Source organism: Nicotiana tabacum, chromosome 5 (genome assembly GCF_000715075.1).
Source record: "Nicotiana tabacum cultivar K326 chromosome 5, ASM71507v2, whole genome shotgun sequence".
Classification (NCBI taxonomy): domain Eukaryota; kingdom Viridiplantae; phylum Streptophyta; class Magnoliopsida; order Solanales; family Solanaceae; genus Nicotiana; species Nicotiana tabacum.
In genome coordinates this window covers 56,534,158-56,606,246 of record NC_134084.1, presented here as the reverse complement: position 1 = coordinate 56,606,246, position 72,089 = coordinate 56,534,158, and the positions used below count along the sequence as shown (strand labels likewise).

The following is a 72,089-nucleotide window of genomic DNA, read 5'->3' as shown; positions in this document are numbered from 1 at the left end:
TTCTTTTTTATTTTTTTCTTTTCCTTTAATTAAAAATTCTAATTTAATCTAAATTGTAAAACTAACTAATTATCTATTTATAATAATTATAAAAATTACTTGATCCTAAATCAAAAGAGACAAATCAGTAATCTAAAAATTAAAAGGTAAAAATGTAAAATGAGCTATTTTTTGTAATTTTTATTTTTAGTACAACAATTAATTAACTAATTAGTCCAAAAAAATTATAAAAACAAAATTTAAATGCAATGCATGTTATTTTGGTATTTTCATGATTTTAATAAGAATTGTGCACAAAAATGCAAATAATTAATAAAAATATTTACCGTGAAAATGGTAACAACAATTAAATTTGTAAATGAGATTCTAAAAATACGTGATCTATTTTTATGCTAGTTGTTAGAGCAGTTGATGCTAAGAGTATGAAGTTTAATGAAGAAATACAAGCTAAAACGGGGCAAATATCAAACTGAGATGCCTGCAGCCCGATCCTCGGACTGGTCGATGAAGGACCTCGGGGTCGATATATGGCTCGAGATTGAGCTATCAAGGGTAGTCAGGGATGGGATAACAGTTGAGATATGATCAAGCAAGGCTCTTTATGGACAATACTAAACAATAAATAAAGAACAAGTATGGAAGCAACAAACGCTAAGAGTAGCCTCGAGACAGTAGGAACGAGTAAGTTAGAGAGAAGAAAGAGAGAGAGATATTATTGATCTTGTGGAGAAATAGATGGAGCAACATCAGGCCCTTACAAAGTAGTATAGGTTCCCTTTATATAGGAGGGGAACTCGGTTATAGTACAACATGCATTAATTGTAAAGTATGGAGATAGGATGGCTAGACGCGATGCTTCCGCGTAGGCTTTGGATAGGCCGGCTTTGTCAGACTTAGCCGTGTTCCTTGGGAACTTCCCCATCTGCTCTAGCCTCGACCTTTGTCTTCTTTGAGTCGGGCCTTGACAATCCTCGAGGGAGGGGACTCGGTCGTAGCTCCACATCCTCGGGGCCTCGAGGTATTCTTTTGAAGTGGCTTGATAGCAAGAAATTAAGTCCTCCGATTTTGCCGCTTACAGATAGTCTCCACGTTTCCCAGAACAAAGAGATGGGAAATAATTCTGACACCTGACTCCACGAGCTTCTTACGACGACTTCATACCAATGATGCAACCTGTGGCGCGAGCTTTTTCGACAACTGGGGTGTCCTATGGACTTGTATATTTGACATCGTTCAATGCACGGTCGATTCCCGTTCTCCAAAATGAATGCTCCGCCATCGATTCGGTTCTTCAAGAAAGTAGTTATTGCGTTCTTCAGTCAATCTTTCAAAGCCTCAATGATGGTGTCGTTACCCACTATAAATGGGGTGCTTTGACATTGTTTTTTCTATCCAAGTACCTTCGTTGGCTCATTTGCCCATTTCTTCTTATCATCTTCCTCTACCCTTGAACATTATGTTTGGGGCTCATGGCCTCAAGGCCGTTCGACAGAGCTCCCGTAGGCTATGTTGTGGCCTTTTGTCGGAGCTTCCCTTTGTCGAGCACGACCGTGCTATTACGTTGCTACTGTGGTTTTTTTTACGTTTGTTGTTGCTGCTGTCATTGGCCCGAGATGGTGATAGACAGGGAATCGGTTCTCCCTTTTTGTAGACAGTCATTCAGACTATGCACCGCTGCTTCTCTCTCCTACCTAGGCCTGGTGTGGCACTTCATCCATTGGGTTTTTTATTTCCCAAGGGATAAAATGGCACTACTATCCATTGAGGCTAGGGCCCACTGCATCTTCAACCTTTGGCTTTGGTGGGCCATGTCTCATTTCTCTGTCTCCTCTGCATCCCCTCCCTTTCCTTTTCTTCATCTTTTCCCTCGGTGGGGACCCTCCGCAAGATTGAGCTTGGAACCTAGAGGAGGTGGCGGTCGAAGGAATCGCCCTCGAGGATGCGAGCTCGAGAGGGAGGTGCTCGAGGATGTTGATACTGGAGATGGACCTTCGAGGATGGACAGGGTTCTCGGGTTTCATCACATGTACATCCTTCTGTTCCTCCATTTTTGTGTAGAGATCCTCTGTAGGCTTTTGTAATTGTACGTAAGGACCCTTTGAGGGCTGTTGTACACGGATATTTATGAATATAAAGATACTTCTTTGATTTCTGTTCTCCATTCTTGCCCTATTATTGTATGTTCGCGTGCGCTTCGAGGCCTTTGAATCTTTTCGATCCTCTGCCGATTGACATGGATCTTTTTAGAGCCCATCGTCGTACCTCAGACCAAGCCTGAATTGATCTGATAGACTCAAGCTATCGGGCCCTTCGCGTTGCATGGAGACAATACACTGAGTTTTGGAGCTTTCGAGAGTGGTATCCAGAGTCAAGGTCATCTCCGGGTACCTGGGGGTATGCTTTGAACTTGATGAAGATAGCCTTTCAAAGTGTAGTGGATAGACTTCCGTTGAGGGGTTGCCTATACTTAGGCAATGCCTCGAGCCCTCCTAGAGCCTTAATGATTAGGGCTTCGCGTGCTTATTTTTATTTTCAGAAAGGAAACCATGAGATCGGGTACCGCCTCGAGTTCCATGATAGTGTTGAAGGCTTCCTGAAGCTTGACTTCTTTTTTGGCAGAGATCCTCGAGGTCGGGCACTACCACGAGACTGTAGACGATACAGTTGACTCCTTGAGGCCTAACGTCTTGTCGATAGATGCCTCTAGGGTCGGGTACCACCCCGGGATCTGTACCGAGGTCGTTGGCCTCCCGGGGCTTACTCTGGATAGGTGAATCATTGTTTTTTCCCACATATATATGGGGTGGCTTTTGCTTCTTTGGGAGATATCATTATTTTGGATAGTTATCCCTCCGCCTTGGAATCGGGTCCTTCGTCTCTTCAAGCGCAAAAAGCGTTGGCGCACGTCCTTGCTTTGGTCTACCAATTCTACCATAGTCATGGCAGCTACTTTGGGGCCGGCCCAACAGGGAGAGGAGAGTCCCACTCCCAGCATTCAGGATCCGCGGGATTCACTCTGAAGACTACGTCTTTGATAAGAGAAGAACATCTGGAGATGGTGAGGAGATACTACGGATGGAGCGAGGGGATAACGCTGCAGGTGCTTTCCCCGGATGAGAGTATTACGGACTCTACTGATGGATTCTCGAACGTATACCTATATCCTTTCGCATTTGGCCCCCTTGATAGGGTCGTGCTTTATTTCTTCTTGAAGTATCGGGTTACTTTGGCACAGATACATTCGTCATTCTGGTGAGTGGTGCTGATGATGAGGTTCTCTATGGAGAAGGCTGGGCTTGAATTCACGCTCAGCCACATCGTCAGGCTGTACCAACCCTTTCATCACCGAGGCCTATTAACCTTGCAGTGTCGTTCGTTTACACCCTTTGCTATCGATGATGAAGAAGATGGGGATCAAGAGTGGGTCAGTCGATTTGTCCGGGTCCAGACGGCTGACATTATCCCCGTTAAGCTCATGCCATTTCCCGAGGGATAGAATTACGCGCATGAGTGGAATGTCTCGTGCTTCCTTAGATTTGCTCATAGTGAAAACCAGTTGAGTAATTGTGTCTCCTTCCTTTTTTTTGCAGCAACTTCATGGATGCCCGGCGAAGTTCTCAATCTGCCTGGCTAGGTCCGAAAGTTGGCGACCCATTTGACTTGCGATGAGCATAGGTGGAGAGCTGTGTCCCGTGACAGATGGGAAGCAAAATACCAGGGTATGCGCGTATGCTGCTCATGCCTTGGTCTTTGTATATTTGAGATGACATTTCCATCTTTCTTTTGTATCGGCTTTGCCGTTGCAGGTATGGGTGGTTCCTTGGGGCGAGTCTGTGCTCCTCCGGAGAGGGGAAGGAGTCGTCGGCCTCCGAGCTGAGGGACAATGGTGATAAACAGGATACGCACCTGCAGTGTGATGGAGCTTTTAATGGGGCTCAACGGGCCCGTGTCTTCGCAGAGAGGACATCGCCCGAGCCTGATGTTCCCGGAGCATCCGATTCCAAAACGATGGTTCCTCTAAGTGAATATGCTTTGCCCGAGGTTGGTTCTTCCGGGGCCGAAGGTGCAGGACCAACAGGAGTGTGCTACGCCTTCGAGAAAGTCTGCCGTCTTCACGACATGGTGAGTTTCTGTGCAGTCCTTCTGTATTTTGCATCTTCCTTTCTTTATCGAGTTCTTCTTTTGCAGGCCTTCCATAGGATCAGGTTTGAGCTGCTCCATCATGGGGCTAGGCTTCGGAAATCTCTAGATGAGGGTGAGTCCCTTAGGCTCCTTAGCGAGGAGAAGGAGGCTGAGTTGATGCACTAGCGATATGAGGCGTATCAGAGCTCGAATTACAAGAGCAATTTGATGGAGTAGGTAACATTTCGTAGTACATGTTTTGCTCTTTTTGACCCTTAAGGTTAATCCCTTTGCCTATCTTAGCTGCAGAAAAACACAGAGGCTTCGGAGAACCTTAAGGGCGAAGCCAACCGCGTCAGGAATGCTTGCGGTGAACTGAGGGCTTAGGCGAAGGCTCAAGCTTTAAAGGAGAGGGGTGCCTAGGCCAAGGCTCCCACCTTCGAGGCCCAACTCTTCTTGGCTCATGACAATGCTACAGTTCAAGCGAATATGATCGTGAAGCTCAAGCCTGATCTCTCGAAGATCAAGGCTAAGATAATTGATGCCCGGGCTGAAGCAACATTAAGTCAAACCAAGGTTGATCAGGTGATGGTGATTCATATGAAGGACGCTGCTGATGCCCAAGACGAGTTAAAGCGGGCCCTCGGTCATGAGAGGAAGATCGAGGAATATGTTCGTTGCAGATCTTGGAGAGAGGTACTCGAGGAGATCGGCGTTAGGGGCTTCGTTCTCTCGGAAGAGTTGGCTCGAGCAAGGGTGGACGAGCGTGATGCTCGGTCACTTCTTACCGACGTCACGGAGAGCAAATCCGGGGCTGGCAGGCTGTAGCCTTTTGGAGCGGAGCGTAGATTTCGCCACTTTTTTGTTTTGTATTTGATATTTGTGGGGCATGTTTGTAGATGGAGAACGCGCCTTTTGCGTATGTAAATAAGAGAAAACTTGAAGCTTTATCTCTTTTTGTATCTCTTTCTGCATTGCTTTCGACCAAACGAGCTGGTTTTGCTGTTTTGGCGGGAGCCCCGTGGGTCCAGAGCTAATTAGGCAGGCCTGGAGGCTCTTAAGTGCGATTTTTCGACGCAAGTAGGCATTAGGTCCTTTGTGCGTTGCCCAACTGTTTAGGACTAGTCTCCGAGTAAGGCCTTGACTCGAGCTTATCTGACCTTCAATCTTCTATGCCTGCATGGGTGGATGATGATTTTTCTTGATCCTTGACCTTGGGCATTTGTGTTTAACTATTTTAGGTCCAGCGACTCAAACTTTAATTGACCCTCAAGTTTTTTCGTGCTTGCATGGGTGGATGGAAATGGCTCTTTGTGTTTCGGGTCGAAGCGACCTTTTAAGTGTGTGGCCCAGAGGCTTGTTTGGCTGGCGACAATGGCACTTACGTTGTGCCCTTAGGCATGTGTAGTTAACTATTTTGGATCCGGTCTCCGAATTAGGTTACGACTCGAGCTCATTTTATTCCTCAAGTTTTCAATTTTCGAGCTGGCGACAATGGCTCTTACACTATTTGGTTGTTGAGACCTTTTAGCGTGCGGCCCGGAGGCTCATTTGCCTGGCGACAATGGCTCTTACTCTTTTGCCCGTGGACATTTTGTAGGCTTTGTTTTCCTCTTGTTAAGGGCTTTTTGAAATGATTTTGCCTGACCCGTTGTCAGTTCGGGAAGAACCTCGATTTTAAGTCGTTAGTGGCAATGTTCGAGCACCTCAGAAGGTTCTTAGCTCATAGGCTGAGTAGCTCGGAGACTTGTGATTTGAAGCTAACATGGTCGAAGCTCATTTGCTTGTTGAGGGAAGCCTGTTTTAACCAGTTCTTTTCGAAGTATATTCAAAGTAATGGCTTGCGATTTTGTTAGGGACAGTCAGGCGTCCCCGAGTCGCGTTAGTTTGGCTGGAGCAGCCATTTTGACCATAGTCATATTTGTTTGGCCGGAGCCATTTTTGATCCCGAGTAATAGTTTAGGCATCTACACTGAGGGTATTCCCTTTCGTATTCTTACAAATGCAACGTACAACCTAAACTTTGGGATTGATTTTTATGTCTATATTAAGGTCTTACAAAATTTTAATGCCTGTTGAGGTCTTACAGTTTGTCATGCCTGTTGAGGTCTTATAGTTTGCCATGCATGTTAAGGTCTTACAGTTTGTCATGCCTGTTGAGGTCTTACAATTTTTGTTGCTATGTAAAATAGATCTGGTTATACCGAGTCTGCCCGCTCGGGGTCTTACGTCCTCGGGTTTTCTAGTGTACAGCGATTGGCAATAGTCTCCGAGTCATCGAGTTTGCTTAGGCTCGAAGGCCGTTATTTGTGAGCTCGGAATTACCTTGCTGGGGCTTCATAAACCTGAAGTTCTGACCCTGGGGTCGTGCGGGTGCCAAATTGTTGACGCTAAGTCTCCGAGAATTTTGGGACGCATTTGGTGGAGGGATCCCTGCCGAGAGGATGCTGAAATTCCCCCCTTCTTTTTTTTGGAGTATGAAATGCTGAAAGATATTCTTTTATTGCTTGGCGTAAATACATATCATATCATTGTTGTAAGCTTGACCCGAGCGGGCACGGCTCCTTAGACTATTTGATCTGGTACATGATTCCCTATTGAAACTCAATTTGTCGTTCCTCGGCCCTTCTGAGCGGGCGGCGCCTTCAAAAGGGGGGGGGATGTCCTTCATCATTTTATTGTAGAAGAAGGCCTGTGATCTTGTCGGATCCTCCTCAGGGGGTACGTTGCTCCACTTAAGAACCTCGCAGGCGAGACCCTCTTTGGGGCGGAAGTCTGGCCGAGGGGAAAGAGTGCGGCGGGTTCTGTTAAGGCCTTGGGGTCTCCGGGTAGAGTGAAAACTTGCGAACGCCCTGGTCGGGTGTCTGCATATAGGTTAGTGAAAAATAACGAAGTAGGGAGGTAGGTTTTCTTTACCGCGGGATGTGTAGGTGATGTTCCGAGGTTTGGTGTGTTCCTGCTGTTTCGGGGTGTGGACTCTAGTACAGCCCTCCGCTGTGTTTAATCGGGCTTGGCCGAAGATGTGGTTCGCTTACCCTTTGACTCTTTAGAGAGTGGAGATATTGGTGCCGGCAATGCATCATGTGATGTGGAGTTTCCCCTTGTCGCATATTGCTTCATGCCGACGGTTTTAATTCCATCCCTTGCGTGGAATTTCATCCTTTTGGTGAAGCGGGGACGACCCTGTCTTTGGGTGATGCGCCTGTGGTTGTTTGAATAAGGCGTCCATTTCTTGCGCCTCCCTTGAAGATATGGAACTCGGCGTTCCGGTATGGGCCGGTCATGCTGTACTGAGAGAATGGTCTTTCTCCTTGTTATAGCGATTGCCATTTTGGAATCTGTCAAAGATTCGAGAGGTGGTTGTGTTTTGACCCGGCAGTCCGAGTCGCCCCATCATCCTCGGCCGACAGTGCTGATTGAGCCACATGTACTCATGTGCACATGTTTTATTTAAAATGGATCGAGTGAGTAGGAAGGTTACTAGTGCGTCGTTGTGAGGTCGAGACGAGGTCTCGGTATCCTCATTGCTGAATGTAAGGGCGTCCTTGGGGGTATATCCCCAGATCTGCCTTTATCTGGTGACGAGAAATTTTGCTCTCCCTTTTACAAGTACTTGAAAAGGGTCATCACTCCTCCATTATCGTGGTAATGTGTTGCGGCCCGTTTGCTTTGTTCCTCCTGGCCGCCTTCCACATTGGGGACTAAACTTGAACTTGGTCGCTCATCAGTTCTCGGCGGTGATTTTTGTCGAGCGGCTTGGCGCCTTTCCTTCGGAGCTGGTGGCTATCTTGGGCCCCGTGTCAGCACTTGCTATGTAGTTCCCGCGCTGGGCTATGATTCCTTTGAGAGGAATTTGACCGAATTGGTCCGAGCCATTTGACATCCCTGGTTTCGCCTACGGTGAACACGATATTTGGTATAGCAATGTGGAAATTGTACTCTGCTGGGTGAGGTGACCTTGCCGGCCATGCATCCTCATCGAATATGGCTTTGTTAACAATTCCTCAAGGATGTTGTCCTCGGGCCATTCTCCGATCGTTATGAGGTAGATTGCATCTCGGGGCGTTCCTCCTGTCTGCGGCGCACGTGCAGTACCTCCCTCTGTTTGGCATTGGTTTATTTGCCAGGATCCTGTTTGGGTAAGCTGAGCCTGAGGAGGCTCCCGGATGGTCATCCACGACCTTGATTTGCGACTGATGCCGTGTACGGGCATTTGACCAGGTCTTGGCTGGATACCTGATCAAGTTTTGTTTGATTTGCGCTGAAATTGTCGGGCTTGGTTTGTTTAGGTTTTGAATGAAGGCCTGTATTGCCCAGTCATCTGAGATTAGAGGTAATCTCACTCGTTCCATCAGGGAGTGAGGTGCGAATTCCCGTGGCGTTTCATTTTCCCTTTGTTCAGCCCTGGATGTGCCGGTTTTTGTCGTCGTTGCTTCGATGGCATTGGCGTGTGTCTTTATGGAGAAATCTGTCGGTATGGTAAGTGAATTTATCGGGTCGGGCGCTAGGTTATGATGCCATATCATGGTTCTTTTCGAGAGTGTTTCCCTGAACCTTTTCAATAAGACGGGCTCGAACTCATCATCTTTTGGGTAATTGCCTTTTCCCGCGCACGTATAGGCGGTGATGTGTTCGTTGGGATCTAAGGTCCCATTGTACTTAGGGAGTTCTGGCGTTCTGGACTTCTTTGAAATGGGTTCGGAGGCCACTTCCTCGGGGAATGGCCGTTGCACGAACTTCCTTGAATCTACACCTTTCAGGACCGGGGGTGCGCCCAGGATTTGGTCAACTCTGAAGCTATAAGTTTCGACCTTCTTATCATTGGCTGCTATCATTTCCTCGCCTAACTCGATCCTTTTGGTGAGATCCTCCAGCATTTTCACGATGGCAGGATTGGCTATCGATCCGTCGTTGCCTAACCTCTTCGGTACCCATTCGGCTGGGGGAGTTGTTTCCGGCGCTACTGTGCTGGGAGTCTTCGGATGGTTTTGTAGCCGAGCGATGGCCAACTATTGTGCCTGCAACATTTCAAAAATAACATGAAGACCAACTTCTTGTTCTTCCCGGACTGGGGTCTTTTGGGCTTCTTGTCGGTCACTATGTCGTATGCTTCCGTTGGTGCACGAGGTTTCATCGACCCGCTATGCGTCTTGCAAAACCGCATCCACTAGAATTGGTCCAGGTGCGTTATCGGGGTTCTGCGGTGGCGTGCCAACGACTAAAATAGTCATACCATTTTCTCCGTGATTTTCGAGATAGTCGTTCTTAACCCCGTTTACCGCGCCAAACATTTTGACCTGAAATCAAAAGATCTTGGACAAGAAAAAGTGTGAAAGATAACTTGCTTTTGTGCAATGAAACCAGCAAGAAAATAATCACTATTATTTTTAGCCTCACGGTGGGCGCCAAACTGTTTACCATGAAAATGGTAACAACAATTAAATTTGTAAATGAGATTCTAAAAATACGTGATCTATTTTTATGCTAGTTGTTAGAGCAGTTGATGCTAAGAGTATGAAGTTTAATGAAGAAATACAAGCTAAAACGGGGCAGTAATCAAATTGAGATGCCTGCAGCCCGAGCCTCGGACTGGTCGATGAAGGACCTCGGGTTGATATCTAGCTTGAGCTCGAGCTATCGAGGGTAGTCGGGGATGGGATAATAGTTGAGATATGACCAAACAAGGCTCTTTATGGCTAATACCAAACAATAAATAAAGAACAAGTATGGAAGCAATAAACGCTAAGAGTAGCCTCGAGCCAGTAGGAACGAGTAAGTTAGAGAGAAGAAAGAGAGAAAGATATTATTAATCTTGTGGAGAAATAGATGGAGCAACATCAAGCCCTTACAAAGTAGTATGGGTTCCCTTTATATAGGAGAGGAACCCGATTATAGTACAATATGCATTAATTGTAAAGTATGGAGATGGGACGGCTAGACGCGATGCTTCCGCATAGGTTCTGGGTAGGCCAGCTTTGTCAGACTTAGCCGTGTGCCTTGGGAACTTCCCCGTCTGCTCTAGCCTCGACCTTTATCTTCTTTGAGTCGGGCCTTGACGAGACTCGAGGGAGGGCACTCGGTCGCAGCTCCAGGTCCTCGGGACCTCGAGGTATTCTTCTGAAGTGGCTTGATAGCGAGAAATTAAGTCCTCCGATTTTGCCGCATACAAAAAATCCTGCAAATCCTATAAAATGGGAAATAATTGGAAAAAATTTATTTTCTTTAATTTTATAGGATCAATTCATATAGGGCAAAAATCACGTGCTCACAGCTGCCCCTCATTGCTCGGAAACACGAAGGGTTTTTCGGGCAAAGATAAAATGAGCAATTACGAGCGATTTTTGTCCGTTTGAAACTCCATGAGAAGCATCTTTTGAAAAAGCCTGACCGAACCTTGCTTCGGAGGTTGCCTACATATCCTTGGCTATAAAGAAATCAGGTCAGTGTAGTTTTGGAAGTTTTGGTAGTTGGGACTACCGGAAAACTATGATTTCACTGCTGTTTCTGCTTGATGAACTCCTTATTACACCAAAATGAAAGAAAATAATAATAAAAAAGCTAAACTACCTAAACCTATCAACTACGAGTTACAAGATTCCTATCTATAAACCTTATAAAGCTTGATCTTGAGTCTTGGATGGTTCTTCCTGCAGACTCTGATATGAATCTATATGCTCGTTAGCTGCAACTGCTGGTTCATTCTTCTTCAGCTTTCGGGTCAAGGCGAGACATGCAAAACTTGTGACTTCAATCTTATCTTGGGCAGTCTGCGTCTTTTCTCCGCCTCTACACTTAGAGTTCAACTTCTTTTCTTATTTCTTCTATTCTTTTACTTGGGTTAAGACTTCTTTATATGGTCATCTCGAACCTTGTGTCTCACAGTGAAAACCTGTATAGACATCAAAGCAAACAAACGAACAAAATTTTCTGCCCCAATTTTCACTAGGAAAATTTCGTGAGTTATTCGCAACAAAAATCTAAACTATTTCTTTATTGAAAGCAATAAAATCAGGATTGTGTATCCTTGGGAAAAAGAGATTAGGGAGTGGAGCCTTATATCTATAATAAAATTAACCAGGGAGTGGAGACCCTATGTTTGAAAAGAGACTAGGGAGTGGAGACCCTATGTTGGAATAGTGACTAGGGAATGGAGACCCTATGTCTAAAATAAATTCAACTAAGGAGTGGAGACCATATGTTGGAAAAGTGACTAGGGAATGGAGACCCTATGTCTAAAATAAATTCAACTAGGGAGTGGAGACCCTATGTTGGAAAAGTGACTAGGGAATGGAGACCCTATGTCTAAAATAAATTCAACTAGGGAGTGGAGACCCTATGTTGGAAAAGTGACTAGGGAGTGGAGACCCTGCGTCTAAAATAACTTCAATTAGGGAGTGGAGACCCTATATTGGAAAAGCGACTAGGGAGTGGAGACCCTACGTCTAAAATAGAATCAACTAGGGAGTGAAGACCCTATGTTGGAAAAGCAGACTAGGGAGTGGAGACCCTATGTCTAAAATAAAATCAACTAAGGAGTGCAGACCCTATGTTGAAAAAGCGACTAGGGAGTGGAGACCCTATGTCTAAAATAACTTCAACTAGGGAGTGGAGACCCTATGTTAGATAAGCAGACTAGGGAGTGGAGACCCTATGTCTAAAATAACTTCAACTAGGGAGTGGAGACCAAATGTTGGAAAAGCAGACTAGGTAGTGGAAACCCTATGCCTAAAATAACTTCAACTAGGGAGTAAAGGCCCTATGTTAAAAAAAGACTAGGGAGTGGAGACCCTATGCCTAAAATAAAATCATCTAGGGAGTGGAGACCCTATGTCGGAAAAGCAGACTAGAGAGTGGAGACCCTATGTCTAAAGTAAATTCAACTAGGGAGTGGAGACCCTATGTTGGAAAAGTGACTAGGGAGTGGAGACCCTATGTCTAAAATAAATTCAACTAGGGAGTGGAGACCCTATGATGGAAAAGCAGACTAAGGAGTGGAGACCCTATGTCTAAAATAACTTCAACTAGGGAGAGGAGACCTTATGTTGGAAAAGCGACTAGGGAGTGAAGATATGTCTAAAATAAAATCAACTAGGGAGTGGAGACCCTATGCTGGAAAAGTGACTAGGGAGTGGAGACACTATGTCAAGAATTACTTCAACTAGGAAGTGGAGACCCTATGTTAGAAAAGCGCCTAGTGAAGGGAGACCCTATGTCTAAAATAACTTCAACTAGAGAGTGAAGACCATATGTTGTAAAAGCGACTAGGGAGCGAAGATCCTATGTCTAAAATAACATCAACTAGGGAGTGGAGACCCTATGTTGGAAAATCAGACTAGGGAATGGAGACCCTATATCTAAAATAACTTCATGTAGGGAGTATAGACGCTATGTTGGAAAAGTAGACTAGGGAGAGGAAACCCTATGCCTAAAATAACTTCAACTAGGGAGTAGAGACCCTATGTTGGAAAAGCATACTAGGAAGTGGAGACCCTGTACCTAAAATAAAATCAACTAGGGAGTGGAGACCCTATGTCTAAAGTAAATTCAACTAGGGAGTAGAGACCCTTTGTTGGAAAAGTGCCTAGGGAGTGGAGACCCTATGTCTATAATAAATTCAACTAGGGAGTGGAGACCCTATGTCTAAAGTAAATTCAACTAGGGAGTAGAGACTCTATGTTGGAAAAATGACTTGGGAGTGGAGACCCTATGTCTAAAATAAATTCAACTAGGGAGTAGAGACCCTATGTTGGAAAAGCAGACAAGGGAGTGGAGACCCTATGCTAAAATAACTTCAACTAGGGAGTGAAGACCCTATGTTGGAAAAGCAAACTAGGGAGTGGAGACCTTATGTTGGAAAAGTAAACTAGGGAGTGGAGACCCTATACATAAAATAGAATCAACTAGGGAGTGGAGACCCTATATTGGAAAAGTAGACTAGGGAGTGGAGACCCTATGTCTAAAATAAAATCAACTAAGTAGTGCAGACCCTATGTTGGAAAAGCGACTAGGGAGTGGAGACCCTATGTCTAAAATAACTTCAACTAGGGAGTGGAGACCCTATGTTGGAAAAGCAGACTAGGGACTGTATACCCAATGTCTAAAGTAAATTCAACTAGGGAGTGGAGACCCTATGCTGGAAAAGTGACTAGGGAGTGGGGACCCTATGTCTAGAATAACTTCAACTAGGAAGTGGAAACCCTATGTTGGAAAAGCGCCTAGGGAGTGGAGACCCTATGTCTAAAATAACTTCAACTAGGGAGTGGAGACCCTATGTTGGAAAAGCGAATAGGGAGTGGAGACCCTATATCTAAAATAAATTCAACTAGGGAGTGGAGACCCTATGTTGGAAAAGCAGACTAAGGAGTGGAGACCCTATGTCTAAAGTAAATTCAACTATGGAGTGGAGACCCTATGTTAGAAAAGTGACTAGGGAGTGGAGACCCTATGTCTAAAATAAATTCAACTAGAGAGTCAAGACCCTATGTTGGAAAAGTAACTAGGGAGTGGAGACCCTAGGCTGCCATGTTTTTGAATTTTCTTCTCTTTTTTAATTGATTTTATTTAAGAAAAAATGAGTAAGAATGCAGGAAAGAATTTTGAAAAGACTTCCCTTTTGGATTGATTTTTGCCACAAATCTGTTTCTAGCCCTTGCACAGTTTCTGTTTGGTTGCACCTTCTTTTGCAAGCTTGCTTTGGATTGCACCCGTTACATCTTTTCAAACAAAGAACAATTGGTAGTTTGAAACGGTGGTTGGTTTTGTGACCTTGATTGTTTCAATCACTCGCTCTCGACTCGGCTTCTCGGATGAAAATCTCAACTGCAACTGCTTGTTCCCTGAGGACCGATTTAATTTCAGGCCCTGGAGAACCTCTGGTTTTTTCCAACTTTGCCATGATGGTTGGTCAGTGGAACCCAACCTTTTTGACTTTATTTTTCCCTCGTAGGTCTTTGGCTTTTGACTTCTTTTCCTTTCTTTCCATTTTTTTCTTATTTTTTTAACCTCGGAGTATTGGGGGACTTTTGGCTCCTCAAACTTTGTCGTAACGGCTAATGCGTGGGACTTAACCTTTTCCAACTTTTTTTTGCCTTCTAGGCCTTTCATTTCTAACTTCTTTCTTCCAACCTTAGCTTCAGAGCATTTGGGATCATTTGCTTTTCAAACTTTTGCCGAGATGGTTGGCCACGTGGGACTCAACCATTTCAACTTCATTTGCCTTTATAGGCACTTCAATTTGATTTTCTCCTCCAAGAGTTTTGATTTTGAAGCATCTGCCGCCATGGCCAGTCGAGGCCGACTTATGCCCCTGACGAAGCTAGGTGCCTTTTGCATATTAGCTTGTATCAAATGAGAACCCTGTAAATTAGTATTCCCATCCTTTCTTTGTCTTAGTTTCGGAACAGAGTTAGACCGAAAGGGATTCAAAGAAAACAAACAATGGAATGGAGAATGAGTTTAAAACAAGAAGTGTCCCTTTGGGGGAAAGGAAAGAAGGACTTATCTGGAGTACATGCGATTTTTAATGAACATGACATGCCTTTTGGATTGGACGCCTGATCTGTGTAAACCGTCCGACTCTCAAAAATTCATCACAACCTTTGCCTCAAAATCGAGAAACCTAGCCAGGACTCTTCGATGCCAATGGCTGTGACAATCCTCTTTTCGATCAGGGGCGCCCTTTGCGGGTTTTCACGAGCTGACCTCTCTCATTTCTTTACTCATCATCGCCTTATACTGCTCTTTGCGAGTTTTCACTAACAAGACTCTCTCATTTTGATTTCTTTGCTTACTGTCGTCTCACGGTGCCCGTGTGTGCTTTCACCAATAAGACTCTCTCATTTTATTTTTCTCATTTTGACTGTATCAGATCCAAGTAACTGTAATCTTTGGTCCTTGAACATTCTCATCGATTGATTAGAAGGACTTGAACAGGGTTTGGGTAAAAAAGGATTTGGATTGAGTTACAATTTTGGAACCTTTTGGGCGGGATCATCCCCGAACCATTATAACATCCTCCACAGTTTCAACTTTTGGGGGAATTTGGAATTTTATTTTGGTGTGACTGAACCCCAGAGAGAGGCTGCCTACGTATCCTTTTGGAATCAAGTCGAACGTAGTTCACACAAACTTTGTTTTTAATTTTGATTTGTTTTTCTTCTGTTTTGTTTTCTCTTTCTTTTTCCTTCCCTTTTTCCTTTCATTCATTTTTTTTTCATTTCATTTTCTTTTTTTCTTTTCTTCATTTTTTCTCTCTTTTGATCTTTCTTTTTCTTTTCTTTTTTTCATTTTTGTATCTCTCTTTTCTTTTCTTTCAATCAAATTTTTTTCGGTAACACTTTTAAGTTCCAAAGAGGAAAATCAAAGAAGAGTAACCGGATCAAAGGGTTTGCAAATGGCTGGTAATGTTTGGGTAGCGAGAATAAAAGCCTTCTTTATCCCAATCGGTGAACATTAATGCTATATAAAGGATCCAGCATAGTACCTTTTGACTGCATTTGCATTGACAGTTGTTTCAGTGACATTTCCTTCTATGTGTCCGAAGTACAACACACTCTTTTGGCAGTACTCTTGTTGTAATGTATGGACCTTTCCAATCTGGAACCAATTTTCCTTCAGCTGTTCCAACTCTTTGTTTTATTTCCTTAAACTTATCTTCATTGCAATCTAATTCTTGATTCATTATATCGAGGTCTGACAACGTTTCAGGATCTGGGCATGAAGTCCGCAAGCATGTCATGTTATTGAAATCTGCATTTAACAGAACTAAAAAGAGAATAAGAAAAGAGACATGATAAGATTAAGAAAAGAGACATTCCTGCACAATGAAATATTAATTTCATTTGATTTTTTTTTGTTTTTAATTTTTTGAAGATAGAAGGGTTTACATCAGAAAGTAAGACAATAAGGTAAAACATCCGGATCACACCCTGAGATAATTCGGATGCAGAAAGGATAGCAAAACTGGCTACCGAGACTCCTATTTGATAGGGAACTTTCAAGATTGGCGACCGTGTTTCGGCTTTTCTTCTATCTCGGCAATGGCTGCAATGGCCTTCAGTGCCGGATCAAATTTCTCATCTTCAAAAATCATTCCGACTATTGGCCCATTGTTGTGTGCAGACAACAGATTGTTCATCACATCAAGAACTTCTTCATCCTGAAAAACAATTCTTTCAGCTTCAATCAAATCCTCAACTACCCTTTTGAGGGTCCAACAGTACTGCTCCAGAGTGGTATTCATATCTAGCATCATCTCGGTGTGAGGGGGACTCAGGTTCGGCCGGTTTGGGGCCACTGGCTGCAGTAGATCTAGCCTGATTAGCTTTTGGAACAAGCTTAAATACGATTCACCAATAGGGGTGAACTAATTCTTTCTGAAAGTTTCTCTTGGGCGAGGATTGTATTGGGGATCATTTGGTTGAGGATTATATGGAGCTTGTTAAGGATGGGCATTTCTGGGAGGTGGAGCTTGGTTTTGTGTATAATGTTGTGGCTGGGTGTAAGATACACACTCATCACTGCATAGGGAGGTGGTGCCACAGCATAAGCATCATCTTGAAGGGGATAATAGTGTGGTGGGACCATAGGAGGCACATATGACTGGCTAAATGACCTGCGGGCCTCCCTCGAGCTTGAAACCATCATGGCTCCCTCGTCACTCCCATTTATGTACATCAAACCCTCCGAACCATTTTGAACATCTGGTGATGTGGCTTTGAAAGCAGCATGACTTAAGATTTGGCCCATTTTTAGACTATTTTCAACCATTTCCCCAATTTTTTTAGCCTCAGTGAACGGCTTACCCATAACAGACATCATGTTCTGGTAGTAGTCAGCCTCTTGGACCTGCAGAAAAATCGTGACCATTTCAATTTCGTCCATTGGAGGCTTTACCCTGGCAGCTTGCTCATGCCATTTGATAGCATATTCGCCGAAGCTTTTCGCGGTTTTCTTTTTCAAATTGGACAAGGAGTTTCTATCGGGAGCAATGTCCACACTATATTGGAACTGGCGGACAAAATCTCAAGACATATCATCCCACACATGCCAATGAGTAATTTCTTGATCCGTATACTACTCAAAAGCGATTCCGGTGAGGCTTTCCCCAAAATAGGCCATTAGCAGCTCCTCTTTTCCACCAGCACCCCTTAACTGGTTACAGTATTGTTTTAGATGAGCAACCAGGTCTCCGTACCCGTTGTACTTTTCAAATTTTGGCATCTTGAAGCCAGTTGGCAAGTGGACATGGGGAAACATACAGAGGTTAGAGTATGAGACACTCTTTTAACCACTCAGACCTTGCATGTTTTTCAGGCTTTGTTCCAGGCTCTTCATTTTCTGAGCCATTTCCTCTTGCTCGGGATTTTTAACAACCTTTTCTTGCTCCACCGAGAGATCATATTGCGGAGGTTGAATGAAAGAGTACGGGGTCACTTATGTTATTTCTGATTGAAGTTGTGGACGCTGAAAGGTGAACATTTGAGGCTCAACATACGGTCGTGGTAAAGTTGGTTGTGTTCTGGTGCAGACTGTGCTGTAGAGAACAATATTGGAGGTGCTCAAGAAACTGGTGCCTGGGGGCGAACCATAGAAGGCATTCCAGGAACATTGGATGGCATTGGAGGGTGCCCGCATGGGATGAGCGGGTTAGGCACAAGGGCTTTGGTGACCTCATTTGACATGGGGATCAACTCAGGGAACCCAGTGATTGTACTTGGCGGTTCCCTACTATTAGACCAGGCGTCCCACATTTCCAATATGCGGAGATGCAGCATCTTATTCTCTTCAGCAGCTGCTGATTCTAGCTGTAGAATAGCCGATGTCGGGCTATCCTCAAGACCGATGATTGGTAGATTGCTTGCGGAGGCCATCTGTGCCTTTGGAACTTGTGAAGGAGGGGAGGCTAGACTACCAACAAAACCAACCACCAAAATCTGGCTAGTTTGCACACCCAACAACCTTGTTAGTTTTGAGACGCTTAACAGATAGGGAATCACACGTTTAGATGCAATGCACCTAAACAGTTAAACGTTTCTACCATGTGTTTGAACGGTTGCATGTTTCATCCCGACCTTAGTTAACCCTTTCAGTATGTATCTCTTTTCTTTTATTTCTGCCTCTCTTAATCACTCTTGATTTTTTTCATTTCGTTTTTGTTGCTCTTTTATTTTTTGGCACACTCTTTTTTTTGTCACTCTTTTATTTTTTGTCGCTCTTTTTTTTCCACTCAATTTTTCTTTCTCTTTTTTTTTCAGTTTATTTTTCACTCGGCAAATTTTATGACTATGATCGAATTCAATGAGGATTGCCTACGTATCATGACACCGCATAAATCAAATATTGCATTGTTCGGGAAGATCGAAAATGGAGTAAGTAAACTAATTTTTTTTGTTCGAATTTTTGAAAGAAATGCTTTAAAAGAAGAAAGGAAATATTTTTTTTTGATTTTTTGATTTTGATTTTTGTTTTGTTTTTGCGGGAAAGGCTTCTAAAAATTCATTTGCTTTTGATTTGAAATTTGGGAATTTTAAAAGTAAAAAGAAAGTATTTTTGTTTGAATTTTCATTTGTTTTCTCTTTTTATAAAGAAGAAAGAAAATATTTTTTAATTTTGGATGTTACCTCTTAATTTTTGAAAGAGGGACATTTAAGAAAATGTTTTGGATTTCTGAGTTTTTATTTATTTATAAAAGCACTTCTAAAGAAAAGCGAAAATATTTTTGGTCTTCAATTTTTCTAATTTTGTTTTTTGAAAGAACGACTTTTAAACAAGGAAAAGATTTTTTTTTTTGAATTTTTGAGAAAAATACTTCAAAATAAAGGAAACCCGTATTTGAATTTTGATTTTTATTTTATTCTTTTTTTTCATATGAAAGACTTCAGAAAGAAGGAAACAATTTTTTTTTTTGAATTTTCTAGGGAAAGATTTCTAAAGAAGGAAATAAAGGAAAATATTTTTGGATTTTTGAAAATTGGGGTCGGAACCGATGAGATTTGCCTATGTATCTCACATCCGGTGAGAATCAGACCCGCGTAGTTCGGTCAGTTTTGACATAATAAAAATAAAAAGACATGAAATGTTTTGAAACCATTTTCCCTTCCCTTTTTCCTTTCTTTTTTTTTCAAAATTTTGGCAAAGTTTCGGTATATTTTGGACACCAAATTTTCTGAAGACGGGTAATTATCTCTCTCATAACTCAATTTGATTTTTTCTAATTTTTCTCCCTTATTCTAAAAGCCGGTCAACATGCAATCCAAAGCAAATAAATGTACAAGTAACAAGTAAAATGCATCAGGATGGTCTTTTGATTTCGGATACACCTATCCTAGACGGACCAAACCCCTGTGTTGAGTCCCCAAAGTCAAATGCATGTGATGCAACAAGCATTCCTACTAGGGATCCGGCATGAGGCTATGTTATTCTAGGTTTAAAAACCTGGATGTATTTGTTCTAGACCTGGCTTACCCGAGCAGACAGCTCGAGCCCGGGGGCAGCGTACCGGGAATACAGAAGTTTCACCGACTTTGCAACTTGTCCGAACCTCATTCTAAAATTAGGATATGACTCTAACAGAAAAGAAGTTAAACGAAGTGCACACTTCCCAGATCATTTAGATGGCTCGGAGAGGAGAGTTTCGTAATAATTTATATACAGTTCAACCAATATCAAAGCTGTAAAAAGCGGCATTTAGTACATTAGGCTCGAACATGTAAAAATCAGAAAATAAAAACAAGCCAACAATAACAGTTATTCTAAGCTTGAATTCTTGAACCTTGAACCGAAAGTTCTGGGTTTATATCCCCAGCAAAGTCGCCAGAGTTGTCACGCCTCCTTTTTACCGCCCTCGAGGGGGTATAAGAGAGTTTTTCCAATTAAAGTGACATTATTCGAAATTGAATTATTTTATTTAATTCAGAGTCGCCACTTGGAATAATTTATGGTGTGTTCCAAATTACCGGTTTAGTTAAAATCCCAAATCGAGAAAATTTTCGACTTTATTTAAAAGTCTGCGAACCAGAAATTCTAGATAAGGAATTCTATTAACCCGGGAGAAGGTGTTAGGCATTCCCGGATTCCATGGTTCTAGCACGGTCGCTCAGCAATTTATACTTGGCTAAATTGTCTAATTACTCATTTTATTAAAACAATTGTGCATTTTTAACTTTATAACTACTTTTAATTATTTTACCGCTTTTTTAGGATTTATGGAATTATTTCTTGAATAAATTACAATTGTCGTACACTTGTTTGTTTTGCAACACTCCGCAAACCACGCTACATGAAATGCACCTGCGGTTCGTGACATGTTTATTTTATTTAAATTCAAAGTTGTTATGATCAGGTTACATGGAATGCACTCCTGAATTTGGGAATTAGGTATCATACCTATGCCACGGGAACCGTACCCGTAATCACGATAATTTTATTAATCGCGCTTTAAGCAAACTACGGTGTTTAACCAATTGTTTTCTAAATTAATTTTGGTTTGCGTGAAGGTATCACGTTATAGAAATGGGATTGTTAGAACATAATCTTGTTGGATCGTTGTTCTTTCATTTTTCATAAACAGAATAACACCTTTCAAGAAATAAGTTATCCCAACTTGAGAACCAAGACTAAAACATTACACAAGGCCTTGACAAACATCAGTAATGGAGAAAATATTAAAGGATTAAACATATTTATCCAATTAATAAACTAATAGTAATTTAATAACACCACATATGTGCTTTAAAGTCACGAGTCATTGCAATGATTCATAAAACCCACAGAAGTTGGTTCATACACATAAACATATCATCAGGTATTATACTACTCTTTCAAGTCTCGCCACAAAGTTATGTAACACAACTACTCAAACCTAATTATAAAATGCCAGTAACCAACCAGAAGGGAGCATACTTCAGAAAAAATATGGAGAAAACACTAGCATACATGGAACTAAAAGCTTAAGTCACGCACTTAAACACATATGACAATAATTGATTTTGAGTCCCACACTACTCTGGTAATTACACAGAAAAGCACAAGATCAAGCACATAAGAGTACCAGCAGACATAAATCAGCTGGAGTAAACTTCTGTCAAGAGGTACTCAGACTTCCCTCTTCTAGTCAAACACAACTCTATCAGATATTAACAAATTCGTTTGCACGAACTCAAGGATAGTAAACATCATTGCATGGACAGTGGAGCCACACCACATGATTATTTACACATGCCAGTTTAAATAAATAAGATTGAAGAGTATTCAGCCTTCTTCCTAGCCAATCAATTTTAACAGTATCAAGCAGCGAAAATACCTAAAATAGCAAAAGGAACACTTAATCACTGAATAAGTCAAAAATGAGCATATCTAAATCTAATAAGCAATTTATCTTAACAAAATCACATAAGTGGAAACTAAACAACAGAAACAATCTTCATTCCAGATTTCAACATTTTTTGATCATTCAAATTTCAAGTAAATACATGGTTTCGTATTTACCTACAAAAGAAATGACTAGATTAAGCCAAGTCAAGGCTAGGAAAACAGAAAATCGGAGCTCGGCAACAGCAGAATCAACAACACGTAGCTTTAAATTCCCATTTCGTAATAAACTCAAAAACCCAGAAATTAAGGAGATAACGCCACGGAAATCAGCTTGAAATCTGTTTTATCATTTTCAGCTTTCCAAACTTTTGGAACTTCAAATTTTCTTCTTGCTTTTTTTTTGGCGCTGAATGATTTTGTGTGTGTGTATGCTCTGTTCTGTTGAGCGATAGAATATGAGGAAGGGAGGTCGCTATTTTTGCTTGGGAGGGGATTTTCTGGTTGTAAAGAAGGAAGGTTTTTTTTTTGTTCTTCAGAGAATTCGGGGATGGGGGTTGCACCGTTTGGTCTGATGAAGGGGTCTATCTCCTAGGTCTCTAGGTCTAGGTATTTTAATTAAATAGGAGGGGTCGGGTCGGGCAGGTCTGACCGGGTAGGAATTTTGGGCTTTGAGTGGTTTGGGCCAAATTATGGGTATAAGAACAACCCAAATTTTAAAAACCCCCTCTTTCAAATTCTCTTCTTATTTTCCTTTCTTTTTTTTTTCTTTTCCTTTAATTAAAAATCTTAAATTAAAATCCTAAATTAATCTAAATTGTAAAACTAACTAATCGTCTAATTATAATAATTATAGAAATTATTTAATCCTAAATCAAAAGAGAAAAATCAATAATCTAAAAATTAAAAGGTAAAAATGTAAAATGAGCTATTTTTGTGATTTTCATTGTTAATACAACAATTAATTAACTCATTAATCCTAAAAAGTATTAAAAAAAAATCTAAATGCAATGCATGGTATTTTGGTATTTTTTATGATTTTAATAAGAATTAAACGTGCACAAAAATGCAAACAATTAATAAAAATCCTGCAAAATTCTACAAAATGGCAAATAATTGGAATTTTTTTATTTTCTTTGATTTTATAAGAGCAATTTATATTAGGGCAAAAATCACGTGCTCACACTCTCTTCACGATCGAGGGCCCTCTTCAACTCGGCTTGGGCATCAGTAGCATCCTTCAAATGAATCGTCATCTCCTGATCAGCCTTAGTCCGGCTCAATGCTGCTTCAGCCCGAGCATCAACGATCTCAGCCCTGACCTTCGAAAGTTCGGACTCGAGCTTCGTGATCATGTCCGCTTGAACTGAAGCGTTGTCACAAGCCAAGCAAAGTTGGGCCTCGGAGGCAGGAACTTTAGCTAAGGCACCCTTTTCCTCTGAAGCTTGAGCCTGCACCTGAGCTCTTAGCTCGCCACAGTCATTCCTAGCTCGGTCGGCTTCGCCCCTAAGGTGCTCTAGAGCCTTCGTCTTTTTTTGCAACTGAGATAGGTAAAAAGTTAACCCAAAGGGTTAAAAAACGAAACGCATACCACGGGAAATTACCCGCTTCATCAAATAGCTCTCGTAATTCGAGCTCCGGTACTGCCACTTTGGAGAACGGGAATTGACAACGCATTGAATGGCGTCAAAAAGACAAGTTCATGGAATGTCCTGCTTATCATGAAAATTCACGCCATAGATCGCATCATCGGTGCAATGTCGTCATGGCAAGCCCTAAGAGTCGGGTATCATAATCGTTTCCCATCACTTCGTTCTGAGAAATGCGGAGACTATCTGTATGCGACGAAATCAGAAGGTCTAAATTTTTGCTATCGAGTCACATAAGAAGAATACCTCGAGACGCCGAGGACGCAAAGTTGTGACCGAGTTCCCTCCCTCGGAGCTCCTCGAGGTCTGACTCAAAGAGGACATAGATCGAGGCCAGAGTAAAATGGGGAATTCCCAAGGCGCACGACTAAGTCTGACAAAGCGTCCTACCAAGAGCATGTGTCAAGGTGTCGCGTCTAGCCATCCCATCTCCATGCCTTTACAATTAATGTATTTGTACTATAACGGGATTCCTCTCCTATACAAAGGGGATCCTCACCACTTTGTAAGGGGCGGCTGTGGCTCCAACTATTCTACACAATATCAATAACAACTCTCTCCTTCTTTTCTCTAAAACTTACTCGCTCGAGGCTACCTCTTTCATCTATTTCTTTCACACTTGTTCTTAGTTTATTGCTTGATATTGGCCATAAAGAGCCTCCTTTAATTATATCCTAACTGTTAGCCCTTTCCATATTAGCCCCAATAGCTTGAGCCCAAGCCCAGGCATCGACCTTGAGGCCTCTCATCGGTCAGTCCGAGGCCCGGACAGTAAGCCCCTCAGTTTGATTATAACCTTATTTTAGTTCGTATTTCGCCGTTAAGCTGCACATATCTAGCATCAACTGCCTTAACAACCAGCATAAAAATAGATCACATTGTTTTAGAGTCCCATTAATAAATTTAATTGTTATTACCATTTTCATGGTAAACACAAGGTTATTTCGAGCCCTTACCCAATCTCTAGTAATGCAAACCGGTTTGTGAGTTATTTGCTTTAGGTGCCCTAATGCACCTTAAAAATCATTAGGTGGCAATTCTTCTCTTTTAATACACATTTAAAAGAGTTGGCACGTGTCAAATCCCGATTTTGCGAGAAAAAAGGGCGCGACAGTGTATTATTTTGAAACTTGTTATTGACGTAACTAATGGTAATGAACTAGCGTAGTTCACATGACCCCTCATTATCCAATTAATGCAAATATATCTTCTCTTTATTTATGGGTGAGTTTGGGTAGAAGGCATTGTGCAAGCTTGCTTGGCCGTGTTATCTCGATTGAGCGGCAGTCGCACTCCCCGAGATCTGGGCGTGACACGAGATGTGGGCCTACAGTTAAATTTTTTACTTTTGTTAAAAAACCTAGCTTTATCATATGGAATTGATTTCTCTAGCATGTGTTGATTGTATTAAGTTGTTTATGGCTATATTCGAGTCATCCGGAGGCCGATTTGTTAGGCAAAAGCTTCTTAGAGTAGAGATTTTAGCAGTTAGAGGTAAGTACCACTTCTAAACTTGGTTCTAAGGGTATGAATCCCTGAAATACGTTTTATGTGGTTGGTGTTGACGTGAGTCACATGCTAGGTGATGGGCATATGGGCGTGCACCGTGATAACTGTGACTTAGTTGATTCTGCGGTACTCTATAATTATCAAACCTTGTTGCTATTAATGAAACTCCTACTTGATAGAGTAACTGAGCGACAATCCATGTTAGAAATTGTCACACTCTAAACCTGAAGAGGCATGGCTGGTACCCGGTGTCATACTCGACCCGAGCGTACCACTCTGTAATTGTGAACTCTAGAGGGGTAACCTTCAACTTAGGCCAATGAGGCCATAGCTGAATCATCTGAAAATAATATCTACAACTAGCAATACCAAATTAAACATCTACATAGGGCTGGTAAAGCGACAATACTGATTTAAAAAAAATGTACAGGACTCGTCTACAAGCCTCTAGGATAATTAAATAGTATCATGGTCGGGACAGGGTCTTGACCTACCCATCAAACCTGTATATATAAAATGGACTCCAAGGTATAGACATGGTAACTCTGAGGAAGTGGAGCTTACCAACCAAGCTGATGTTTGACTTTGTCTACTAGGAAGGTCTATCCAGCTATCTATCAGGACCTGCTGGCATTAAATGCAGCATCCCCAGCAAAAGGGACGTTAGTACGAAATAATGTACCGAGTATGTAAGGAAACAGAATAACTGAAAGCTGAAACTGAACTGATAATATAATAATTGAAAGTACCTAGGTGTCAGATATAATTGAAGACATGCTTACATGCTGATACTAAGTCATCTCTCTCAATATAGTAAGTAAAATAGTTGTGCCCTATAAGGCTCGGTATGTGTAACTGATCTGCCATAGTAGTCTCACTCATAGGCGCTCGACCATACTAGGCTCTGTATCTCGACCATTCTGGGCTCGCTCATAGGCGCTCAGTCACAATAGGCTCGGTATATAACTTACCATCTAATCAGAGGTTTCCCAATAGGGGCTTGTCCCCTGATTATAGTTTGGTGGTGGTGAAAATACTGTAATGCTTTATATATATAAACTCCTTACTCTCCTGACTGAAAGAAGAAAATACATAACTAAATAAAAAGTCCCGATAAGGGAGAATACTATAGCTTATGAGACTAGCATAATGTACATAAATTTAGGAATAAGAACTTCTCTTTATTCCTCGGTATCAAATGGGATGAAGTTACAGGATCATGCCAAAATGAAGGAAAGGTTTAGCCTTAACATACCTTAACTCAGTTGAGTCCTTAATATTTTCCAAGCAATTCTTCAAATAACTCAACTCAATCTACCACAACATAAGGAGATTCAAAATCAGTACTGAGTAAAGGCTAAGTCCGCAACTTAAACTAGTACCTCGTTTACGTAAATTTTGGCAGCATCTCCCCTGTAACAAGGCCCTCCTCCAATAGTATTGTCGTGCCCCATTTTCTCACGAAAGCATATATCGATGTGTGACAACCCTTTTAAAGGAGGTATTAAAAGAGAAGAGCTGCCACCTAACAATTTTTAAGGTGCGTTGGGCACCTATTTGCAAATAACTCTGTTTCAACTAATTTGTGTCATCAAAGATCGGGTAAGGGCTCAAATTACCTCAAAGAGAAGGTTTTAGGCACTCTACAAGGTCCACAATTATGGGTCCTGGCCGAACTTTAAACTATGTGGATTATGAAATTAGGCTAGGTGATCAAATAAACAAAATAGCATAAAAGTCGAAGAGTCTTATTATAACACATGAGAATTGGTACAATTCCTTAATGATTACAAGGGTACAAATACACTAGTTTGTGTTAAATGACTAAGTGTGAATAACAAGTATATAAAGGACGGGGGAGGGGGTCCTAAGTTTTTTAGCCTAAATGATCACCCGGTGCAACATAAATAATATTTTGCAACTCCCTTTTGATAGGGGTTTCTCATATTAATCAGCGGTCATAGACTATCATCTCCTGCTACCCAATTAATATGTTGAAGTTGTTTACTTAAAAGCGTTCTAATCTATTTCTAAGTCGTACCATATGCGTGCTCTACCTGTCCCATGATAATGGTCCAGGAGGCTTTGGACCTCTATTTTGGTGGTTCTAGACTTACTTAGGTTGCTCAAAAATGATAAAACTAATCGTGCATTCAAAACAAATAGGACTGCACATAATCAACACCAAAGGCTTAGATTCACCTCCTCATATAGACACGTATGCATGCTGTCAATTAGCAAGACAAGTTATAGCTTATACTAGAGAGGTTTAAATTATTTAAACAGGTAGCTATAGTTAGGCAGATTTGGGGTTAAGGCATGTTAAATTATTCAAGACCTTTAGACAGGATCTCTACATGATTCTGATTTCCTGTATTGTGAATGAGCAGCGTTCAGGCGAATTTAAAACATTGCAAATCCGATAGGCATGGTATCTAAGTGACTCTAATTTTCAGTAATATATGGGCAATGCGGTGATTTCTGGACTATCTTTTAGGCAAATTGAATGTTGCAAATCCTATAGACATGATATCTAAGCGCATTGCATAAAAAGTTAGTGAAAACAATCATTATTCTGAATTACTAATGCTGGTTTTATAGGCATGCTTTTAAGACAAGCGACAATGAAATGAAAGCAACGAGAACAGTCGATTAAAGTATTAGAATCCTACATCCATGATGTTTAGATAAGCAGCGTACTAAAGTAATTGAAGCAATTTGACAAATTGATTATTTGAAGTCCTATAAACATGGTATCACGATTGGTGAGGCATGTGCTATTGCATCATATAGGCATGTTATTTAAGTGTGTGTAGTAGTGGAAACAGGTATAGCAAATACTTGAACTAACATATTTTGACAAGTTAAGTAAAGTGTGTGCGCGTGACTCCTATAGGCATGCTTTCTACACATGAAATTAAAGCATGTAAAGCAAATAGCAAATAGACCACATAGATCCTATAGGAATGCTTTCTACCTATTTACGTGAGAATTAGAGTACCCTACCCCCTTTTTACTAATTTCCCCATCTGTTTTGTTTGTAAATTATTACAGGACCAAATTAATGAATACAAGTGCAAATATTACACAATAAAAGACTACAGTCCTAATAAACAGAGCATGACCAAAAGAGAAATAAACCAGTAACACTGGGCCTTCAGCAAGATTACTTTTCACACGAATAGTAGACCCAAATCCAAGCATATCTCAAGCGTGAGATTGTATCAATTGCACAACCCCGGGGACACACACATACTCATACCAGGCTTAGAAGGAGGAACCATATATGGAAATCAATTGACAACTCTAAAGTCTATTAATGGTGATACCTCGTAGGGACACGATTACATAAACATATTATCTTTTTTTAGAAGATAGGGGAACAAGATTGGTCAAACAAGAGGGATTGAACATGCCAACTAGGTGGATAGCTTTAACATAGCAAGTTTGATATAGAAAACAAACACCATATTGAGCAATCATTCAACAAAGGAATGGGCATAGCATTCTGAACACAGTCATACATTAAGAGGGCTTAAGAAGCAGGTCTAATGAGTTAACAGGATAAACACACACACATTCTAAGTTTCCAGAAATCAAGTTTAGCACAAGATATTAACCAGAATTAGTCAGAAAAGACTTTAAACAAGTGAACCTTATTCAAAATAATTATTGTTAGAGGGATAGCAATTTCACATGAAGATTTCTAATATGGGAGCCTAATATGGTCATAAGCAGTATAGCAACAACCTAGTAGCATGGTCTATAATAGACCACAATAGTGTATAAAATCATGAGAATATATATCATATAAGAGGAATAGGACGGGTAAGCATAACCACTTATACCAATTACCTAGACATGAGAGAAGCTAACATAGAAATTTACCCTAAAAGCAATTCTAAAGGCATAAGATTAACAAACCAAACATACATTAGAACTTAAATGGAATGGAAAACATGCCTTAGCGAATCAATATAGCCTCAGAGATTTATCATGTTGGGCAAGAATAACTCAATAAGGTCTGGAACACAGACATAGAAATACAGGACAAGGTAGGGAACACACATTAGTTTAGTAGCACTTAAGAAGACAGGAATCCATTCCCATCATGAAAGCATATTACATGTACTGAAGCCTACTGAATTCAAGTAATAAAGAACACGGAACTACAGGGCATTGTTAAGACAATATAATTGCAGTAAAGAAAATACTAACACATTATTAGGGATCCATGAATATCAAGGAAAACTGCATCATGCTTACAAAAAGTTAAAACAACATTGGCACATAGGACACACATGTCATAGACAAACAGAAAGGGAAATAATTAAAACTGTAAGAGTCAAGGACACTAACCAATAACAAAGTTAAACAAGCAAAAGAGTGAGGAGTTTAGAATATAGGTGGTGATTCAGTAGCAGGAACTGAAAGGGAACCCCAAATCCCCGATGCTTCAGAGTTTACAAGAGCCTCAAGAAGGGCTCCGAGCAGTGCTTGCACTGGAGGAGGTCATTTTAACAGTATTATAGCCTTGGCTTTAAGCCGGCCAAGAATTCAACGATTTCAAAAAATATTCGAGTGTATCGGAATAAGTGAACGAGTGAAAGAAGAGAATAGTGAGAGTAATAGTAGTAATGAAGTCTGTCTCAAGGGGAAATCGGGGAGAGGTTTATATAGTAGCCAAAATCAAACATCCAAATAAGGAAACATAATAAATCAAACAAAAATAAGGAAAGGGGAGCATGCAGAATCGATCAAGAACCAAATTAGGAGAAAATCAGGCAAACTCTAATTTTGCCTAGAATAACAAATTGGCCGAAGAATCTTGTCAAATCGGACCTGTATGATCTTGCTATGGACGTATAAGGACGAAATATCATCCAAATATTGGAGAATAAAGTTGATATCCTTTGATTCAAAGACCAATATTATCCAAAAGTGAGGTAAATACTAAGTAATACCATAATTTTGTACGTTGCGATGAGGTAACTCGTAAAAGGTAAGAGAATCACAGAAAGAATCCATGATTTGATCGGATTTGGAAAAGATTTGAATAAGGCAGCTAGGGTTTAGGTTTGAGAGACGAGAGAATAGAGAGGATTCAAGGGCGGCCATCTCGGAAAAATGGGCTAGGGTTTCCGGGTTAGATTAATTAAAAGAGGGAGATCACATATGGGTCGTTGATCTGGGATTTAATGAGAGGCGGATCGGGTTAGTGGACGAGTATAGGGTAGTGGGTTACTGGTATTGGGCTAGGGAAGTTGGGCCAGAGTGTGTGGGTGTTTGGACCTTGATTTTGCTCCGAAATTGACTCAAAATTGAGCTGTAATTTAAATATACGAAATTATCAAAAATAACTTATAAAAATGATTTAATAAATAATAAAATGTTATTTATGCATTAAAATATTTAAAAATAATAGCTTAATATAATAAAAATATAATAAATGATATTTCAGTATAGATAATATAACGAATACAATTATGTGTACAATATTGATTATTATTGCAAAATTGTGTAAATAGCTCATAAATACAAATATAATTATATAAAATAGAGTAAAATATTTTGAACCTTATATATGAATGAAAATAATGAATTTAGACGATTAAGTAATCACAAAATAATTTAAAGGGTAATTAATAAATAATCAAGTAATTCAAATGCAAGAAAATTAATTTAAGGCTCTAAAAATTATAAAAATACTTGTATAAATCTTTTAAATTTAATAATGATACAAAATGATATTTTGAAAATATATATACTATTTGGAAAAATATGAGGGCAAAATTGGGTATTAACAAGTATATACCAACAACAAATAAGAACATAACAATAACATGTATTCATCATTTTCCAACCTTATCTCCATCACAATATACCAAAAAGCAACTCACACACCCTAATCACTTCATACATAAAATGACAACCAAAGTAGTGTCAAACAACTTAAAAATGTAACGACGAACGACCAACCCAGCATTCTATCATTATGTGGTGTTTATCCACACTGTTTCTCCTCCAAAACTCCATAAAACATTAGCACAAGAGTCCAACACGAGTGGGCTACAAAATAGTCCACTAAATTTATATAAATTGAACCCACGGCTTCCGATCACCGTCCCGTGAGTTCTAACTATTAGGAAACAAATTTATCAAACTTCATTGACATTTAAAAGCTTAAATACAGAAAGTAGGAGTTTTCTTAACTATGAATTACCTTCCAAAACTCAAACTACAAAGGAAAAGATAAGCGATATAGCGATACTTACGTTATAGGAATCCTTCTAATATTATCACTTCTTGATTTCGTACCCGGGATGTTAATCTTCTTTGAAACCCTTGTAAAGATATTAAGGGTAAGTTTTTGGGGGGTTTTATGGTCATGTTATATGAAAAAAAAAAGAGAAAGACGATTTAAAACCCTATATATATATCAACTTTTGAAAAGTCAAAGAGGTGCTAACTTGGCACCTTAGCATTGGCCCTTCATCTGGCGCTTATATCTTTTTATCTGGATGTCGTATGAACAAATGGTTAATATAGTTAGAAACTACATTACTAGACCTTCAATTTAGTATATAATAAGTCCCAAAAAGACCTCATATAGCACATGAAATGTATTGCTCAAAAAGCTTCAGTGACACACCTACTTGTCACCTATGAAGTCTGTGTAGTCTCGCGAAACTGCAATATCTCTCTACTCCGATGTTACACCCATGAATAGTTTAATGTGTTAGAAACTACACTCGTAGATCATCAATTTGATATATAGATCATCCCGTAATTCCAAGTACACTGGGATAAATGCTCAGCTACATTTGACCTAATTTTCGGCATATTTATGAATGTAACTTATGATGATCTTTGCCAACTTTTTTTCCACAACTCGCTTGACTTCAAAACATAACACACGACTATCATAAAACAAAAATAACTCATAACATAGCCTCTTTATCATTTTGAGAACCCTAGTGTCACCCCAAAACTACATGTTATTGTGACGACACGGCCAGTCGTCTCATGAGGTACCGCTCCGTTTTCCCCATTTCTGCTTCTTTATGCTTTGTTTATCCGTGTTATGTTATATCGGATTGGTCGGATTGAATTCGGAAGGAATTTGGTAAGGTTTGAGACACTTAGTCTCTTTTGAGTGAGCCTAAGTTGGAAAAGTCAACAGGATGTTGACTTATGTGTTAGAGGGCTCGGAAGTGAATTCTGATGGTTTGGTTAGCTTGGGGAGGTGATTTGTGACTTAGAAGTATGATCGGAATGAGTTTTGGAGGTTCAGAGTATATTTAGGCTTGAATTGGTGAAGTTGATATTTTGGCAATTACCGGTCGATAGGCGAGATTTTGATATAGGGGTTGAAATGGAATTTTGAGAGTTGTAATAGTTTTGTTGTATCATTTGGGATGTGTATGCAAAATTTCAGGTCATTCGGACGTGGTGTGGTTGGGTTTTTGATCAAAAGCGTAATTCGAAAGATTTTAGAAAGCTTGGCTTGAATCCGATGTGTTATGAGTGTTTTGATGTTATTTGAGGTGTTTTGGTGATTGGAACAAGTTTGAATAAGGTATTAGGATGTGTTCGTGCCTTTGGTTGAGGTCCGGGGGGGCTCAGGTGAGTTTCGAGGGGTTGAACGGATCATTTTGGAGTTAAGAAAATTGCAGAAAATCTGTTCAGCTGTTGTAAGGATTTTACCCTTCGCGAGTGGACCCTCGCGTTCGCGAAGGGTCAGTTGGGGAAGGAAAATATTAAGCCTTCGCATTCTCCATGGTAGCTCCACGTTCACGAAGGACTGAGGATTGGTGCATCGCGTTCGCAGGATAGGTGTCGCGTTCGCATAGAAGGAATGGTGAGGCTGAGCTTCAGTGGATTTAATTCATTGCATTCGCGATGGGCTGAATGTGTTTGCGGAGGTTTTCCTGGGTAAAGCATTGCGTTCGCTAGGGTCGTGTCACGTTCGTAAAAGAGGATTTTGGTCAAAGTTATTTTTGTGCTTCGCGAACGCGAGGCTTTGACCGCGTTCGCGAAGAAGGAATTTATGCCTGGGCAGAGGGTTTTAAAACTCGTCTTGTCCACAAGGATTGGGTTTATTTCCTCCATCTTTTGTCATTTTGGGAGATTTTTGAAAGATATTGAAGAGGGATTCAAGGGGAATCGTTGGGAGGTAAGATTCTTGGACTTAAAACTCGATTATTATGTGAATTCCACCTAGACAATTATGGAAATTAAACTAAAAAGTTGAAGAACTAGGGCTTGGAAATTTAGACTTTTGATTGGGATTTGGAGGACCATTTTGGGTCAGATTTGAGAACTTTTGAGATGTATGAACTCGTGGGGAGGTAAGGAATCTATTGGTGTAAAAATTCTAAATTTCGAGACTTGGGCCCGGGGGTCGGGTTTTGGTAATTTCGGGATTTGTGTCCTTTATTGATTGTTTTCACTTGGGCTTTGTTCCCTTAGCATATTTTGACGTCCTCGTTCTGATTTTGGTTAGATTCGACGCGCGTGGAGGCCGATTCGAAGGGCAAAGGCATCGCGAGCTAGAGATTTAGCCTATTCGAGGTGAGTAATGATTGTAAATGATGTTCTGAGGGTTTGAAACCCCAGATTGTACATCGTAGTGCTATATTGAGGTGAGACACACGCTTCATGACAGGCGTGGGGTCGTGCACTATTGGGAATTGTGACTTGGTCCATCCCGGTTGATGATTTTACTGCATATTTGACTGAAATTATTGGCTATCATCATGATTTGGGATGAATGCCATATTTGGGCTTCGTGCTAAATATTTGAACCCTTCGGGGATTTTTATTGATATTTCTTCACTATTTTGACTGTATACTTGCACTCAATCACGTTATTTTCCCCTGTTTGCATACTCAGCCATGTTTACTCAATTTTAATACTTAATGATATTTTAAATGATGTTTGGGATGAGAAACAATGTTTTACTATTGCGCGAGTGGCTTGTGAGGATTTTTGACTGAGTAAGGCCGAGGGCCTACATTGTGAGGAAACACTGATACTGTTTTGAGGCCGAGGGCTTGAGATATGTACGCCATGAGGTGACTTGATTGGTATAAGGCCGAGGGCCTAGATTTGATGCCACGAGATGGCTTGTTATTGCGTTTGGGCTGTAAGGGGCCCCTCCAGGAGTCTGCACACCCCCAGTGAGTGCAGGTACCCATTGTGATGTGAGATTGAGCCCGAGGGGCTGGTACTATTCTGAGATGTTGCCCGAGGGGCGGATTTATTGATACTGTGCCCGAGGGGCGAACTTCTATTTGTTTACTTTACCTTAACTACCTGTCAATTACTTATTTGCTTGTGAAAGAGGATTTTACTTGACTTTTCACTGGTTTACTGTTTTTAAATGATTTTACTGCTTCATTATAGAATGCCTTGTGCCTTACGTGTTTTTTTACTTTTAGTCGTTATTTACATTTGTTACTCACTGAGTTGGAGTACTCACTTTACTCCCTGCACCCTATGTGCAGATTCAGGCATAGCTGGTTCCGCTCCCGAGTGCTGATTCCTCCAGCTTCAGGCGGTCTTTCGAAGATTACGAGGTAGCTGTTGATGTCCACAGCCCCGTGTCTCTACTCTTTTATTGCTTCTATTTCTTTTCAGACAGTTGTACTAGTTATGGATTTAGCATAATTGTATTAGGACTTATAGATGCTCATGATTAGTGACACCCCGGTTAGGGCTGTGTATGGGTGTTCTTTCGCATATTTATTTTATCGTTGTTATTTTTGGATTTATTTTATCATGTTTAGACCGTTTCTTAAATACTTAAGTGTTAATAATTGGAAAATGGGAAGTGTCAGCTGGCCTTACCTTCACGAGAGGCGCCATCACGACCGGGTCCGGGTTAGGGTCGTGACAAGTTGGTATTAGAGCCTAGGTTACATAGGTCTCACGAGTCATGATCAGGTTTAGTAGAGTCTCGCGGATCGGTATAGAGACGTCTGTATTTATCCTCGAGAGGCTGCAGAACCTTTAGGAAAAACTTCATATTCTTGAAATTCTTGTCGTGCAAGCTTGTTGATCCGAGTATTAAACTTCTGTTATCCTATTCTCTCACAGATGGTGAGGACGCGCGCTACTTGTCGGGGTAGATGACCCCCAGTACCACCAGTTGTGGCCACCAGAGGCCGAGGACGCGGTCGTGGTCATAGTAGAGGCAGAGCAGTAAGGGCAGCACCTGTAGATCCACCAGCTGCCCCAGTTTAGGATCAAGTCCTAGTTATGGACACTACTATAGCACCAGCTCAGGCACCAGCTGTGCCCATCGTGATTTCGGGTCTTCAGGAGGCCTTGGCTCAGATCTTATCAGTTTGCACTGGCCTAGATCGGGCGGTTTCAACCACTACAGCCGCAGTAACTTCTCAGGATGGGAGAGGCAAACAGACTCCCGCCGCTTACACACTTGAGCGGGTCATGCAGGGACTCCAGACGCCGGGGGCGCATCCAGCCCAACCGGTTGCAGCTGCTCAGGACTATGTAGTTCCTGCCATGCCGGAGGATGAGCAGCGTATGTTGGAGAGGTTTGGTAGACTTCAGCCTCCATCATTTAGTGGTAAACGAGGATGCCCAGGGTTTTCTGGACAAGTGTCAGAGGATGCTTCGTACAGCAAGTATTCTAGAGACCAACAGGGTCTCTTTCACTACTTATCAGTTTTCTAGAGCTACTTTCACTTGGTGGGGGGATTTTGAGAGGCGTAGGCCTGTTGGTGTAGCACCCCTTACTTGGCAGCAGTTCTCCATTCTCTTTCTGGAGAAGTAAGTGCTGCAGTCTCGAAGAGAGGAGCTGCGTAGGCAGTTTGAGTGGTTGTGTCAGGGGGAGATGATCGTGTCGCAGTATGAGTTGAGGTTCTCTGAGTTAGCTCATCATGCCATTTGGTTGGTCCCGACAGATAGAGCGAGGATTAGGAGGTTTGTTGATGGTCTTACTTATTAGCTCTGTATTCTCATGACCAGGAAGAGGGTGACTGGTGCTACTTTTGAGGAGCTTGTGGATATCGCCCGTGAGATTGAGTCTGTTCGTCGCCAGGAGTGAGAGGAGAGGGAGGCTAAGAGGCCTCGAGGATCTGGCAATTACAGTGGTACTCCTTCGAGAGGTCAGTTTCAGCACGACAAAGGCTGTCCATTCAGGTCTGCTCAGCCAGCTCGCCCAGGTTATTGTGGGGCATCTTCGGGTCATGGTTATCACAGTTCTCAGTAGGGCCAGTCATCACTTAGTGACCTTCTAGCTCAGAGTTCGACCCGTGCTCCATCAATTTAGGGCTTTTCTATGCCGAGTACATCTGCTAGTCACTCTGGTACAAGGGGTCCCCTTCAGTCCCCTTCTCCAGCACCTGGGAGTTGTTATGAGTGTGGTGAGATGGGTCATATGTGGAGGTAGTGCCCTCGTCGTCTTGCGAGTTCATCTCAGCAGAGGGGTCAGTCATCGGCTTTAGCGCCAGTTACTTCACCACCACCCACCCAACCATCTAGGGGTGGAGTCCAGTCAGCTAGGGGTCGCCCTAGAGGGGGAGGTCGATCAGGTGGTGGTCAGACCCGTTTCTATGCACTCCTAGGTAGACCCGATGTTATTGCTTCAAACGTTGTTATTATAGGTATTGTTTCAGTCTGCCACATAGATGCCTCTGTATTATTTAATCCTGGTTCCCCCTTTTCTTATGTGTCATCATAGGTTGCTCGTTATTTGGGTATGCCCCGTGAGTTCCTTGCTTCACCTATTCACATATCTACCCCAGTGGGTAATACTGTTGTTGTAGACCATGTGTACCGGTCGTGTGTGGTGACTATTGGGGGTCTGGAGACCCGTGTGGATCTTTTATTATTGTGTATGGTGGATTTCGATGTCATTTTGGGCATGGATTGGCTATCTCCATGTCGTGCTATTCTGGACTGTCATGATAAGACAGTCACATTAGCTATACCGAGTGTGCCACGGATTGGGTGGCGAGGTGTGACTGATTATGTTCCCAGTAGAGTGATCTCATTCTTGAAAGCCCAGTGTATAGTTGGGAAGGGTTGTCTTTCGTATCTAGCTTTTGTGAGGGACATCGGCTGAGACTCCCAATATTGATTCTGTCCCAGTTGTGAGATATTTTCCCGATGTGTTTCCTGTAGACCTGTCGGGCATCCACCGGACAGGGCTATTAATTTTGGTATTGACATGGTTCTGGCACTCAGCCCATTTCTATTCCGGCGTATCGTATGGCACCAGCAAAGTTGAAGGAATTAAAATAACAGCTTCAGGAAATCCTTGATAAAGTGTTCATTTGGCCTAGTGTGTCACCTTGTGGTGCGCCGGTTCTGTTTGTGAAAAAGAAGGATGGCACTTTGAGGATATGTATTGATTATAGGCAATTGAACAAGGTAAAAATTAAGAACAAGTTTCCTTTGACTCGCATTGATGATTTATTCGACCAGCTTCAGGGAGCGAGAGTGTTCTCCAAGATTGATCTCCGTTTAGGTTATCACTAGTTGAAGATCAAGTACACGGATATTCTTAAGACACATTTCAAAACCCGATATGGTCATTATGAGTTCTTGGTGATGTCTTTTGGGCTGAGCAATGCCCCAGCAGCATTCATGTATTTGATGAACAACGTGTTCCGGCCTTATCTCGATTTGTTTGTCATAGTCTTCATTGATGATATTCTGGTGTACTCGCGTAGTCAAGAGGAGCACGCGGAGCATTTGAGAGTTGTGTTGTAGAGATTGAGGGAGGAGAAGCTTTATGCAAAATTCTCCAAGTGTGAGTTTTGGCTCAGTTCAGTGGCTTTCTTGGGGCACGTGGTGTCCAATGAGGGTATTCAGGTTGACCCGAAGAAGATAGAGGCGGTTCAGAGTTGGCCCAGACCGTCCTCAGCCACAGAGATTCACAGTTTTATTCAGGGATTCTCATCTATCGCATCGCCCTTGACCAGGTTGACTCAGAAGAGTGCTCCATTTGTATGGTCGGACGAGTGTGAGGAGAGCTTTCAGAAGCTTAAGACAGCTTTGACCACAACTCCAGTGTTGGTTTTACCATCAGCTTCAGGTTCATATACCGTTTATTGTGATGCTTTGAGAGTTGGAATTGGTTGTGTATTGATGCATGAGGGTAAAGTTATTGCTTATGCTTCTCGTTAGTTGAATCCCCATGAGAAGAACTACCCCGTTCATGATTTGGAGTTGGCTGCCATAGTTCACGTATTGAAGATTTGGAGGCATTACTTGTATGGCATATTTTGTGAGGTGTTCACTGATCATCGCAGTCTTCAGCATTTCTTCAAGCAAAAGGATCTCAATTTGAGGCAGCGGAGATAGTTGGAGTTGCTTAAGAATTATGATATCATTATATTGTACCATCAGGGAAAGGCCAATGTGGTGGTCGATGCCTTGAGCCGAAAGGCTGTGAGAATGTGTAGTTTGGCATATATTCCAGTTAGGGAGAGACCTCTAGCAGTTGATGTTCAGGCTTTGGCCAATCGGTTTGTGAGATTAGATGTTTCGGAGCCCAGTCAGGTATTGGCTTGTGTGGTGTCTCGGTCTTTCTTATATGACTGCATTAGAGAGCGCCAGTATGATGATCCACATTTGCTTGTCCTTAAGGACAGAGTTCAGCATGATGATGCTAGAGATGTGACCATTAGTGATGATGGGGTGTTGAGGATACAGGGCCGGATTTGTGTGCCCAATGTGGATGGGCTTCGGGAGTTGATTTTGGAGGAGGCACATAGCTCGCGGTATTCCATTCATCCGGGTGCCGCAAAGATGTATCAGGATTTGAGGCAACACTACTGGTGGAGAAGAATGAAAAACGATATTGTGGTATTTGTAGCTCGGTGTCTCAATTGTCAGTAGGTGAAATATGAGCATCAGAGACCGGGTGGCTTGCTTCAGCAGATGTATATTCCCGAGTGTAAGTGGGAGAGGATCACTATGGACTTTGTTGTTGTACTTCCATGGACTTTGAAGAAGTTCGATGCTATTTGGGTGATTGTGGATTGGTTGACCAAGTCCGTGCACTTCATTCATGTATGTACTACCTATTCTTTAGAGCGGCTGGCAGAGATCTATATCCGGGAGATTGTTCGTTTGCATGGTGTCCTAGTTTCCATCATTTCAGATAGGGGCACTCAGTTTACTTTGTAGTTATTGGAGGTCTGTGCCGCGAGAGTTGGGTACTCAGGTTGGGTGGAGCACAGCTTTTCACCCTTAGACGGACGGGCAGTCTGAGTGCACTATTTAGATATTAGAGGATATGTTACGTGAATGTGTCATTGATTTCGGAGGGTCATGGGATCAGTTTCTACCGCTTGTGGAGTTTGCTTATAACAACAGCTACCAGTCGAGTATTCAGATGGCTCCATATGAGGCTTTGTATGGGAGGCAGTGTAGATCTCCAGTTGGTTGGTTCGAGACCGGTGAGGCTAGGCTATTCGGGACAGACTTGGTGCTGGATGCTTTAGAGAAAGTGAAGGTGATTCAGGAGAGGCTTCATACAGTGCAGTCGCGGCAAAAGAGTTATGCGAACAGGAAGGTTCGAGAGGTGTCCTACATGGTTGGTGAGAAAGTCATGTTGAAGGTTTCGCCCATGAAGGGTGTTATGAGATTCGGGAAGAAAGGGAAATTGAGTCCGTGGTTCATTGGGCCTTTTAAGGTGCTTCGGAGGATTGGGGAGGTGGCTTAGGAGCTTGCTTTACCACCTAGCTTGTCGAGTGTGCATCCGTATTTCATGTTTCTATGCTCCGGAAGTATATTGGGGACCCATCTCATGTTTTGGATTTCATCACGGTTCAGTTGGATGATGATTTGACCTATGATGTGGAGCCAGTAGCTATTTTGGGTCGTCAGATCCGAAAGTTAAGATCAAAGGATATAGCTTCAGTGAAAGTGCAGTGGAGAGGTCGGCCCGTGGAGGAGGCTACTTGGGAGACTGAGCGGGAGATGCGGAGCAGATATCCTCACCTGTTTGAGGCTTCAGGTATGTTTCTTGATTCATTCGCGGACGAATGTTTGTTTATGTTGGGGATGATATGACGACCCGGCCAGTCGTCTCATGAGGTACCACTCCGTTTTCCCCATTTCTGCTTCTTTATGCTTTGTTTATCCGTATTATGTGATATCGGGTTGGTCGGATCGAATCCGGAAGGAATTTGGTAAGGTTTGAGACACTTAGTCTCTTTTGAGGGAGATTAAGTTGAAAAAGTCAACAAGATGTTGACTTATGTATTAGAGGGATCGGAAGTGAATTCTGATGGTTTAGTTAGCTTTGGGAGGTGATTTGTGACTTAGGAGTGTGATCGGAATGAGTTTTGGAGGTTCGGAGTAGATTTAGGCTTCAATTGGTGAAGTTGATATCTTGGCGATTTCCGGTCGATACGTGAAATTTTGATATAGGGGTCATAATGGAATTCCGAGAGTTGCAGTAGTTCCGTTGTGTCATTTGGTATGTGTGTACAAAATTTCAGGTCATTCAGACGTGGTTTGGTTGGGTTTTTGATCAAAAGCGTAATTCGGAAGATTTTAGAAAGCTTGGCTTGAATCCGATGTGTTTTGAGTAGTTTGATGTTGTTTGAGGTGTTTTGGTGATTGGAACAAGTTTGAATAAGGTATTAGGATGTGTTTGTGCCTTTGGTTGAGGTCCTGGGGGGGCCTCAGGTGAGTTTTTGAAGGGTTGAACGGATCATTTTGGAGTTAAGAAAATTGCAGAAAATCTGTTCAGCTATTGCAGGGATTTTACCCTTCGCGTTCACGAGTGGACCCTCGTGTTCGCGAAGAGTCAGTTGGGGAAGGCAAAGATTAAGCTTTCGCGTTGGTGATGGGAGCTCCGCATTTGCGAAGGGCTGAGGATTGGTGCATCGCGTTCGCAGGATAGGTGTCGCGTTCGCATAGAAAGAATGGTAAGGCTGAGCTTCAGTGGATTTAACTCATCACGTTCGCGATGGGCTGAACGCGTTCGCGGAGGTTTGCCTGGGTAAAGCATCATGTTCCCTATGGTCGTGTCGCGTTCGCGAAAGAAGATTTTGGTCAAAGTTATTTTGTGATTCGCGAACGCGAGGCTTTGACCGTGTTCGTGAAGAAGGAATTTATGCTTGGGCAGAGGGTTTTAAAACTCATTTTGTCCGCAAGGATTGGGTTTATTTCCTCTATAGTTGGTCATTTTAGGAGATTTTTGAAAGAGATTGAAGAGGTATTCAAGGGGAATTGTTAGCAGGTAAGATTCTTGGACTTAAAACTCGATTATTATCTGAATTCCACCTAGAAAATTGTGGAAATTAAGCTAAAAATTGAAGAACTAGGGCTTGGAAATTTGGACTTTGAATTGGGGATTTAGAGGACTATTTGGGATCGGATTTGAGAACTTTTGATATGTATGAACTCGTGGGGAGGTAAGGAATCTATTGGTGTAAAAATTTCTGAATTTTGAGACGTGGGCCCGGGGGTCGAATTTTGGTATTTCGAGATTTGTGCACTTTATTGATTGTTTTTGCTTGGGCTTTGTTCCCTTAGCATATTTTGATGTCCTCGTTCTGATTTTGGATAGATTCGACGTGCGTGGAAGCCGATTCGAGGGGCAAAGGCATTGCGAGCTAGAGATTTAGCCAGTTCGAGGTGAGTAATGATTGCAAATGATGTTCTGAGGGTTTGAAACCCCGAATTGCACATCATAGTGCTATATTGAGGTGAGATACGCAATTGATGACGGACGTGGGGTCGTGAATTATTGGGGATTGTGACTTGGTCCGTCTCGGTTGATGATTTTACCGCGTATTTGACTGAAATTATTTGCTATCATCATGATTTGGGCTGAATGCCATATTTGGGCTTCGTGCCAACTATTTGAACCCTTCGAAGATTTTTATTGATATTTCCTCACTGTTTAGACTATATACTTGCACTCAGTCATGTTATTTTCCATTGTTTTCATACTCAGCCAAGTTTACTCAGTTTTAATACTTAAATGATATTTTAAATGATGTTTGGGCTAAGAAACACAGTTTTACTATTGTCCGAGTGGCTTGTGAGAATTTTTTGAGTAAGGCCAAGGGCCTACATTGTGAGGAAACATTGATACTGTTTTGAGGCCGAGGGCCTGATATATGTACGCCATGATGTGGCTTGATTGGTATGAGGCCGAGGTCCTAGATTTGATGCCACGAGATGGCTTGTTATTGCGATTGGGCCGTAAGGGCCCCTCCAAGGAGTCTGCACGCCCCTAGTAAGTGCGTGTACCCATTGTGATGTGAGATTGAGCCCGAGGACTGGTACTGTTATGAGATGTTGCCCGAGGGGCGGATTTATTGATACTGTGCCCGAGGGGCAAACTTCTATTTGTTTACTTTACCTTAACTACCTGTCAATTACTTGTTTGCTTGTGAAAGAGCATTTTACTTGACTTTTCACTAGTTTACTGTTTTTAAATGATTTTACTGCTTCATTATAGAATGCCTTGTGTCTTACGTGTTTTCTTACTTTCAGTCATTATTTACATTTGTTACTCACTGAGTTGGAGTACTCACTTTACTCCCTGCACCCTGTGTGCAGATTCAGGTATAGCTAGTTCCGCTCCCGAGTGCTGATTCCTCCAGCTTCAGGCGGTCTTTTGGAGATTACGAGGTAGTTGTTGACGTCTGCAGCCCCATGTCTCTACACCTTTATCGCTTCTATTTCCTTTCAGACAATTGTACTAGTTATGGATTTAGCAGAATTGTATCAGGACTTATAGATGCTCATGACTAGTGACACCCCGGTTAAGGCTGTGTATGGGTGTTCTTCCGTGTATTTATGTTATCGTTGTTATTTTCGAATTTATTTTATCATGTTTAGAACGTTTCTTAAATACTTAATTGTTAATAATTGGAAAATGGGAAGTGTCGGCTGGCGTTGTTTTCACGACCGGGTTCGGGTTAGGGTCGTGATAGTTATAACATTCCTAACTTGTCGACTTTCAACAAAACTTATTTTCTTCAATTGGTTTAGCTTCTAAGCCTTCCAGCCCTTTTGGTACTTGCAGTCCATGATCTTAAATATTTGTAACCTCCAAGTTAACATTATTAACTTACTTTATGTACTTTGAAAGATGATCTCATTTCAGAGCTTACATCAATTGACTTATGACGTACTCTCACATACGAAACTATGGGGTATAACATCATTCCCTCCTTTGGAACATTCGTCCTCAAATGTTGCCTGATGCGCTTATCAGTTTTATAAACTATAGCCCTTAGGTATAATTTAGCATTGTCCTTAACATCTAGGCAATTATTCTGTGAATAAATCCAAAGCCTAGGGCATTCCTTCCTTTTGGCCTCTTTCTCGCACCACGACTTGTGGTCGGAATTCTTCCAATCTCGTTACTGTTTCTACCTTTGTCATGCAGAATCTACCACTCTATCCTTGTATGTACGCCTATGCGACTCTTCTCTCATTTTTCCTCAGCTATTATCCAATCTCTAGGCCTCACTTTGTGAACATATACAAAACTATGACAAGTTGTTCCTCTAGGCATCTATAGGTGTATTGAAGTCATTCACTTGGTACTTTGTCGAACTTACAACTATTTCTATATCTTGTTTCATAGCCTCGGTTATCTATCCTTATGAATTTACTACATCTAGGTAGGTCATACTATACCATAACACTTACTTCAGTTTATTATTACCGAGGTTTGCTACCCAACTCCAGGTTATTCTCTCGCTGCTTATCATATATGTATAAATCTAAGTCCTTTAGTTCTTCCTCATTATTGTTCATCTTAAGAATGACGGCCTAATCTCAACTCATACTTTGGAACTTTTATCTGCCTATTGTTGATTCACCTAATGTTAATGTATAATCTACCACTGATAACTTGAAACATCTTATGTAATACATTGTCCTTAGGGCTCACGTCTCATTGGGGAATATCTGGAGTTATTTGCCTGATCCACTGAGGGACGATACAATACTTCATTAACCGTATTTCACAGCATCCCAGTGTAGTTCATCTTATGGAGGTATTCTAATCCTGTGCAATTCATGAAATCCCTTTTTCTCTAAATCATTACTCAATCGAAGGCCTAAATTTCATCCACTTATTATTTATCATAATTACACCCTTATTCTACTACCAGGGCAGCATTCCCTCCTTTCCAAATGCTCTTAGTCTTAAACTCCTCCGAGTTTATTCAGGTTATACAGGGCTTTCTATAACTTACGGGAACCACTAGCTCTCTTGTTTTGATGGGCTTAATCCTAAGGCCTCACCTATTCTCGTCACCTTCTCATTCAGCTTTTATTATCCTTACTCATGTCTACCTAAAACCTTTTTGCTCTACCATACACTAGCTTACAACCTACACATATTTATTTATACTACTCGCAACCTTCCTTTAACTTTCTAGCACCATAGATTTCTTTTTTATTTTGGAACCTCAAACGAGACATCACATTATCTCTAACTCTTCTTTACTCTCTTAACTAGACCTCTCGGTACCTGGAAACAATAGGGTGGAAGATATGCTACTGACGACACCAGTATCATTTTTGGATACTGAGTCACAGTGCTTCTAGAACTCTACTTGGGTATGGACTATATACAACCTTCTGCACTTGAGTATCTCGTACCTTCTACACTTTTACCTTACTTACCATTAAATCTCGCATCGTTATATCTATCACTTTCATAGCCTCCTTTCCACATAGGTAGGATTCATATCCACAACTTGAAGCTCTACTATAATACTTGCAACTCTAGTGCATACACAATCCGGTGGGAGCTTCATACTGACTCCTTATGAGGCTGGTGCTCTTCTAACTGGCTTTATCGTAGAGCTGTTATAGAATATGGCTATTATACTATCTCTCTTGTACCTCTGATATTAAGGGTGGTTCTGTAATGTTCTCAATAATGATTTCTATAATTATCTTGGTCTATTAATCAGACTCCTGATTTACTAGCTGATTAACTCTTTGGATTCCTCTTCTCTCTCGGCCTTTTTGTAGGCTTAAGCTATCTTTCAATATGCGGATTAGGATATTAGTTATTACTTTAGCCTTTCGTAGATGCTATGGAACATCCATGATATAACCTTCTAACAATTCAAGCCATTGTCTGTAACATGGATTCAACTATTTCTTTTAACATATACCAAAGTCTCTCATAACTGTATGAATGTCAACATATATGTTGTATGGATAGTACTCCTAAATCTAGAGTGTGGTAATAATGTAACTAGCTCCGGGTCGTAGATCGAATAATTCCTTTTATGCCTTCTCAACTTTCTTTAAAAGTAAGCAATTACTTCTCATGGTCGTTCTGCCACTTATTGCATAAATACTTGGCTTATATTAGTGCCCACACCTATTGGAACTTCATCCAACTCATATGATCTCGAATATTACTTTTGATTTTACTTCTCATTCCTTAGTCACGACAGTTGCCACTTTGTTATGGAGCGCATATAATGTCGTAATGAGATTGTTGTTACAAGATCATTTCTTCTTTAGGTCACTATGCTTATGTTGAAGCCTTCTTCCTTATTTCCTCAGCTAGTCTTTAGTTGTAGCACTTAGGCAAAACCTTCTGACTCTTGTAAAGCTGAGAGATTTTTATATCATACACCCGATGAAATTTTTGATGTACTTACTCGCCAATAATTATCGTTAGTTACTTATCTCTGCGCCCTTCTGCTCGTAGGGTTACTTCTTAACTGAAATTTCGATTGTCTCCCTAGTGGCACTCTCTTTTATTTCTATAACACTTATACGGTACCTTTTACTACTCTAACTCTTATCTAAATATTTATCAAGGATTACGATGTCTTATTCTACGAGACTGAATTTCCTATGTTGGGTTTCACTACATTTATCTTGCACGATCTACTGATTTATCTAAGACCTCTTGTCTAGCCATAACTAAGCTCTTCCTGAATTAGCTACTAACTCTTCAGTCCATGCTCATATTTATATTTTGCATAACCTCACTTGGGTTATGTCTTTTGTCTTAACTTACCTTTTGCACTGGCTCCTAATGTAACAAATGTTCATTCGCACTTATTTATCAATAACATCTGGTATGGGAATCTTTACTGCCTATCCCTGGCGTCATGCTTGCATAATGTTCTGGAGTCATAGCATATCTGTAGGATCTGAATAAATGGAATATCCTTCCTTTACTATTTCATAGTTACCTGAACCATTCAACTCCGACTTAACACGTTATCACAACATCTTCCCCTCTTTAGGGGAGTATTAACATCTAATGCTATGAAGATTTACTTATAAATATTTCACCTCTTCATCTTCGACGTCTTTTCACGTCTTCACTGACTCTTACTCACCTTGTGGTAACCCTTCTGTGCCCCATATAACTGAATTTCTTATGCACGAGGGTGACACCTAGTGTAACTAGAACACTCAGTCCCTTAAGCTTAACTCTACTCACAGTGCTTGCTAGGGAAGCGTCTTCCCGAATGACCTTTTAAGGTTATTCTTCCGTTGTCCATTCTATTATTGCTAGAACGTGATCTATAAAATTCTCACGATGCCGACTATTATAAAATTCTTCGATCCCTAAATCATGTTCAATTTTTTTTCTTGTTTACTAGCCCATACTAATTTCTATTACTCAGGAGGTCTAACTTATCCTTCTGTAATCATGTTGGAGTCGCCAAATTATTTCTCGAAATAAGGATATGACTTTATGGCTTATACTCTTTATGGTCTCAAGGCCTGTCACATGTTGTCTTTTCCTTCACTTGACTATAGACTCTGTCATCCTGTCATATTTTGAATTACCGTTATCACCAATTTATCACATCTTACTCATAATACTTCATTTAATCTCTTCTTATTCTCCTTCTAATATCTCTATCTATTACCTTATTTTGAAAACTTCAACAAAATATTTTTTCGCTTTTAGCTCACCTTGCTCTATCTACTGGCTCTTCGGGTCACCTAACATTCTCTCTTGACTAGGGAAGGGAGTTATATTAAGGTAAATATTTATCCCTTATAGGATTCCACTGCATGTCTTCTAAAAATTTTGAGCATTCTATTATTCATATCAGGCTGTCCTATTCTAGAGTGCACCATCTGGGTGTCTCACAAGGAGATCTATTACCACGTTTGCACTATCCTTCGAAAATTTTAGTTAATTATAATAATCCATCCACCATTTTGGGTTACTCTAACCCCAGTTATATCATGATGTCCGATCTTTCTCTTAAACAATAAATGTTAGCTCCCATAGGGCATAACTAAGATGGGTGTGGCCAATTGTATATATCACTATTACTGTGGAAAGTAACTCAGAATGCTTATATTTCTCTGCCATAATTGTAAATATCGATAATCTTCACTAACTGGGTACCACGTATCCTTCTTCACCTTGCTTCTTTACTTGTTGAAAGTTGTGTCTACCTTCTGATTCTCTTATTGCTTTTTACCATAAAGGTAGATAGATATTCATGACTTAGGGTTCCTCGTCAAGAAGCTTACCCATCTTAGTACACACATGATCTGCTGAAGACCTCACATTTACTCATCGTAAGCATGATGCAAAATCGAGTTCTTCTGACTCAACTCTTCTACAGCCACATTCAATCTCTTACCAACTATCTTTCTGGATGTAGGCATCATTGTATTACGAATAAAATAAAAGTTAGGAGTTTGAATCTACCACACGACCTAGAGTAAGAAGAAAGAGTGAAAGTCCTAAATGCCCTCTAGCCTCCTGCTTATATATGTGGGGCACAACACATCCATAAACAAGACTCTACTAGACATGGCTTTTAGACTCCCTAAGATAGAACTGCTCGGATACCAAGTTTCTTACGCCCCAAACCTGAAGAGGCGTGACCAGCACCTGGTGCCATACTCGGCCCGAGCGTACCATTCTGTAACTGTAAACTCTAGAAGGGTAACCCTTAACTTAGGCCAATGAGGCCATATCTCAATCATCTGAAAATAACGTCTACAACCAGCAATACCAAACTAAACATCTATATAGGGTTGGTAAATCCACAATAGTGATATAAAAAAATGTACAGGACTCGTCTACAAGCCTATAGGGATAATTGAATTGTATCATGGTGGGGACAGGGCCTTGACCTATTCATCAAACCTGTATATATAAAATGGACTCCAAGGTATAGACCTGGTAACTCTGAGGAAGTGGAGCTTACCAACCAAGCTAATGTTTCACTTTGTCTACTGGGAAGGTCTATCTAGCTATTTATCAGGACCGGCAGGCATGAAATGCAGCATCCCCAGCAAAAGGAACGTTAGTACGAAATGATGTACTGAGTATGTAAGGCCACAGAATAACTAAAAGTTGAAACTGAACTAATAATATAATAACTGAATGTACGTGGGAGTCAGATATAATTGAAGATATGCTTATCTGCTGATACTGACTCATCTCTCTCAATATAGTAAGTAAAATAGTTGTCCAACTCTATAAGGCTCAGTATGTGTAACTGATCTACCATAGTAGGCTCGCTTATAGGCGCTCGGCCATACTAGGCTCTATTTCTGAGCTTTCTCATAGGCGCTCGGTCACAGTAGGCTTGGTATATAACTTACCATCTGATTAGAGGTTGCCCAATAGGGGCATGCCCCTCTATTGTAGCTCGGTGGTGGTGAAAATACTGATATACTTTATATATATAAACTCCCTACTTTCCTAACTGAAAGAAGAGAATACTTAACTAAATATAAAGTCCCGATAAGGGAGAATACTATAGCTTATAAGACTAGGATAATGTACATAAATTCATGAATAAGAACTTCTTTTTATGCATCGGTATCAAATGCATGTAATTACGGGATCATACCAAAATGAAAGAAAGGTTTAGCCTTAACATATCTTAACTCCTTGAGTCCTTAATACCTTCCAATCAATTTTTTAAACAACTCAACTCAATCTACCACAGCATAAGGAGATTTAAAACCAGTGTTGAGTAAAGGCTAAGTCCGCAACTTAAACGAGTAGCTCGTTTACATAAATTTGGGGAGCATCTCCCCTATAAAAAGGTCCTCCTCAAATAGTATATACCAAAAACAACAAGAACATAAAAATAACAACATGTATGCATAATTTTCCAACCTTATCTCCATCACTATCACAAAATAGCCCATACACCCTAATCACTTCATACATAAAACGACAATCAAAGTAGAGTCAAACAACCTAAAAAATGTAGCGACAAATGACCAGCCCACCATTCCATAATTGTGTGGTGTTTCTCCACGCCTTATCTCCTCCAAAACTCTATAAAACATCAGTACAAGAGGCAAACATGAGTGGACTACAAAACAGTCCACTAAAGGTGAAATAAATCGAACTCACGGCTTCCGATCACCGTCTGGTGAGTTCTAACTATTAGGAAGCGAATTTATCAACCTTCTTTGACATTTAAAAGCTTAAATACATAAATTAGGAGTTTTCTTCAATATGAAGTACCTTAAAAAAATCAAACTACAAAGAAAAAGATAGGTGATATAGCGATACTTACATCTTAGGATCATTCTAATGTTATCGCTTCTTGATTTCATTCCCGGGATGTTAATCTTCTTTCAAACTCTTGTAGAGAGATTAAGGGTAAGTTTTTAGGGATTCTCTAGTCGTGTTCTATGAAAAATGAAGAGAAAGAAGATGTAAACCCCTATATATATATATATATCCATTTTTTAAAAGTCAAAGAGGTGCTAGCTTGGCACCCTAGTATTGGCCCTTCTTCTGATGCTTATATCATTTTATTCGGATGTCGTATGAATGAAAAAAGACCTCACATAACACACGAAATGTATTGATCAAAAATGTTCAGCGACACACCTACTTGTAACCTATGCAGTCTGCGCAGTCTCACAAAATTGCACATATCTCTCTACTCTGATGTCGTATCGACGAATGGTTTAATGAGTTAGAAACTAGACTCGTAGATCATAAATTTGATATGTTTATAATCCCGTACTTCCAAGTACATTGAGAGAAATACTCAACTACATTTGACCTAACCTTCAACATATTTATGAATGTAACTTGTGGTGATCTTTGCCAACTTTTGTTCCACAACTCGCTTGACTTCAAAACATAACAAACGACTATCATAAGACAAAAATAATTCATAGCATAACCTCCTTATCATTTTGAGCACCCTAGTATCACCCCAAAAGTACATGTTATAGCATTCCCAACTTGTCGACTTTCGACGAAACTTATTTTCTTCAATTGGTTTAGCTTCTAACCCTTCCAACTCTCTTGGTACTTGCAGTCCATGATATTAAATATTTGTAAACTCCAAGTTAACATGATTAACTTACTTTATGTACTTTCAAAGATGATCTCATTTCAGAGCTTACATCAATTGACTTACGATGTACTCTCACATACGAAACTATGGGGTGTAATAGAAATCATGCTTAAACTATATGTTTGTTTTGTTGGGACCCATAAAGGTCGCTTCCGTTGATTGAATTATTTGCTTAAATTGCAATTATGTACTCAGTCACATCTATCATTTGTATATCATATCTCAACCTCTGTTGCCATTTATTGTTACATAATATTATCATTGTTTGGGATGATTTTTATGAGATTTGTGAGTCTGGGAGACTGGAGAGATTGATGACTGAGTGAGGCCGAGGTCCTGATTGTGAATGATATTTATGGGATCGGGTTGCACGCCATAATAGGCTTTATTTATTCTTGCCATGATTGGATTATATTAGCGCTTGGGTAGGATCCACCCCTCCAGAGTCTGACATACCAGCAGTGAGTGCAGGTACCTACTGAGCGCAAGTGCCGAGTGATTGAGAATGCTTAGTGATTGAGAATGTTGAGTGTTGAGTGATTGAGCATGCTGTGAGGTTGAATAATGTGAGAGTATGATTATATGGTTTTATCATTGTGTTGCATTACATGTGACATGTACATTTGACATGTAGATATAGAGATGTAACATTCTTCATATTAGTCATACTTGGCATATTTTATTCTTGTTGAGCTTAAACTATTAAACATGAAAGCATGTCTCCATTTTTCTACTGTGTACAAATTGATTATGAGTTTTCTTTGAGATATACTATCATTTTTCATGTCTTATCTGTACTGTTATAATCTGTATTTGGATTGTACCTATCTGAGCTCATCACCACTTTTAGCCCAAGGTTAATCCTGTTACTTATTGAGTACATTGGGTCGGTTATACTCATACTACACTTATGCACTTCGTGTTCATATCCAGGTACTTCTAGGCACGGAGGTTGCTATATTTGGAGCTTCAACTGTTCGGAGACTATTGAGGTAGCTGCCTTGGCGTCCGCAGGCCTCGACTATCCTTCTTTTTAGTTTATTAGCATTGTTCTATCTTGCTAGACAATTGTTTTAGCAGTTAGAGTGTATTGTCATTCAGATGCTCATGTACTCAGTTGTCGGCTTGCCTAGTACTGTGATAGGCGTCATCACGACATGTTGAGTTTTGGGTCATGACAATAAATGTCGAATCTTTAATCAGATACTCAAACTCAACCCGAGTCCGTACCTCGAAACCTGACAAAACTCAAAATTTCCGACAACCCATTCGAGTACAAGTCCAAACAAACACGTTTCATCCAAATTGGACTCTGAATCGATGTTCAAATCTAGAATATTCATCTTAGAAAAAGTTTTGCCAAAAACCTCCAATTTCTCTTTTAGATTCATCAATCAAATGTCAAAATCAAAGATGGAATCATGCATAACAATCAAATCCGAGTCAAGAACACTTACTCTAATCCAAGTAGTGAAAATTCCCTCAAAATTCTCCCAAATTCGAGCTCCCAATTCTAAATGTGATAAAATAAACTCAAGGTCAGAAAATATAAACTTATACCACTCCTACAGGTGTATGCTTCGCGAACGGGGGACCAACTTCGCGATCGCGAAGCACTAAATGAACACTGCCAAAAAATACACTTCACGTTTGCGTCACTGCCCTTGTGAAGGTGATGATCATAGGTAACAAACCTCAACAAATGCGTCCTTGTCAATGCGAACACGAAGACAAACTCCCCCAGCTCCCACACTAAACCACGATTGCGTACCATTTCTACGAACACGATGCTCAAGCCCCCTAAACTTACGCGAACGCTACGTCCAGTCTTGAATGCGAGGAGGAAAAGTACCCAACACCAACTTACACATCGTGATCACGGTCTTCCTCTCGCGATCGTGAAGAAGGCACACAACACCTATATTAGGGAACACCAACAATGCAAACATGAAAGAAAATGGTCTGAAGCCACCCCGACACTCTCCCGAGCCCCTTGGGACCCCGTCCAAACATACCAACAAGTCACAATACATAACACTGGCCTACTTGAGGCCTCAAATCTCACAATATAACATCAAAACCACTAATCACACCTCAAATCAAGCTTAATGAACTATTTCAAATTTTCAAATTCCAAACATACGCCGAACACATCTAGACAATTCGGAATCACCTCAAATTTTGCACACAAGTTCCAAATGATATAACAAACATACTCCAACTCCCAGAATGATAATTCGAACCTGATAACATCGAAGTCAAATTCCAGCCAAACCTATGAACTTTTCAAACCTTCAAATTGCAAGCATTCACCAAAAAAGCCAAAGCTGTTTAGAAACATCCAAATATGAATCCGACATACGCCCAAGTCCAAAATCACCATCCGAACCTAACAGAACCATCAAAATTCCAGTCCGAGGTCAAATACACAAAAGTCAAACTTGGTCAACTCTTCCAACTTAACGCTTCTAAATTGAGAACCATTCTTCTAAATCAATCGCGAACTACTCAAAAACCAAAACCGACAATACACGCAAGTTATAATACATCATATGAAACTACTCTAGACATCAAACCATCGAAAGACATGGTAATTCTCAAAACGATCGGTCGGGTCATTACATCTAGCATCTAAGTTTGACTGGAACAACTACTTTATTACTTGTTTCGGGATTTAGTCACTTTTCACACAAAGTTTTGGAGCTCGGGAAGAGGCAATTTTCGAGAAGATTTTCATCACTACTTTATGGGTAAGTAATTTCTACTTGGATTTGATATATATATATATCACATGGATTTCTACACCTAAAACATGGATTTTAAAAGTAAATTTTGAGGTTTTACAAGATAAGAAAGTATATTTTGGGGTTTTGAGCACCGATTTAAACTTGGATTTGGAAAGTAATTACATATTTGGACTTGGAAGGTTATGGTTCATTGGATATTGATATAGGTTTCGAATTTCGGGCACGTGGGCCCGGGTTGAATTTTGTTGACTTTTGTTGAATTCTGTTGACTTTCGGAAAGATCAAGATCGTGGTCGAACATCCTTGACAGAGTTATAACAGTTATTTTCAAGATAGGATACTAAAGAGAATATTCTAGTGGATATTCTCTGCACCTATACTATTAGGGTTTCTAGGAACATGTTCCCTATAAATAGAAAGAGACACAATGATATGGGACGTGAGATATTCATTTGTAAAAAATATATTGACTTTATAGAGAGAATCTAGTCCTATTGCAAGCATACAAAAACAACCTTTTGCTAAGATTCTTGTCTAGCATTTCCTTTGGATCCAAGAACAACCTAAGTGTTCAGAGGCTTATCAATTATTCATCATTGTCAGAGAGAATATCCACTGATCTCATCCTTTTTCGGGTTACTCACACGTTTTGTTAACTTAAATGTCACTTATTGCTATTTATTACTATTTGATATCATATTCCATCTTTTTGGATCATTGAATATTGTTATTATTGCTTATATTCATTGCTATCCGGACAAATATACAAGTTATTTGTCACAACACCGATAGCTTTGGCCTTAGGATATTATTATTATTAACTAAGTTAACTCTTCTTTATTTAAATCTAATTGGTTAAACCAAGATTTATATTTTTGGTCAAACAATTTAAATTAGCAGAAAATAAAGTTAAGTCAATAATGAGCTTGATTTATGCGCACGGGCTAACCTTTACCTAGTAACAAAACATATATGCCTAAGGTTTTAAGTAGCTCAGCTAGCTAGGCGCTTCCACCCCCACCCCACCCCCACCCCCACCCCCACCCCACCGGGACATTGACTTCCATACAGTTATTTTAAAAAAGTTGTTAAGTAGCCTATTTGTTTTTGAAGAACAAAGTATCCGTGTCAAATCTTCTCAACAATACTTTCTGGTATCCACTTCGGCAAAGCCATGACCACTAATTAATTTCCCCAAGACAAGATAATGATGTACATTGACTTTAACTTTAATAATTTGAAGCTATGGTTAACTCTCTGGCACTTGTTCGATCAATACACATCCATCATTCCATGAGGTCTTCGGTATTTCTCTTTATTGAAAATGACACAACATGTTAAAGGAAGCAGATCGAGAAAGCAAATATACAAATAAGGAGATTCTGTTTTCATAGAGAATATTATCTACAGTGTAGTTTTCTGTTCCACGTATTATATATAGGGGTAATGTAATTTTCTTGTCCATACAGAAGACAATGGTGGAAAACAAAAGGTGGTAGCTTTCCTTCAGTTGTGGGGTAACAAAAGCACTTAGGATTCAAGAATGAGGCATGGCCGGCGTCACTATGGTTCACAACCTCCAAAACCAATGTTTGGATACACAAAAAAGGAGGAGAGATTGAGAAAGAAACAAACAACCTTAATGGTATTGCATGTTCCAGATTCCCTTTCTTTCCCCCTGGCACCCCCACCAATATCACCAAATCAACATCAACTTTAAAATTCACATTACCATTTTCACTTTAAAATATCAACCTTGAGAACCTTCCATCTTAAAATGGGATAGGCCTAATCCCAACGAAGTAGCAGTGCATCAATCCGTCTTTAATTTTGTAGTGGGGGTCGTTTTAGAGTGAGAAGTCTTTGCCTATAAAAGGACAGGACTTCTAAGCAAACTAAGTGTGACTGCTAAGAAGAGCTAGCAGAGTAATTAAGGAGTTCAATAACAACATATATTTTCCTAATTAGGCTTTTCTTTTCAGTTTTACGAGCTCTTTTCAATACCGTTGAGACAGTTGGAAAAGAAATAATGGTTAGTAGAAGTTAAAACCATCATTGCAGAATCTTCACTTTTATCTGAGTCAATGGAGATTCAATATTATTATTTTTTATGTCCAATAATTTGGATCCATTTGTTTCCACCCCACAGGAGGGAAAGATGAGCTTGACAGTTGCAGATGCTGTAAACTACAAGGGTCTCCCTGCTGATAGATCTAAAACTGGTGGTTGGGTTCCTGCTGCTCTTGTCCTGGGTTAGTAGTTAATTAAATCCCTCTAATTGCATATATATAATCAACAAGTATTTCACATATATAGCATTTTCATTTGTCAATAGGCAGTTTGAACGCCTATATATTATTTCTGTTCATAACAGCTAAAGAGTTTAGCTAACGAAATATCAATATTAGCAAAACTTAATACTTCTTTAAACGGTTAAAGACTCTTTAAGCGTGACGTGAAAGGATGCATGGTTGTTTTCTATTTTTTTCCTTTTTCTGCAACATGACAGTCGTCATGGAGACTATAGAATTGAAAATTAGGGGCGGCCTGGGTGGGTCTAATTTGAGGCTCTTCAGGTTAGTTCTTGGAAGGATGAAAAACAGGTGATTCATGCAAATACGATGAAATAAAGGTCCACCATAATCAATATACTCGGAGTATGTATCACAACTTTTCCCCTCTGTTAGGAGTGGAAATACATCATATTCCATATTTTGTGGGTTTAAAGTTATACTCAAATAGTATAATGATTTTCAAGTCCCTTTGATCAAGCTGTCAAAAACTACTCATTTTGAAAAATAATTGTGTTCAAAAGTGCTTTTTGAAAATGTTATTTTTAAAAGTATTTTGTGTTTGACCAATTCATCTGAGAAGTACTTTTACGATTTTGATAAGCACATTATGTTTGGCCAATCTTTCAAAAAAGTCTTTTTGAGTGCAAAATTACGATAAAGGACAGTAAAATTTTACTTTATAATTAGCATAATTTTAAAAAGTATTTCAAAAATATTTATTATAGAAGAATTTAATTAATTTTAATTTTTATGTAATTAAAGCCTAAAACATAAAGTAATATATATTAAAGATTTAATCAATATAAAATATAACTATAGAAAAGCAATAATGTTGGTAGGAACATGTATGCTAGGAAGTTACATGTAATTCTTGAGAAACCAACAAACTAAGTAGTATTGCATTATTTCAATTATATTATATGCATGCACGCCAAAAACGAAAATGTTAATAAAACTACAAATTGGAGATCATATAATATTGGTATACTACAAAGAAAAAAAAATTATACATTATAAAAAAAGTGCTTGAATCTTGTGAATAGCTTTGTTAGTTCAAAGAGTAATAGGAGACGAAGAAAAGAATAAACGATGAAAGAGAAGAAAAGAGATCTATTTATTGTAGAGATTATTCCAAATAAGAATACGAGAAGAAGAATAAAAATACGGTGAAAATAAAAAAGAGAAAGATAAAAAAGTAAAGGTTAAATTGATAAGGAATAATTTAGGAAATATAATTTTATGTTAAGGATATTTTTGTCGTGAAAAAAGTAATTTTCTGTTTTTGCTTCTTGGTATAAGCTAAAATTTGTAGCTTTTTCTCAAAAGTAGAAAAATTGCTTCTACTGCTACTCAAAAACACTTTTCGAAGTACACCCTTCGTTTCAATTTATGTAAATCTATTTCCTTTTTAATACGTGCCAAAAAGAATGACCAATTTCCTTTATGCAATGATTTATAACCACACAAAATATATGTAAATCATTTTACACCACATATGCAAAAGTCTTCTTTCTTTTCTTAAACACCGTGCCCAGTCAAATAGGTTCATATAACTTAAAACAGAGAGTATTTTTTACCTCCCATAAGCTTGGCCAAATAGGCTCTCAATCTCCCAAACTATTTACAACCTAGTACGGGGTAAACAAAATCTATATTAAACATAGATTAATTATTACCAAAAAAATAAGGTAAAATGATATGATACTACCAATATACTACACTAGTAAATGTATATCGTCAACAACAACAACAAATTCAGTATATATATAGCAGAAAGAATTACAAGAAAATACACATGACTTCACACCATAACAAAAAATAGCTCATGTTTTTAAGTTTTACCATACATAGCCCATATTGTATATTTTAAAAGCACTTGCAGATTCAAAATATGTGTTTTTACAATCATTGCTTCTAAAAGCTATGGAGTTAAATATGTATTCTCACAACCATTGCTTTCACACTCTCTTCTTCTCACATCTTCTATATATGTTTCAAGGGACTGAGTATTTTCTGCTTCTCCCCCTGTGTCACCTGGTTGCAATGTAAGAAAATTGAAAACTAGAAGTCCACCATTGAAAGTCATTTGAAGCTTTGCTTTCGAAAATATGAAATTACCCTTCATCCACCTATTGGGCTAAAAATACCCCTCCATCCACCTTTTTAGTTCACTTATGCTCTTTGACCGTTAGGTCAATGCTGAATTTATTCTTTTTCTAAAATTAAAAAATATTTTCGTTTTGTAAACTATTGCACTAGTAGTCCACTAAATAGTAAAGTCGTCGTCGTCTTCTTCTTCTTTTTTCAATTTTTACAAAAAACAATTCAGTTTTTACAAGAAATCTTTTTTCATTTTTTTCAGTTCTTTTAAAGCATTTCTTTGTAAAAACTGAAAAAAAATTGTAAAAACAGAAAAAAATATTTTTATTAAAATATTTTCTTATTTAAGAATTGGAAAAATATTTTCAGCAAAATATTTTTGTTTTTGGAAAATATTCTTTTTCATTTTTTCAGTGTTTTTAAAAAAACAAAAATATTTTTTCTTTAAAAAAATGAAAAACGAAAATAAAACTAAATGCTTTACAAAAACTGAAAAAATGAATAAAATATATTTTTCAAAAACGAAAATATTTTGTTGAAAATATTTTTTTCAGATTTTAAAAAATGAAAATATTTTGTTAAAAACATTTTTTTCCGTTTTTACAAAAAAAATTAGTTTTTACAAAAAAATTGAAAAAAAATATTTTTTTGTAAAAATTGATTTTTTTTGTAAAATGAAAAAAAAAATAGAAGACTTTACTAAATTAGTGGACTTTTGGTGCATTAGTTTAAAAAAACAAAAATATTTTGCAATTTTTTTTTACGTTTTAAAAAAAAGAATAATAATTATTTTTAATTTAGCATTGACCTAACGGTCAAAGGACATAAATGAACCAAAAAAGTGGATGGAGGGATATTTTTAGCCCAATAGATGGATGAAGGGTATTTTTAAATCTTTTCCAATAGTTTAGGGGCATTTTGAACCCTTTTCCGTTTTTTGAGTTTGTTCGTTGTTTTGGATTGGGTGTTGTTCCAATTGATTGCAAATATCAAAAGGAGTTCAAGATTTAAATTTGAAGTTATTTGGAGTAGATTTGAACAAGATTTGAGTTAAATTTCAGAAAAAATGCAAGGATGAAGACGAAGTCAATTTTTTGTATAATTTTGTATAATAGTGTATAAACATATTTTATACATCTTTATACAAACGTACGTAGATGAACCTTTTCCCACCATTATGGTGGTGATTCAGATAACTAAGATACATCCTAGTGACCTTTAGGCATTCTACTTCTGTACTCTTTTCCACTTAATATTCAAACAGCTTCTAAACAGTATTTAAGCATCATCCTGTTTCCTCGTTTCGAAGCTCACGTGTGACATCCAATTTCTGTAGATCACGTGAAAATATACTACTACTACTACTACTTAATTATTAAAACAGCTTTTGACAATTATTTAAGCATTGTCCCATTTCTTATTCTGAAAGTCATACATGTAACATCCATTCTCTTAATTTCATGTGAAAATTTTGCTTTATTCTTTTCTTATTCTCTTACTTTTCTTTAATCGCGATGCGTTTACGGTGTCTTTTTACTTACTTTTTGCTTCTCATAATCTTGATGCTTCACTTCCTTTGTTCTATAGAATAACTAGTGTAATTGTAAAAATAAATAAAAATACATAATTTTAATATAAAAAATAATCTTTATGAATCAAATGTCTATGACGATTCTAGCATATTTTCACGATAAATTAAATTTAACATTCTATATTTATTTGACAGAAAGGTTGTATGAGAAACATTTCAAATTAAATAAAACAATCTATTCAATTAATCTTATGTGAACTTGAATAAAAAATGCTAAAATAGAAAAATAAAAAATAATGAAAATATAAAAAATAGTAATGCAAAAAATCTTAGGGATATAAACCTAAGATATCACTCCATATCTTTTCTTCTTTAAGGTTTTTTTCCTAGAATTATTTTTATATGAATTGTTTGAGACTTATGTTCAATTGTCAATTTTCTCGTTTTTCTCATGTACAAATTTAAAAAAAAGGTAAAAAGGACAGGAAACAAAAGAAAAGACATAGAAGAAAAGGAAAAACCAATCTATATCTATCTATATTATATTAAAAGCACGAAGGCCCTAAGCGAAATATCATTCGTCTTATTTACTCCTTTAAAATAGAGTTCACACTTGACAAAATAGTTATTTTATTATTTTTCTTTATATAGTATTAATCATTCAATTTACTTTCCTAATATTTAGAAATAGTCATTTAATTACTTTCTTATTTAGGACCTTGATTTAGAAAAGTGAAAAACACATTCCTAAAATTCCTACCATAAGTAAATGAGAAAAGTACGTTTTACAGAAGGAGTTAAAATATCTTCGATTCCTAAAATCTTAAGTTAATTAAAAGAAAATATATATTTCAAGAAGGAATCAAATTATTTTAAATTCTATTTTTTCCTATGCATAAATAGAAAAGGACAATACATTAAAAGGAAACTCTTAGCTACTTTTTTTATGAGCAATTTTTCGGCAACTTTGTCAAACAAAAAGTAGAATCCTTTATTCCTTTTTAAAAAAAACTTTTCTATTTACATACTAAATTTTGAAATGTTATATATTTACTTTGAATATATATAATTATGTAATCCATAAATATAATTATTTAGGAAGGGATTGGGTGGAATGAGTTCTTTTGGAGTGTTCCTACTTTCTCATGTGGTGCATAAGTTAGAGTTAAATAAAAATCTTTGAGATGAGAAGAAACATAAGACTCAAAAAAGGGAATTAAATTGGGAGTGTGTGGCTGACGGCCTACGAAGATGACTGAAATACAGATCAGTTTACCTAAATTATAGGAGTGTATAGGATACATGCAGAATAAATTTGTTTTTTTGTATATATTTTAGTGATTAACACGATAGACACGTGCAACGCACGTACACTAAAAACTAGTTAAAATTATATAAAATTATAAGGGGGATAAAACAGAAAGATTCCCAGTTACAAAAAAGGGGTACGATAATATGGCAAGTCACTGTCTTAATATTGAAGGCAATTTGATGGATTAGCTCTCATTCCATAACATAGTAGATTTGTCAACAAATATTAGTCGTCTGGTGCCATGATTATAAAATTTAGTATTTCTTCCTCTACGCATAATTAGTAAAAGGAATTAGACAAAAACAGTTGGTTCATAAATAAATTATTTTGTTAAAGCAGACTACATTATGAATAAGAAAGAAACTTAAGGAAAAAGAAAACGAGAAAGGTCTAGAAACCTATTTCACATATCAAAATTGTCACGCGGGAAGTAAACAACAGTGGACTTCAAGGATACTTTCTCCGTTTCTAAAAATGCTCATATTACCCTATTGTAAATTTGGTAAAAAAAAATTACAATAGACTCATTTATGAGAAATTGTTGTCATATTTTGAGATAATTGCTCTTTCATGCACCTTTTAGTATTCCAAATTAATGAGTCTTTATAAAATAATGTTTTATTAATATTTATTTTCTTATTTTAACTTAGCATTGTATGCAAAATTTAATTAATAGGGAAAATAATTAATTCTCTAGGTAGGTAAAAGGGGGAAAAGTAAAAGAATGAGAGAAGAAATAAATACATTTCTTGGCATATGCGAGATGCCAATCTTCTTTTTCAGCACGTCAGTTCGTATTATTGTAGAAATCTAATATTACTGGGACGACTGCAATATATGCAAAATTTAATTAATAAAGAATATGATAAATTCTCTAATTAGAAAAAGGGAAAAAGGTAACAGGATGAGAGAGAAATAAATACATTTCTTGGCATGTGGGAGGTGCCAATTATCTTCTCTTTAAGAGGTCAGTTCATGTTATTCTAAAGATCTAATATTACCGGGACGACTACAAGAATAATAAAAATTAATATTACATGCCAAAATAATATATAAAAAAAGCAAAAAAAAAAATTATTACATCTCATTTAACAATGAATAAAATAAACTGGTAGATAAATAAGCAAGAAAGAAACTTCGAATTAGGTGTTTGCTCATGCTACCAAATTAACAAGACATGTTAGATGTGATATAAATTAATGTTGGAGGGTTATATATAAGTTTGTTTTAAATAAAATTTGACAGGGATTGAAATCAATGAAAGGCTTTCAACAATGGGAATAGCAGTAAATCTAGTGACATATTTGGGTGGTGTCATGCATCTACCAAGTGCAGCATCAGCCAATATTGTGACAGATTTTATGGGCACAGCGTTTCTTCTCTGCCTCCTTGGAGGTTTTCTTGCTGATTCTTTCCTTGGCAGATACAAAACCATTGCAATCTTTGCTATTATACAATCACTGGTAAATACCTACTGCCATGTTCTTTAAGTTTCAGCATTTTGACATAATTATAAAGTAATTTATTTTAATGCATGTGAATGTTAAATTATGCTGTGAAACTCAGGGAACTGGCATGTTAACACTGGCAACGGGCCTGCCACAGCTGAGGCCACAACCTTGTCATCCTCATGAGAAGTGCAAACCAGCAACTGGCTTCCAGATGGGAATTCTATACTTAGCTTTATATCTAATAGCATTAGGCACTGGTGGCTTAAAATCTAGTGTATCTGGATTTGGAACAGATCAATTTGATGATAAAGACGAGAAGGAAAAGTCGCAAATGGCCTATTTCTTTAACAGATTCTTCTTATTCATCAGCATGGGAACTTTGGCAGCAGTTACAGTGCTAGTTTACGTTCAAGATGAAGTTGGAAGAAGCTGGGCTTATGGTATTTGCTGCATTTCCATGATAATTGCAATCATAATCTTTTTTTCGGGGACTAGAATGTACCGCTACAAGAAAAGCTCAGGAAGTCCTATAGTCCAAATATTTCAAGTCATAGTAGCTGCTTCAAGGAAAAGGAATATGGATGTTCCCTATGATGTAAGCATGCTTTACGAGACCAATCCAGAGGCTTCAAGAATCCAACATAGTGAACAATTCCGCTTTCTGGACAAGGCTGCAATTGTAGCACAAGGAGATTTTGATACATCTGCTCCAAATCCATGGAAGCTGTGCACAGTGACCAGGGTGGAGGAAGTAAAAATGATGGCTAGGCTACTTCCAATTTGGGCCACAACTATCCTTTTCTGGACAACTTATGCACAAATGATTACATTTTCAGTCGAACAAGCTGCCACTATGGATAGATCAGTTGGCAAATTCCAAATTCCAGCAGGCTCTCTTACTGTCTTCTTTGTGTCTGCCATCTTAATCTCTTTGGCTATTTATGACCGATTTATCATGCCACTCTGGCAGAAATTGAAGGGAAAACCAGGTACTGATCACTCTGAACATGTACATTATATAATATATTGCACCCTCCTCATATTTTCTTTATAACTATACCTATATATAGCAGTTTTATTGAATCTCTTCCATTAATATCAGTTGAGAACTGAAAAGTCATGGCTTGCTGCATGCAGGTTTTACCAGCCTACAAAAAATAGCCATAGGGCTTGTGCTTTCTACTATAGGAATGGCAATAGCTGCTCTAGTTGATTTAAAAAGGTTGTCAGTGGCAAAATCTGTGGGGCGAAACATGTCAACTTTGCCTATTAGTGTATTCTATTTGATCCCACAATTCTTTTTGGTTGGAGCTGGGGAAGGATTCATATACACCGGCCAACTCGATTTTTTCATAACACAGTCACCAAAAGGGATGAAAACAATGAGCACTGGCCTTTTCTTGACAACCCTTTCTCTTGGTTTCTTTTTTAGTAGTTTCTTAGTCTCTATTATCAAGAAGGTGACAGGAAGCAATGGTGGTGATGGCTGGCTTGCAGACAACATTAATTACGCAAGGCTTGATTGTTTCTATGGCCTTCTTGCTATATTGGGAGTCATAAACTTTGCGCTTTACCTAATTGCTGCGATATGGTTCAAGCCAAGGAAGTCTAAATCTGCCGTACAGATGGAGACTGTGAAAAATGGAAATGCTGCCGATGACAAGTGCTAGAATTTTGTCTCCGCCACTGATGGTTAAGTTGTGCTCTCTTATTTTTACTACTCTAGTTATAGTTATTTGTACAGTGAGAGCAAGTGTTGCCTATGTTTAATTGCATGTGCTATCTGTCTGTTGTCTTTGCGATTTGATAGATTGGTTTGACTTTTGCAGTCTATTAATGTCACTTCTCTTTGGATAAGACGTCTATTTGATGTCTGATCATGCCCAACTCTGATCCTAATAGAATAAGCGGTCGCTGTAAATATAATTCGGTATAAAAGTCCGGAATCAAATTCTTTAGAGAACTAAAGTTTTGTTGTAACTGTTAAATATCACTAAGAAGACAAGCTCGAACAATTTCTAAGTTATAAATATCAAGATTCTTATGTCTAACTAATTAACTAACAAATTAAAATAGTAAATTAATAATTAAAGATACTAAAGATTGGAAACAAGATTAAGGAGATCTAGAGTTATGATTTCCCCAATTGTCGGAATCCTACCCGCTACGTCTTCTATAATTTCGTTTAATTATTCTCTACTGAGCACTCCACTTATCATAATTCTCTCAAGAGCAACTACAATAATGTACTAGTCATTTCTCTCGAATTACGCTAGCTCACACTTTTTCACCGTTAACTATGATCACGTCAAAGCTTCGTTATCTCTAATCCCGCTTTTAAACCCACCGTATTGATCTCTCATATATGTTAGGAGTGACGTTATTCAACAACCACCTAAATATATACTCTTTTTCAGGCAATACATAATAAATAGGCATCGTTAATTGAGAGATCTTCAATTAACTAAAATAAACACGTAGTTGAACAAGTAAAAAAACTCAAAGATTCAATTATATCAAAATGTATCAAGAATACATCATACAAAAGGTTCCATCAAACTGTGATGATACGAAGGGTCATCTTATGTTTTAGAACCCAATTCTGCGCTTTTAAGCTTTAAAACCTTATTTTATCCCTCCTCGATTTGCGTGCACAGTCCGGCGTTTTTCCGGAAAGCTTTTATGTTAAATGTTGATAAAAAATAAAACCTTTTGCCTAAAAACTTTATTTGAGTTGACTTTGGTCAATATTTTGAGTAAACGGATACAGATTCGTGTTTTGATGGTCCCAGTGGGTCCATATCGTGATTTGGGACTTGGACTTATGCCTGAAATTGAATTCGGAAGTCCCTAGCCCGAGATATCGAACTTTATCAATATTTAAAAGTTAAAGGCTTACTGAATTTGAAATGTTTTGGTTACGGAACCCGGTACAGGTTCAATACCATATTTATAAATTAACTGTAAAATTTGGTGAGAAACGAAGTTGGTTTGACATGATTCGGACGTCCGATTGTGAAAATAGAAGTTTCAAAGTTTTCTTGAAAATTCCATTTGATTTGGTGTTCAATTAGTAGTTCTAGGTATTATTTTGGAGATTTGATTGCGCGAGAAGGTTCCTATGATGTTTTTAGACTTGTAAGCATAGTTGGTTTAGAGACCCGAGGGCTTGGATGAGTTTCGGGTAGGCTACAAAGTGAATTAGACTTAGAACATTTGTCGGTGTCTGCAATTTCTGGGAACTGGCCTCTGATCTCACATTTGCGAGATCAGAGTTCGCATTTGCGAACATTTCCAACTTCTGTCAGTCTCGCATTTGAAAAGAGTGCCAGGGTCAGCCGAGGTTCGTAATTGCGATCATGAGGTCGCATTTGCGGAAGGCCAGTGCCCGCATTTGCGATGGAAGCTGGGGAGGAAGATTCTTCGCATTTGCGATCATTGGGTCACATTTGCGGTCCAGTCAGTGTTCGCATTTGCAAACTTTTCATTGCAAATGCGATGATTGCATAGGTGTGGGAGTCTTCGCAAATGCGATGGATTTCTCGCATTTGCGAAGCCCAGGTCGCAAATGCGACATCTGCAGCTGAACAAAATATGACTTAGACTGGATTTTTGGTTCATTCTTTATATTTTCAAAAACCTAAAACCTTAGAGGCAATTTTTCCAAGACTTATTTTTCCCCAAATCATTGGTAAGTGATTCTAACCTATTTCCTTTCAATCTTTTACTACTTTTCACGAGTTTTCAACCTAAAATCTAGAGTTTTCATGGTGGAATTAGGGGTTTTAGGTAGAAAGTAAGGATTTGATAAATTGGGGATTTAGACCTGAAATTGAGGTCGGATTCTAAAACAAATCACATAACCGGGCTCGGGGGTTAATGGGTAATCGAATTTTGGTCCGACTTTCGAGTTTGGACAAAACGAGCCCGAGCGTTGACTTTTGTTGACTTTTTCAATAATGACCTAAATTTAATTCTTTATAATTGTGGGAAGTTCCTAAAACTTAGTTTGAAACATTTGGTTGGTAAATTGCTAGATTCTATTGGTTCGGAGGCTTGTTTGAAAGGCAAAGTTGTGGTTGAGCTTTGAGTTTGGTCGTTGGAGCGAGGTAATCGCCATGGTTAACCTTGACTTGAGGGATTAGGATTTTGTTTACCACGAAAATGGTAACAACAATTAAATTTGTAAATGGGACTCTAAAAATATATGATTTATTCCCGAGCTAGTTGCTAAAGCAGTTAATGCTAAGAGCGTGAAAATATAAAGATAAAATACGAGTTAAGGCGAGGCACTAATCGAACCAAAGAGGCCTATTGCCCGAGCTCGGAGATGGTCGATGAGACCTTCGAGGTCAGCATTGATATCGATCTCAGACTATCGGGGACAGTCGGGGATGGGATAACAGTTAACCATGCAATTAGATAGTTCTCTTTTCGACTAATACTAAGCTATTGAATGAAGAATAAATTAAGAAGCAATGAATACGGGGCGGTCTCGGGCCAATACCAAGTGATAAGAAGAATGATTGGAGGCAAATAACTTTGAGCCAAGGGGAATAAGCTATTTTTACAGAAGAGAGGGAGAGATATTATTAGTGCACTTGAATAGGATCATTGAAGCTCTGCATACAAGGTGTTGGTGACCCCCTTTTTATAGAAAGGGGCGTCCAAACTTAGTACAAAAATACTTAACATGACAAAAAAGAATGAGATGTGTCAGCATGTTAGTTTTACGTCGTAAGAGGGCTGACGTCTAGCCGCTTGGATAGATTTAATCGACCCCGGGTGCATTCCTCAGGCAATTCCTGCGCTCTTCGGGGTCTCAGCCGATGTTTATTCTTGCAGGGCGTCGACAGGTTTCGAGGGAAGCGACCGACCCAAGATCCCGTATTTCCGGGGTCACTCTCCGAAGCATTAAGTTAAGGGGGAAATCGGTTCCCCGGTTTTCACCGCACACAGATAGTCTCCGCATTTCTTGGAGGAAAGTGATAAGAAACGGTATAGACATATCATTCCCTGATCTATTATAGCGGCATTATGCCGATGGTGCGGCCCTCTTCTGATAGGTATCGAGGTACTCTGCCTTTCCGCTTCTTCAGGATTTTCGAAACGTCACGAGCCTTGGAGTCATATCGTTGCTATCAGTTCATCTTCTATGATTGCATTGATTGCGCCTGCCATTACGTTTTTCGAGGGCGGTAATAGCACCGTTAGTTGCTCTGCCCTCCCTATAAATGGGGCTCCTTGTGGATGGATCTTCTACCCAAACTTTCTTTGATACCTATCTCTCCTTCCTTTTCTTCCATCTTGAAGTTCCGCTATATTGTCATGTTCGAGGCCCCAAACTTCAAGAATTTATGCCATATGCGCCTTGACTCCTTTCTTAATCTCTTTTTGGTTGGGCGGAGTTGTGCCGCCATGATGTTGTTGTTGTTGTTGTTGCTGCTGCAATCGTTGCCATCTCGAGGCGATGAGGCGGAGGGCCGATTTATTTCGACCCTGGGGGTATTTTTCGGACTATGCACCGCTGCTTAGGAGGGGGATCAGATTATACACCGCTGCTCACCCTCCTTCCTTGGCTCGGCGCGTTACACCCCTTTTGGATTCCTGGGGGGTGGCGGCGGTTCCTGCTGGCTGTTTCCTCCCGGGCCGAGGCAATGTTCAAGAAGTGGCTTTGTGGGATTGGCTTTGGCCGGCTTCACGACAGCCAGATTTTTCACCCAGTCACTTCTTGTCTCCTTCCCTCACCTCACTTCCCTTTGAAGATGCCATTCTAAGGAAACGAGGTGAGGTCTCCGAGGGCCTCGGACTTGGAAGATATTGTCTTTGAGGTCATATGCCCGAAGGGATGACGACAGAGATATTGCACAAAAAGTAGGCTAGACCCTTAGGCTTTTGCTGTCAGCATATCTTTGGATTTCTTTTTTGCGTGATGATCCCCTTCACGAGCTTTTGTAATCATATGTAAGGACCCCTCGAGGGCTGTTGTTTATGGATTTCTTATGAATATGAACAAACCTTTTAGACTTCTACTTTCCTTAGTTTGCTTTTTTTTTTCTGTATGCCCTCATGCTTTTTGAGGCTCTTTAAATGCCTTCTTTTATTTGCTGACCGTCGACATCTGACTTAAGTGCGAGCATTCATTTCGATAGGTCCGGGCTATCAGGGCCCCCGAATTGTTTGGAGATTATGCATTGAATTTTGGGGCCTTCGGGGACGTTATTTCGGATGAAGGTCATCTTTGGGTACCCGGGGTCCCTGTTGATCTCGATGTAGATAACCCTTTTTAAAATGTACATGATTGACTGAGTTTGTTTGTATTTGGGCGCTTCGTGGAGATTTTGATTGATAAACTGGCTCTGCATAGGGTTTCTCATGTCCCGACCCAAAATAAGACCATTAATATTGGGCCGCTAGACCTTTACCGTGAAGGTATGGGTTGTGTTTTTGTTCTTCGTAGCGGCTTTTGAGGGGAGGCTTGACTGAGGGCTGGCAAATTTTTAGGGGTGCCGGCGGCTGCTTCTCGAATGCGTTTTCGGACAGAGATCTGCCTGCGTTAGGATTATCCATATCGATATCGAGAGATTGTTTCGTATGAGCATATGTTTAAGATGCAACTATATTTGCTGGTTGGCTTCCTTTGGCGGAGACTTTTGTATGTTGATCTTGTGCTAGCGAAGGCATTGTTGCCTTTTGGGGCTTTATCTTATCGCGATGGAGGCTTCCGGGGTTGACTGTCACGTTGGCGCTGGGTGCAATGCTGATGGTTGGTGCCTTTGGTAGTTTTTGAATTTGTCACCATTCTTCTTACACGCGATGTGAGGCTGCTTTCGCTTCCTCGGGGTCGTCGGAATCTGCCTTTAATAGCTGCTTTATTTGGGGAAGGCAGAGATTGGGCTCGGGCGAATCGTTCCTCCCAGGTGTTAGTGCCACACTTTCAAAACCTTCTTCAGTTGTTTGAAGGGGTAAAAGGATGTCTTTCAGGCGGTGCGGCCTACGCTTTGGAGGCTTTATCTATGATGATGGCGAATTCAGCTGACGTCCTTTCCTTTCTTCGTCGTGGGCGTTGTTGGTGTCGGATGGTCTTTTGGGAGCGCGGACATGCCCTCCCCCCCTCCTCCGGGGGGTCGTAGTTTTTTAGGCAGGAAATGATGATAGGGAGATGTGTGATATGAGGGGGCCTTTTATCTAGGCGAGGCCATTTTACTCCTCCGAGAGGAAAGCATCGATTGAGCCGCGTGTTCCCGGAGCCCTCGATTCCGAGGCGACGGGCCCAAACTATGGGGGCTATTAGGTGGAGTAGGTGGCTTCCTGTAGTACGCGCTCCGCCCCATTCTACCCTTAGGGCTAACCCCCCCTTTATATCAGCTGCAGAAAAAGTGGAGGTTTCAGAGTACCTTAAGGGTGACGTCAACTTCGTCAGAGCGGCTTGTGGGGAGCTAAGGGTCCAAGTGTAGGCTCAAGCTTCTGAGGGGACGAATATCTCGGACAAGGTCTTTGCCTTTCGAGGTCCAACTGCCTTTGTGGCAGCGCCAAAGTTCAGCCTGGTATGACTGGGAAACTTCAAATTTGATCTTTATAGCCGAGATAATTTGAGGCTCGAGACGAAGTGACACTAAGCCGAACCAAGGCAGGTCGGGAGATGGCGACTCGTATGAAGGGTGTTATCGATGCCCAAACTGAACTGCAGCGAGCCCTCGGCCGAGAGAAGAGGTTTGAGAGATTTGTTCGCCGCAGGTCTTGAGGAGAGGCACTTGAGTAGGTTGGTGCAAAGGGCTCCTTTTTCCCGAAGGAATTGGCTTAAGCCAGGGGAATAACCGTGGTGGGAGGGCGATTTTTGACAAGCCATATCCTTTTTTTAGCGCAGTGTAGATTTTGCTATTTTTTGTCGCTTTGTTTCTAATATATACGGAATATGCATGTAGATGTAGAGTGCACCTTTTCTGCGTATGCAGTTTTATAAGAAGGAATTTTGAAGTTTTGTTTATTCTGTACCTTTTTCTTTGTTATTGCCTTCGAACGGGCGGGCTAGTTTTGAAGTTCAGCGGGATTCTCATAGGTCCCGAACTAATCGAGCAGACCGAGGACTTTTAAGTACAGTTTTTTATGTGAGCAGGTGTCGGGGCCTCCATGCTTGGTCCGACTGTCTAGGCTTGGTCTCTGAGTCGGGCTCCGACTCGAGCCTTCTGGTTTTTTGAATTTCCGTGCCCGTGTGGAAAAGTAGTATTTGTTTTGATCTCTCGCTTTTAGCCATTCACCGCCCCAACTATTTGTTGGGTCTAGTCTCCGAGTTGCATTGTGACTGGTGCTTCAGTCGACCCTTAAGCTTTCTTCTGCCTGCATGGGCGAGTGATGATGGCTCTTTGGTCTTTGGGTCGAAGTGACCTCACGGGTGTATGGCCCGAAAATTTAATCGACTGAAAATGGTATCTTTTGAGCCGTGCCCTTAGGCGTTCTACAATTTAACTATTTTTGGGCCCAATCTCCGAATCGCATTGTGATTCGACCTGTAAATAGTGGCATTTATGCCGCGCCCTTAGGCATATTGTAATTTTCGGGTCCAATCTCCGAGTCGCATTGTGATTCGAGCTGTAATCGACCCTTAAATTTCCTTGAGTTCCTGGCCGGCAATAGTGGCATTTATGCCGCGCCTTTAGGCATACTGTAATTTTTGGGTGCAGTCTTCGAGTCACATCGTGATTCGAGTTTTAATCGACCCTTAGATTTTCTTGAGTTCCTGGCCGGCGGTAGTGGCATTTTTGGTCGTTGAGACCTTTTAGTATGTGGCCCGGAGGTTTTTCATAGTTAACTATTTTGTATTCGGGTTACGATTCGAGCTCATTTTAATCCTCAAGTTGTCAAGATTTTTTAGCTAGCGACAATGACTCTTACGCTGTTTGGTCGTAGAGACCTTTCAATATGAGGCCCATAGGCTTGCTTAGCTGGCGACAATGGCTCTTACACTATTTTTGCCCGTGGGTTTTTTGTAGGCTTTGATTCCGCTTGTTTAGGTCTTTTTATAATATTTTTGCCTGACTCGTTGTCAGTCGCAGAGGAACCTCGATTTCAAGTCGTTGTCGGCGATATTTTGAGCACCTTATAAGGTTCATAGCTCGTAGGTCGAGTTGATCGACGCTCTTGAGTTTTGGAGCCCACATTGTCGGAGCTCGTTTTTGCTTGTGGAGGGAAGCCTGTTTTAACCGGTTCTTTCTGAAGTATATTTGGAGTAGTGGCCTGCGATTTTTTAGCGATAGTCGGGCGTCCCCGAGTCGCATTATTTTGGTTGTATCAGCCGTTTTGACAGTAGTCATATGCTTTTGGCCGTAGCCTTTTTTGATCCCTAGTGATAGTTTAGGCATCTGCATTGAGGGTATGCCCTTTAGGGATTCTTACAAATGCGATGTATAGCCTAAACTTCGGGATTTTTCATGCCTGTTGAGGTCTTACAGTTTGTCATGCCTATTGAGGTCTTACAGTTTGCCATGTCTATTGAGGTCTTATAGTTTGTCATGCCTATTGAGGTCTTACAATTTGTAGAATAGATCTGGTTATGTCGAGGCTGCCCGCTAGGGGTCTTACAGTTTCGGGTTTTCCAGTTGTATGGCGATTAACAATAGTCTCCAAGTCATCGAGTTTGTTTGAGCTTGAAGACAGATTCTCGTGAGCTCAGAGTTGCTTTCCAGGGGCTTGATGAGCTCGGAGTTCCGACCCTGAGGTCATGCAAGTTGTCGAATTGCTGATGCTGAGTCTCCGAGTATATCAGGGCTCATTTAAAAGAGAAGCATTTGCTGCGAATATGTCGAAATTTTCCCGAAATAAGAAATGCCGAAAGGGTATTCTTTATTGCTTGGCGTAAATATATGCTGTAAATACATATTGTCCCGTTGTCGCGAGCTCGGCCCACATGGGTGCGGCTCCTCAGATTATCTAATCCATTTACATGATTCCGGTTTTGGAACTTAGCTTGCCAATTGTTGGCCCTTCCGAGGGGATGGTACCCTTAGGAGGAGATCATCGCACGTCATCCGACTGTAGAAGAAAGGACTGCGATCTTGTCGAATCCCTTTATTGAGGGTATGTTGTTTCGCTAATAATCTCGTTGGCGGGACCTTTAGACTGAAAAAACTGGTCGAGGAGAGAGAGCTAGGCGGGTCCGCCGGAGGCCTCGGTTCTCTGAGTGGAGTTTAGGATTTCTGAATGCCTTGGCCGACTGCCTGCATGTAGGTTAGTAAAAGGAAAGAAGCAACAAAGGAGTGGAGTAGTTCTTCCATGTTGCAGGGTGTGTAGGAGACGTTTTTGAGGTCAGGTATGTTCCTGCCGTTTCGAGGTGCGAGCCATAATGCAGCCTTCTGCCGCGTTAAACCAGGCTCGGCCGAAGAGGCGGTTCTACTTACCCTCTGATCACTTCGAGGGCAGAGTCGTTGATGCCAGCTACTGCTTACATGGTGAGGGATTTCCTCTCGTCGCGTGTAGCTTTTTGTCGAATGCCTTAGTCCAACCTTTGTCAGGGAGTTTTACCCTTTTGGCGAAGTGGGGTCGAAATCGCCTCTGGGCGGTGCGCCCATTATCGTCCGAATAAAAATGTTCGTGCTTCGTGGACTCGGCATTCCAGTCCGAGCTCAAGCGAGATGTGTAGAGGGAACGACATTCCTGATTGTTGTGGCGATCGATGTCTGGAATCCATCAAGGACATGAGATGTAGGAGTGATTTGGTTTGCTAGTCCGAACTGCCTTATTGGCTTTGGCCTGA

At 40.0% G+C, this 72,089-nt stretch overlaps 1 protein-coding gene across 1 annotated transcript; it reads left to right on the top strand.

Annotated features, from left to right (window-relative positions):
* Positions 1 to 54,116: 54,116 nt before the first annotated feature.
* On the top strand, positions 54,117 to 63,196 carry LOC107776694 (protein NRT1/ PTR FAMILY 6.2). The gene is made up of 5 exons (XM_016596606.2): positions 54,117 to 54,683; positions 54,801 to 54,903; positions 61,134 to 61,351; positions 61,455 to 62,328; positions 62,477 to 63,196. The coding sequence occupies exons 1-5, from the start codon at positions 54,681 to 54,683 to the stop codon at positions 63,007 to 63,009; spliced, it is 1,731 nt and encodes a 576-aa protein (XP_016452092.1). The 5' UTR covers positions 54,117 to 54,680; the 3' UTR covers positions 63,010 to 63,196.
* The last annotated feature ends 8,893 nt before the right edge of the window (positions 63,197 to 72,089 follow it).

Coding starts and splice junctions, on each gene's coding strand:
- LOC107776694 (XM_016596606.2), top strand. Junction 54,904..61,133: donor TCCTGCTGCTCTTGTCCTGG/GTTAGTAGTTAA, acceptor AAAATTTGACAG/GGATTGAAATCAATGAAAGG. Junction 61,352..61,454: donor TTGCTATTATACAATCACTG/GTAAATACCTAC, acceptor TGTGAAACTCAG/GGAACTGGCATGTTAACACT.